Source organism: Phocoena phocoena, chromosome 3 (genome assembly GCF_963924675.1).
Source record: "Phocoena phocoena chromosome 3, mPhoPho1.1, whole genome shotgun sequence".
In the NCBI taxonomy this organism is placed as follows: domain Eukaryota; kingdom Metazoa; phylum Chordata; class Mammalia; order Artiodactyla; family Phocoenidae; genus Phocoena; species Phocoena phocoena.
The window spans coordinates 124,948,948-125,021,036 of NC_089221.1; the positions used below are offsets into that span (position 1 = coordinate 124,948,948).

Genomic DNA, 72,089 nt, shown 5'->3' on the forward strand with positions numbered 1-72,089 from the left:
TTGTTTATCTGACAATGTTTCCAGATGCCTTATGTTCCTATTTCCCTACTTCTAAAGAATTTTTTTTCATCTTTATTGGAGTATAATTGCTTTACAATGGTGTGTTAGTTTCTGCTTTATAGCAAAGTGAATCAGTTATACATATACATATGTTCCCATATCTCTTCCCTCTTGTGCCTCCCTCCCTCCCACCCTCCCTATCCCACCCCTCCAGGCGGTCACAAAGCACCGAGCTGATATCACTGTGCCATGCGGCTGCTTCCCACTAGGTATCTACCTTACGTTTGTTAGTTTATATATGTCCATGCCTCTCTCTCGTCCTGTCACAGCTCACCCTTCCCCCTCTCCATATCCTCAAGTCCGTTCTCCAGAAGGTCTGTGTCTTTATTCCTGTCTTACCCCTAGGTTCTTCATGACATTTTTTTTCTTAAATTCCATATATATGTGTTAGCATACGGTGTTTGTCTTTCTCTTTGTGACTTACTTCACTCTGTATGACAGACTCTAGGTCCATCCACCTCATTACAAATAGCTCAACTTCTTTTCTTTTTATGGCTGAGTAATGTTCCATTGTATATATGTGCCACATCTTTATCCATTCATCCGATGATGGACACTTAGGTTGTTTCCATCTCTGGGCTATTGTAAATAGAGCTGCAATGAACATTTTGATACATGACTCTTTTTGAATTTTGGTTTTCTCAGGGTATATGCCCAGTAGTGGGATTGCTGGGTCATATGGTAGTTGTATTTGTAGTTTTTTAAGGAACTTCCATACTGTTCTCCATAGTGGCTGAACCAATTCACATTCCCACCAACAGTGCAAGTGTTCCCTTTTCTCCACACCCTCTCCAGCATTTATTGTTTCTAGATTTTTTGATGATGGCCATTCTGACTGGTGTGAGATGATATCTCATTGTAGTTTTGATTTGCATTTCTCTAATGATTAATGATGTTGAGCATTCCTTCATGTGTTTGTTGGCAGTCTGTATATCTTCTTTGGCAAAATGTCTGTTTAGGTCTTCTGCCCATTTTTGGATTGGGTTGTTAGGTTTTTTGTTATTGAGCTGCATGAGCTGCTTGTAAATTTTGGAGATTAATCCTTTGTTAGTTGCTTCATTTGCAAATATTTTCTCCCATTCAGAGGGTTGTCTTTTGCTCTTGTTTATGGTTTCCTTTGCTGTGCAAAAGCTTTGAAGTTTCATTAGGTCCCATTTGTTTATTTTTGTTTTTATTTCCATTTCTCTAGGAGGTGGGTCAGAAAGGATCTTGCTGTGATTTATGTCATAGAGTGTTATGCCTATGTTTTCCTCTAAGAGTTTGATCGTTTCTAGCCTTACATTTAGGTCTTTAATCCATTTTGAGCTTATTTTTGTGTATGGTGTTAGGGAGTGATCTAATCTCATACTTTTACATGTACCTGTCCAGTTTTCCCAGCACCACTTATTGAAGAGGCTGTCTTTTCTTCACTGTACATTTCTGCCACCTTTATCAAAGATAAGGTGTCCATATGTGTGTGGGTTTATCTCTGGGCTTTCTATCCTGATCCATTGATCTATATTTCTGTTTTTGTGCCAGTACCATACTGTCTTGATTACTGTAGCTTTGTAGTATAGTCTGAAGTCAGGGAGCCTGATTCCTCCAGCTCCATTTTTCGTTCTCAAGATTGCTTTGGCTATTTGGGGTCTTTTGTGTTTCCATACAAATTGTGAAATTTTTTGTTCTGGTTCTCTGAAAAATACCAGTGGTAGTTTGATAGGGATTGCATTGAATCTGTAGATTGCTTTGGGTAGTAGAGTCATTTTCACAATGTTAATTCTTCCAATCCACGAACATGGTATATCTCTCCATCTATTTGTATCATCTTTAATTTCTTTCATCAGTGTCTTATAATTTTCTGCATACAGGTCTTTTGTCTCCTTAGGTATGTTTATTCCTAGATATTTTATTCTTTTTGTTGCAATGGTAAATGGGAGTGTTTTCTTGATTTCACTTTCAGATTTTTCATCATTAGTGTATAGGAATGCCAGAGAGTTCTATGCATTAATTTTGTATCCTGCTACTTTACCAAATTCATTGATTAGCTCTAGTAGTTTTCTGGTAGCATCTTTAGGATTCTCTCTATATAGTATCATGTCATCTGCAAAAAGTGACAGCTTTACTTCTTCTTTTCTGATTTGGATTCCTTTTATTTCCTTTTCTTCTATGATTGCTGTGGCTAAAACTTCCAAAACTATGTTGAATAAGAGTGGTGAGAGGGGGCTACCTTGTCTTCTTCCTGATCTTAGTGGAAATGGTTTCAGTTTTTCACCATTGAGGATGATGTTGGCTGTGGGTTTGTCATATATGGCCTTTATTATGTTGAGGAAAGTTCCCTCTATGCCTACTTTCTGCAGGGTTTTTATCATAAATGGGTGTTGAATTTTGTCAAAAGCTTTCTCTGCATCTATTGAGATGATCATATGGTTTTTCTCCTTCAATTTGTTAATATGGTGTATCATGTTGACTGATTTGCATATATTGAAGAATCCTTGCATTCCTGTAATAAACCCCACTTGATCATGGTGTATGATCCTTTTCATGTGCTGTTGGATTCTGTTTGCTAGTATTTTGTTGAGGATTTTTGCATCTATGTTCATCAGTGATATTGGCCTGTAGTTTTCTTTCTTTGTGACATCCTTGTCTGGTTTTGGTATCAGGGTGATGGTGGCCTCGTAGAATGAGTTTAGGAGTGTTCCTCCCTCTGCTATATTTTGGAAGAGTTTGAGAAGGATAGGTGTTAGCTCTTCTCTAAATGCTTTATAGAATTCGTCTGTGAAGACATCTGGTCCTGGGCTTTTATTTGTTGGAAGATTTTTTTTTTTTTTTTTTTTTTTTTGCTGTACGCGGGCCTCTCACTGTTGTGGCCTCTCCTGTTGTGGAGCGCAGGCTCCGGACGCGCAGGCTCAGCGGCCGTGGCCCACGGACCCAGCTGCTCCGTGGCATGTGGGATACTCCCGGACCGGGGCACGAACCTCTGTCCACTGCATTGGCAGTGGATTCTCAACCACTGCACCATCAGGGAAGCCCCTGTTGGGAGATTTTTAGTCACAGTTTCAATTTCAGTGCTTGTGATTGGTCTGTTCATATTTTCTATTTCTTCCTGATTCAGTATTGGCAGGTTGTGCGTTTCTAAGAATTTGTCCATTTCTTCCAGGTTGTCCATTTTATTGGCATAGAGTTGCTTGTAGTAATCTCTCAGGATCTTTTGTATTTCTGCAGTGTCAGTTGTTACTTCTTGTTTTTCATTTCTAATTCTATTGATTTGAGTCTTCTCCCTTTTTTTCTTGGTGAGTCTGGCTAATGGTTTATCAATTTTGTTTATCTTCTCAAAGAACCAGTTTTTAGTTTTATTGATCTTTGGTATTGTTCCCTTTATTTCTTTTTCATTTATTTCTGATCTGATCTTTATGATTTCTTTCCTTCTGCTAACTTTGGGGTGTTTTTGTTCTTCTTTCTCTAATTGATTTAGGTGCAAGATTAGGTTGTTTATTCGAGATGTTGCCTGTTTCTTAAGGTAGGATTGTATTGCTATAAACTTCCCTCTTAGAACTGCTTTTGCTGCATCCCATAGGTTTTGTGTTGTCCTGTCTCCGTTGTCATTTGTTTCTAGGTATTTTTGATTTCCTCTTTGATTTCTTCAGGGAGCACTTCGTTATTAAGTAGTGTATTGTTTAGCCTCCATGTGTTTGTATTTTTTACAGATCTTTTCCTGTAATTGATATCTAGACTCATAACGTTGTGGTCTGAAAAGGTACTTGATACAATTTCAATTTTCTTAAATTTACCAAGGCTTGATTTGTGACCCAAGATATGATCTATCCTGGAGAATGTACCATGAGCACTTGAGAAAAATGTGTGTTCTGTTGTTTTGGGATGGAATGTCCTATGAATATCAATTAAGTCCATCTTGTTTAACGTATCATTTAAAGCTTGTGTTTCCTTATTTATTTTCATTTTGGATGAACTGTCCATTGGTGAAAGTGGGGTGTTAAACTCCCCTACTATGAATGTGTTACTATCGATTTCCCCTTTTATGGCCGTTAGTATTTGCCTTATGTATTGAGGTGCTCCTATGTTGGGTGCATAAATATTTACCATTGTTATATCTTCTTCTTGGATCGATCCCTTGATCATTATGTAGTGTCCTTCTTTGTCTCTTGTTATAGTCTTTATTTTACAGTCTATTTTGTCTGATACGAGGATTGCCACTCCAGCTTTCTTTTGGTTTCCATTTGCATGGAATATCTTTTTCCATCCCCTCAGTTTCAGTCTGTATGTGTCCCTAGGTTTGAAGTGGGTCTCTTGTAGACAGCATATATATGGGTCTTGTTTTTGTATCCATTCAGCCAGTCTGTGTCTTTCAGTGGGAGCATTTAATCCATTTATATTTCAGGTAATTTTCGATATGTATGTTCCTATTCCCATTTTCTTAATTGTTTTGGGTTTGTTATTGTAGGCCTTTTCCTTCTCTTGTGTTTCGTGCCTAGAGAAGTTCCTTTAGCATTTGTTGTAAAGCTGGTTTGGTGGTGCTGAACTCTCTCAGCTTTTGCTTGTCTGTGAAGGTTTTAATTTCTCCAGCAAATCTGAATGAGATCCTTGCTGGGTAGAGCAATCTTGGTTGTAGGTTTTTCTCCTTAATCACTTTAAATATGTCCTGCCACTCCCTTCTGGCTTGCATAGTTTCTGCTGAAAGATCAGCTGTTAACCTTATGGGGATTCCCTTGTGTGTTATTTGTTGTTTTTCTCTTGCTGCTTTTAATATGTATTCTTTGTATTTAATTTTTGATAGTTTGATTAATATGTGTCTTGGTGTGTTTCTCCTTGGATTTATCCTGTATGGGACTCTCTGTGCTTCCTGGACTTAACTATTTCCTTTCCCATATTAGGGAAGTTTTCAACTATAATCTCTTCAGATATTTTATCAGTCCCTTCCTTTTTCTTTTCTTCTTCTGGAACCCCTATAATTCGAATGTTGGTGCATTTAATGTTGTCCCAGAGGTCTCTGAGAGTGTCCTCAGTTCTTTTCATTCTTTTTTCTTTATTCTGCTCTGCAGTAGTTATTTCCACTATTTTATCTTCCAGGTCACTTATCCGTTTTTCTGCCTCAGTTATTCTGCTATTAATCCCTTCTAGAGTATTTTTAATTTCACTCATTGTGTTGTTCATCATTGCTTGTTTCATCTTTAGTTCTTCTAGGTCCTTGTTAAATATTTCTTGCATTTTCTCTATTCTATTTCCAGAATTTTGGATTATCTTTACTCTCATTATTCTCAATTCTTTTTCAGGTAGACTGCCTATTTCCTCTTCATTTGTTAGATCTGGTGCATTTTTATCTTGCTCCTTCATCTGCTTTGTGTTTTTCTGTCTTTTCATTTTGCTTATCTTACTGGGTTTGGGGTCTCCTTTTTGCAGGCTGCATGTTCGTAGTTCCCGTTGTTTTTGGTGTCTGTCCCCAGTGGCTAAGGTTGGTTCAGTGGGTTGTGTAGGCTTCCTGGTGGAGGCGACTAGTGCCTGTGTTCTGGTGGATGAGGCTGGATCTTGTCTTTCTGGTGGGCAGGTCCACGTCTGGTGGTGTGTTTTGGGGTGTCTGTGGACTTATTATGATTTTAGGCAGCCTCTCTGCTAATGGGTGGGGTTGTGTTTCTGTCTTGCTAGTTGTTTGGCATAGGGTGTCCAGCACTGTAGCTTGCTGGTCATTGAGTGAAGCTGGGTGTTGGTGTTGAGATGGAGATCTCTGGGAGATTTTAGCCATTTGATATTATGTGGAGCTGGGAGGTCTCTTTTGGACCAGTGTCCTGAAGTTGGCTCTCTCACGTCAGCGGCACAGCACTGACTCCTGGCTGGAGCACCAAGAGCCTTCATCCACATGGCTCAGTATAAAAGGGAGAAAAAGTTGAGTGAAAGAAAGAGGATAAAGTAAAATAAAATAAAGTAAGATAAAATAAAATAAAGTTATTAAAATAAATAATAAAAAATTATTATTAAGAAAAAAATTTTTAAAGAAATTAAGAAACAAACATAATAAAAAACCACATACGGACAGAACCCTAGGACAAATGGTGAAAGCAAAGCTGTACAGACAAAATCTCACACAGGAGCATACACATAGAGACTCACAAAAAGAGGAAAAGGGGAAAAAATAATATATACTGCTCTCAAAGTCCACCTCCTCAATTTGGGATGTTTCGTTGTCTATTCAGGTATTCCACAGATGCAGGGTACATCATGTTGATTGTGGAGCTTTAATCCGCTGCTCCTCAGGCTGCATGGAAAAATTTCCCTTTCTCTTCTTTGTTCTCACAGCTCCTGGGGCTCAGCTTTGGATTTGGCCCTGCCTCTGCGTGTAGGTCGCCTGAGGGCGTCTGTTCTTCGCTGACAGGATGGGGTTAAAGGAGCAGCTGCTTCTGGGGCTCTGGCTCACTCAGGCCGGGGGGAGGGAGGGGTGAGGATGCGGGGCGAGCCTGCGGAGGCAGAGGCCAGCGGCACGTTGCACCAGCCTGAGGCCGCCATGCCAGGGAAGTTGTCCCTGGATCACGGGACCCTGGCAGTGGCGGGCTGCACAGGCTCCCGGGAGGGGAGGCATGGATGATGACCTGTGCTCACACACAGGCCTCTTGGTGGCGCCAGTAGCAGCCTTAGCATCTCATGCCCATCTCTGGGGTCTGCTCTGTTAGCCGTAGCTCACGCGCCTCTTGAGCTCCTTTAAGCAGCAATCTTAATCCCCTCTCCTCGTGCACCAGGAAACAAAGAGGGAAGAAAAAGTCTCTTGACTCTTCCGCAGGTCCAGACTTTTCCCCGGACTCACTCCCGACTAGCCGTGGTGCACTAACCCGCTGCAGGCTGTGTTCTCGCGGCCAACCCCAGTCCTCTCCCTGCACTCCGACCTAAGCCCGAGCCTCAGCTCCCAGCCCCGCCCGTCCTGGCAGGTGAGCAGACAAGCCTCTCGGGCTGGTGAGTGCTGGTCGGCACCAATCCTCTGTGTGGGAATCTCTCCGCTTTGCCCTCCGCACCCCTCTTGCTGTGCTCTCCTCCATGGCTCCGAAGCTCCCCACCTCCACCACCCGCAGTCTCCGCCCACGATGGGGCTTCCTAGTGTGTGGAAACCTTTCCTCCTTCACAGCTCCCTCCCACTGGTGCAGGTCCAGTCACTATTGTTTTGTCTCTGTTTATTCTTTTTTCTTTTGCCCTACCCAGGTACGTGGGGAGTTTCTTGCCTTATGGGAGGTCTGAGGTCTTCTGCCAGCATTTGGTGGGTGTTCTGTAAGAGTTGTTCCATGTGTAGATGTATTTCTGATGTATCTGTGGGGGGAAGGTGATCTCCGTGTCTTACTCTTCCGCCATCTTCCCCCTCGTCCAGAATTTTTTTTTTTAAAAAACCTTAAAATAAAAGCACTTTATTTGATTATAATTCTGCAATTTGCCTTGGGTTCACCTGGATAGCTCTTCCACTGGTGTTACCTGGTGACACTCTGATAGTTTGGATGGAGTAGATGCTCCAAAAAATGAAAAGATCCTCAACCATTACCAATTATTAGAGAAATGCAAATCACAGCTGCAATGAGATATCACCTCACACTGGTCAGAATGGCCATCATCACAAAATCTACAAACAATAAATGCTGGAGAGGGTGTGAAGAAAAGGGAAGTTTTACAAGCTTCATTTGTTTGGAGTCTACATCACCAGAATGTGAGGTTTGATTAAGTTAGCAGTTATATTAGTGCCACTCCATAGCTTCACAGACCCTTCCACCAAGTTAGGCCTCTACTACGTCATTCTCTGGCAAATGGTTCTGAACTATCCTTTCCTTTCCCCAATGCTACCGTGTACTATGATTACAGAATCATCTTTTCCAAGACATAATTCTGGCTCTATACGACCACCTATAAAATAGATTTCAAGCTCCTTAGCATGGCATACAAGATCTTTCATGATCTGGCCTTACTTTACATGTCTAGTCTCATCAATATTCCTTTCTTCACGTGTGCTCCAGCCCCAGCCATGCTGAAGAGATAACTAAATCTCTTTGCTGCTAACGCTTTTTTGTTTGTTTGTTTGTTTTTTTTTTTTTTTTGCGATACGCGGGCCTCTCACTGTTGTGGCCTCTCCCGTTGTGGAGCACAGGCTCCGGATGCGCAGGCTCAGCAGCCATGGCTCACGGGCCCAGCCACTCCACGGCATGTGGGATTTTCCCGGACTGGGGCACAAACCCATGTCCCCTGCATCAGCAGGTGGACTCTCAACCACTGCGCTACCAGGGAAGCCCTGCTGCTAACACTTTTATGCCTTAATGAAAAAATTCAAGCTTCTTCCCACCTATGATGTCTGCCGTGGTCTGCCTCCAGACTTGGGCTTGTGCCAGTCTTGGGGCTATTTGCCCTTAGATCCATTCCCCGTGTTTTCCGTGCTCTGCTCCGTATTAGGGGGAGGGAGGGGACATGATGCTGATCCCTGCAGGTGGTTCCCAGGTCAGTTTCTCAGGTTCTCATGTCAGTTGATATTTGGGCTGCATTCTGCCCCAGGAGGCCCAGGCAGGAGATGGGAGGTGGGAAAAGGGGAAAGGCCAGAGTGTGGCCTCCCCCCTCTCTCTGTCTCTCTCTATTTGGGAGAAGTCTCTGGAAGTGCCTGCACTATGTCTGAGCCACCAGGTCCTGCTGGATAAGTTTATATTTGTTTCAGCTTTTGGCTGGTGACTCCAGTCCCTGGACTCTTGTTACACCATCTCTTCTTTTTCTCTCCAGCTGAAGTTCATAGTGGCTTCCTGTTGTTATCAGTTTCTAAGCTGCCTCACCATCACCTATTTGATTTTTTTAGGTCTTCTATCATCTATTGAGTCAATTCTGTGCATTACATTCCCTCTGTTCTAAGCATACAAATAGTTTCTGTTTCCTGGTTGGTTCCTGACTAATATATTGTTAACTTCATCTCCTCTGTGAAGATTGCCTTGATTCCTGCTATTTCTTTTTATTTATTTTTATTAGCGTATAGTTGCTTTACACTGCTGTGTCAGTTTCTGCTGTAGAGCAAAGTGAATCTGCCATACATACACATATATCCCCTCTACTTTGGGTTTCCTTCCCATTTATGTCACCACAGAGCACCAAGTAGAGTTCCCAGTGCTATACAGTAGGTTCTCATTAGTTATCTATTTTATACATAGTAGTGTAAACATGTCAGTCCCAATCTCTTAGTTCATCCCACTGAACCCCCCTTTCCCCCTTGGTATCCATACGTTTGTTCTCTACATCTGTGTCTCTATTTCTGCTGTGCAAATAAGATCATCTATACCATTTTTCTAGATTCCACATGTATGCATTAATATATTAGTTTTTCTCTTTCTGACTAACTTCACTCTGTATGACACTCTCTAGGCCCATCCATGTCTCTGCAAATGACACAATTTCACTCTTTTTTATGACTGAGTAATATTCCATTGTATATACATTCCACATCTTCTTTATCCATTCCTCTGTTGATGGACTTTTAGGTTGCTTCCATGTCCTGGCTATTGAAAATAGTGCTGCAGTGAACATTGGGGTGCATGTGTCTTTTTGAATTATGATTTTCTCAGGGTATATGCCCAGTAGTGGGATTGCTGGGTCGTATGGTAGTTCTATTTTTAGTTTTTTAAGGAACCCCTGTACTGTTCTCCATAGTGACTATCTATTTACATTCCCACCAACAGTGTAAGAGGGCTCCCTTTTCTTCACACCCTCTCCAGCATTTGTTGTTTGTAGATTTTGTGAGGATGGCCATTCTGACAGGTGTGAGGTGATAGCTCATTGTAGTTCCAATTTGCATTTCTCTGATAATTAGTGATGTTGGTCTTTTCATGTGTTTGTTGGCCATCTGTATGTCTTCTTTGGAGAAATGTCTATTTAGGTCTTCTGCAAATTTTTTGATTGAGTTATTTGGTTATTTTTGATATTGAGCTACATGAGCTGTTTGTATATTTTGGAGATTAATCCTTTGTCAGTTGCTTCGTTTGCAAATATTTTCTCCCATTCTGAGGATTGTCATTTTGTCTTGTTTATTGTTTCCTTTGCTGTGCAAAATCTTTTAAGTTTCATTCAGTCCCATTTCTTTATTTTTGTTTATATCTTCATTACTCTAGGAGGTGGATCAAAAAAGATCTTGCTGAGATTTATGTCAAAGAGTGCTCTGCCTATGTTTTCCTCTAAGAATTTTATAGCATCTGACCTTATATTTAGGTCTTTAATCCATTTTGAGTTTATTTTTGTGTATGGTTTTAAAGAGTATTCTAACTTCATTCTTTTACATGTAGCTGTCCAATTTTCCCAGCACCACTTATCGAAGAACCTGTCTTTTCTCTATTGTATATTCTTGCCTGCTTTGTCATGGATTAGGTGACCATCAGTGTGTGGGTTTATCTCTGGGCTTTCTATCCTGTTCCATTGATCTATATTTCTGTTTTTGTGCTAGTACCATACTGTCTTGATTACTGTAGCTTTGTAGTATAGTCTGAAGTCAGGGAGTCTAATTCCTCCAACTCTGTTTTTCTTTCTTGAGATTGCTTTGGCTATTTGGGGTTTTTTGTGTTTCTGTGCAAATGGTAAAAAATTTTTGTTCTAATTCTGTGAAAAATGCCATTGGTAATTTGATATGGATTGCACTGAATCTGTAATTGCCTTGGATAGTATAGTCATTTTTACAATATTGATTCTTCCTATCCAAGAACATGGTATATCTCTCCATCTGTTTGTGTCATCTTTGATTTCTTTCGTCAGTATCTTATAGTTTTCTGCGTACAGGTCTTTCGCTTCCTTAGATAGGTTTAGTCCTAGGTATTTTATTCTCTTTGTTGCAATGGTGAATGGGATTGTTTCCTTAATTTCTCTTTCTGATTTTTCTTTGTTAGTGTATAGGAATGCAAGAGATTCCTGTGTATTAATTTTGTATCCTCCAACTTTACTCAATCCATTGATGATATTTAGTAGTTTTCTGGTGGCATCTTTAGGATTTTCTATGTATAGTGTCATGTCATCTGCAAACAGTGACAGTTTTACTTCTTATTTTCCAATTTGGATTACTTTTATTTCATTTTCTTCTCTGATTGCTGTGGCTAGGACTTCCAAAACTATGTTGAATAAGAGTGGAAAGAGTGGACACCCTTGTCTTGTTCCTGATCTTAGAGGAAGTGCTCTCAGTTTTTTACCATTGAGAATTATGTTTGCTGTGGGTTTGTCATATATGGCCTTTATTATGTTGATGTAGTTTCCCTCTATGCCCATTTTCGGAGAGTTTCTATCATAAATGGGTGTTGAATTTTGTGAAAAGCTGTTTCTGCATCTACTGAGATGTTCATATGGCTTTTATTCTTCAATGTGTTAATACAGCATATCACATTGATTGATTTGCATATATTGAAGAATCCTTGCATTCCTGGGATAAATCCCACTTTATCAAGCTGTATGATCCTATTAATGTGTTGTTGGATTTGGTTGGCTAGTATTTTGCTGAGGATTTTTGCATCTATGTTCATCATTGATATTGGCCTGTAATTTTCTTTTTTTGTGATATCTTTGTCTGGTTTTGGTATCAGGGTGATATTGGCCTTGTAGAATGAACTTGGGAGGTTTCTCCTTCTGTAATTTTTTGGAAGAGTTTGAGAAGGATAGGTGTTAGCTCTTCCCTAAATGTTTAATAGAGTTCACCAGTCAAGCCATCTGAGTCTGGACTTTTATTTGTTGGAAGATTTTTAATTGCACTTTCAATTTCATTACTTGTGATTGGTCTGTTCATATTTTCTATTTCTTCCTGATTCAGTCTTGGAAGGTTGTACTTTTCTAAGAATCTGTCCATTTCTTCCAAGTTGTCATTATTTTGGCATATTGTTGCTTGTGGTAATCTCTTATGATCCTTTGTATTTCTTCAGTGTCAGTTGTTACTTCTCCTTTTTCATTTCTAATTTTATTGATTTCAGTCCTCTCCCTTATTTTCTTGATGAGTCTGGCTAAAAGTTTATCAATTTTGTTTATCTTCTCAAAGAACCAGCTTTTAGTTTCATTGATCTTTGCTATTGTCTTCTTCTTTTCTATTTTACTTATTTCTCCTCTGATCTTCATGATTTCTTTCCTTCTACTAACTTTGGGGTTTTTGTTGTTGTTGTGCTTATTTCTCTAGTTGCTTTAGGTGTAAGATTAGGTTGCTTATTTGAGTTTTTTCTTGTTTCTTGAGGTAAGATTATATTGCTATAAACTTCCCTCTTAGAGCTGCTTTTGCTGCATCCCATAGGTTTTGGGTCCTTGTGTTTTCATTAGTTCCTAGTTATTTTTTGATATTGTCTTTGATTTCTTGGTTATTTAGTAGCATATTGTTTAGTCTCCAAGTGCTTGTGTTTTTTACGTTTTTTTTTTCCTGTAATTGATTTCTAATCTCATACGTTGTAGTCAGAAAAGATGCTTGATACAACTTCAATTTCCTTAAATTTACTGAGGCTTTTTTTGTGACCCAAGCTGTGATCTATCCTGGAGAATGTTCTGTGTACACTTGAAAAGAAAGTATATTCTGCTGTTTTCGGATGGACTGTCCTATAAATATCAATTAAGTGTATCTGGTCTAATGTGTCATTTAAAGCTTGTGTTTTCTTATTAATTTTCTGTCTAAATGATCTATCCATTGGTGTAAGTGGAGTGTTATAGTCCCCCAGTGTTATGGTGTTACTGTCAGTTTCCCCTTTTATGGCTGTTAGTATTTGCCTTATGTATTGGAGTGTGTGTTGGGTGCGTAAATATTTACAAATGTTATATCTTCTTCTTGGAATGATCCCTTGATCATTATGTAGTGACCTTCTTTGTCTCTTGTAATAGTCTTTATTTTAAAGTCTATTTTGTCTGATATGAGTATTGCTACTCCAGCTTTCTTTTGATTTGCATTTGCATGGAATATCTTTTTCCATCCCCTCACTTTCAGTCTGTATGTGTCGCTAGGTCTGAAGTAGGTCTCTTGTAGACAGCCTATATATGGGTCTTGTTTTTGCATCCATTCAGCCAGTCTGTGTCTTTTGATTGGGTCATTTAATCCATTTACATTTAAGGTAATTATCGATATGTATGTTCCTATTACCATTTTCTGAATTGTTTTGAGTTTGTTTTTGTATGTCTTTTTGTTCTCTTGTGTTTTCTGCCTACAGAAGTTCCTTTAGCATTTGGTGTAGAGCTGAATTCTCTTATCTTTTGCTTGTCTGTAAAGCTTTTGATTTCTCTCTCAAATCTGAATGAGATCCTTGTTAGGTAGAGTAATCTTGGTTGTAGGTTTTTCCCTTTCATCGCTTTAAATATATCCTCCCTCTGGCCTGCAGAATTTCTGTTGAAAAATCAGCTGATAACCTTATGGGGATTCCCTTGTATGTTTTTTGTTATTTTTCCCTTGCTGCTTTGAAAATTTCTTTTGTATTTAATTTTTGACAGTTTGCTTAATATGTATCTTGGCGTGTTTCTCCTTGGATTTATCCTATATGGGACTCTCTGCCCTTCCTGGACTTGACTGACTATTCTTTTTCCCATATTAGGGAAGTTTTCAACTATAATCTCTTCAAATATTTTCTCAGACCCTTTCTCTTTCTCTTCTTCTTCTGGGACCATTATAATTCAAATGTTGTTGTGTTTAATGTTGTTCCAGAGCTGTCTGAGTCTGTCCTCATTTCTTTTTATTCTTTTTTCTTTATTCTCTATGGCAGTTATTTCCACTATTCTATCTTCCAGCTCATTTATCCATTCTTCTCCCTCAGTTATTCTGCTATTGATTCCTTCTCATGTATTTTTATTTCAGTTATTGTGTTTTTCATCACTGATTGTTCATTCTTTACTTCTTCTAGGTCCTAGTTAAACATTTCTTGTATCTTCTCGATCCTGCCTCCATTCTATTTCTGACATCTTGGATCATCTTTATTATCAGTACTCTGAATTCTTTTCCAGGTAGATTGCATATTTCCTTTTCAGCTATTTGGTCTTGTGGGTTTTTACCTTGCTTTTTCATCTGCAATATATTTCTGTGTCATCTCATTTTGTCTAACTTACTGTGTTTGTTGTCTCCTTTCTGCAGGCTGCAGGGTTGTAGCTCTTCTTGCTTCTGTTGTCTGTCCCCTGGTAAGTGAGGTTGGTCCAGGGGCTGGTGTAGGCTTCCTGGTGGGAGGGACTAGTGCCTGTGCTCTGGTGGGTGGAGCTGAGTCTTTTCCCTCTGATGGGCAGGGGTGCATCATGTGGTGTGTTTTGGGGTGTCTGTGAGCTTAGTACATCTTTAGGCAGCCTGTCTGCTGATTGGTGGGACTGTGTTCCTGTCTTGCTGGTTGGTTTTTTTTTTTTTTTTTTTTGCTGGTTGTTTAGTGTGAGGTGTCCAGCGCTGGAGCCTGCAGGCAGTTGGGTGGAGGTGGGTCTTGGTGTCAAGATGGATACCTCCAGAGAGCACATGCCAATTAATATTCCCTAAGCCAGGGAATTCTCTGGTGGTCCAGCGTCCTGGATTCAGCACTCCCACCCCGGAGGACCAAGCCTGACCCCTTGCTGGGGAACCAAGCCACACAGCACAGCCAGAGAAAAATGAAAAACAAAAAAAGAAAGCGATCAAAAAAACAAAACCCAAGACAAAGAGCAAAAATAAACAGCAACAATGATAACAACGCATAAAAAAGAAGGAAAACAAATAAACAGGCAAACTAAACCCAAGACAAATGATAAAACAAAACCAAACAAACAGGAACAAAGAAACAGACAAAAAAAAAAAAAAAGAAACAAAGAACTCAAAGATGAAAACAATCAATAAAGCCTAAACTAACAAAAACAAAAAATGAAAAACAAAACAAAACGAGAGCAACTAAAAAAAAAGCAAAGAATACATAAAACAAACACATAAAAATGATCAAAAAAACTCCAAAGAGCAAAAACAAGAAAAAACACACAAAACAACAACAAAGTAAAGTAAAAATAGAAAAAAAAATATTTAAAAAAGTAAAAATATTAAGAACAACAACAGAACAAAATGAAACAAATAAGAAAAGAATAATAGTAATAAGAATATTTTCCTGGGGACTCTTTCTCAGTGTTCTTGCTCCCAGAGTGAGACACAGCCAACCCCTGCCTCTCCAAGAGGCCCCCCAGTACTTCTAGCTAGGTCTCTGGACTAACTCCCATGTGTACTTGGCCCCAGAGTCCACTGCTGCTAAAGCTAGACTCTTCTCAGTTGTGGGAACACTCATTGTCTATTCAGATATTCCACAGATGCAGGATTTACCAATCCAATCATGGGGACTTAATCCACAGCTTGTGCAGCTGCATGGAGAGATTTCTCTTCCTCTTACTTAGTCACACTGTCCCTGGGGCTCAGCTTTGGTTTTGGTCCCACCTCTGCATGTGCACCACCCTCAGGCATCTGTTCCCCACCCAGGCGAGAGAGAGAGAGAGAGAGAGAGAGAGAGAGAGAGAGAGCGAAAGCAGCAGGTGATTGGGGCACACTTACTCACTCAGGCTGGGGAGGGGTACGGTGATGACAACTGGGGTGTGTGTGAAGTGGCAGAGACCAGCAGGCAGTTGCAACAGACTGGGGCATGCTCACTCTGGTGGGAGTCCCTTCCAGTGCCTGCAGAGTCAGGGGCTGGCTTGTGAGGGTAGTGGTGACCCTGCCCCTTATGCGCAACAATGGCAACTTGTTTCCTAGGCAGACCATTCTTCCTCTAGGGCACTCCTGGCTGCAGAGTCACTCCCATTCCCTCTCGTATCTGTGCAGCCAACAGCAGTCCTCTCCCTGGATCTGCTCTCTTAATCCCATGCTTAGTCACTCAGCCCCTGCCAGCACTGGCAGATTACAATCTCAAGGAGGCTCTGGCATGGGTAGCTCTCAGGACCCCAGAGCCTACATGGGCAGAGGAGGCCTTGGCTTGAGGGGTGGGTGAGCCTGCTCAGATGGCTGCCCCTCCCAGTGCCCATGAAGGCTGAAGCCAGCAGGTGGGGAAGGGGGTTACAGTGGTGGCCCTGCCCCTTACACGCCACTCAACAATGACACCTTGCTTCTATGGTGTCCCGGGCTCCTTCCACAGACATTCCTGGTTGTAGAGCTCCTTAGTCCAGTCTCTTCAGGCTGTCTTTTCACAGCCAACAGCTGTTCCCTCCCTGGTTCCATGCTTCAAACCTCACTTTCCAGCACCCAGCCCCTCTCTGCAACAGGAGACACACGACTCAGGCTGGGGTGCGCAGGGCTGTAACACAGACCGTGTGCACAGTTCTTACTTTCTCCTGCCTTCCACAGACTGTCTGCTGTGTTCCCCTTTGATCCCCCAAAGGTCTCTTTCTGTCCCAGCTAATTTCCCCATGGTGCAGGGGTTTTTCTGAGTGCAGGAATCTCCTCACCTTCAGTTTCCTGCCATGGTTGCTGGTCCCTTTTTTAATTCCTCTTTTCTTTTTTTCTTTCATCCTACTTGGCGAGGGGATTTTTCTTGTCCTTTCAGGTGTCCAAAGTCTTCTGCTAATGTTCAGCAGGTGTTCTGTGAGAATTGTTCCATTTGTAGATGGATTCTTTTTTTTTTTTTTTTTTTTTGCGGTACGTGGGCCTCTCACTGTTGTAGCCTCTCCCGTTGCGGAGCACAGGCTCCAGACGTGCAGGCTCAGCGGCCATGGCTCACGGGCCCAGCTGCTCCGCAGCACGTGGGATCTTCCTGGACCGGGGCATGAACCCGTGTCCCCTGCATCGGCAGGTGGACTCTCAACCACTGCACCACCAGGGAAGCCCTGTAGATGGATTCTTGATGTACTTGTGAGGAGAGACAAATTCTGCAACCTCCTATCCCTCCACCTTGTCTCCCCCTCCTGCCATTTCTTAACCCCCGTGTTTTTTACAGCTAAAATTGTTGAACCTTGTGAAACTTCCTGTTTTCCTTTCTCACTTTGCCTGCATCTACTAAGAACAGACTGGGTTGCCCAGCTGTATTAATATATAACTCCAAATCTCAGGGGCTTACATCCACAACATTTAAATTTTTTTCTCATACTATGGCCATCTTGGGTTGACTATAGCTCTCCCCATGTTGCCTGAATTCTGTGACCCAGAACTGATGGAACAGTCTTTGTCTGGAGCATTTCTGATCATCATGGCTCATGAGGAAAGAGAACTTAGTGAACCATGGGCTAATTTTTAAAGCTTCTTCTTGGAAGTGATCCTGTCTTGTTTCATTGACCAAAGCAAGTCACAAGACGATGCCTGACTTATTTAGGAAGGGCATATACATTTCTACAAATGGAAGGGTGCCAAATATGGGTTAACATAATGTAATTTACCACATTACTTGACTACTTCCAAGTAACTGCCACCTGCCATATCTCCACTCTACCTGTACTTTTCTGCTCTGCTGGATTTTCTTTCCTCCCACTTCTAGTATCCTTCTTACTATTTGACCATTATTTTTCAGTTTCTTTAAAATGGCCCTCATTATCCTGACTTCCTCTGAATGTTGATGCCTCCGAAAATTCTAAACTTGATTCCTCTTCTCTTTTCACTTTACATATAGCCTTCACTGGGGGTTTTCATGTGTTCCTGTAGCTGTCAATATAATCTCCATGTTAAGTACTCTAAAATCTAGTGCTGCAACCTGTATTTTTCCTTTGAGGAGAAGAGATTCAATTACCCATAAATCACTTCCAACAGATGCTGTTTTTTAAAGTTCAGCTCAACAGACATTTATCTGAACTTCTTGTCTGTCTTTCAGAACACACTCTGATGTTCTAATTTCCTATCTCAATATATAGCACTATTTTCCTTGTTGCATGGGTCAGAAACTTGGGAATCATTCTAAGTATTCCCTCTTCTCAGCCTTATTTTCTAATTGGTAGGAAAGCCCTGTTAATTATAAGCCTTTTCCATATCTATCATTATACTACAGCTACTGCTTTTCCCACAACCTTGTCATTCCTCACCAGACTACTGTGTTAATCTCCCAAATGGCCTCTGTATTCCCAAAGCTGATCTTTTCCAATCTGTCATCTGCACAAAAGGAAAAGTGATTTCTTAAAATATGAGTCACTCCCTAGCTTCAAACTCATTGAAAGTTTTTTAGTGCTGATTGAAAAAAAGTCAGACACTATTTTAAACCAACAAACATATTCAAAACACAGAGTTAGACATACTTATTTTCATACTTATTTCAAAATCTCCTTTCTCAACTGTGAAATAAAATAGGAACTTAAACTTATTTATGTCTGTTTTCTCAGCACATAGCACAGAGCTCGTAGGTAGTCAGCATTGGGTTTGTGTTTTTGAATAGATGGATGTCTTTCTGTTAAGTTTTATCTTGTTGGGTTGACCCTTTGTTCTCTCCCATCAGTCATATCATTAAGCTATTCATTACTGTTTCTCCTAGCTTGCTGTGTTTTGCATATTTGAGAGGATGATTATGCCTTCATTCAAGGTGCTAAATGGTGAAGTCTGAGGAACGAGTTCTGTGTCACAAAGTTTTGAATAATAAATGTAATATAGCAGCCTGTTGGGTCTGGAGGTTTTTTTTCTGGGTGGGTATCAAAGGGAATGACTTAGTTAAGAAGGAATTAGAAGACAGACTATGTTTAGGAACATAGGCAGAACCTGATGATTTTGGCAGAAGTTGATACAATTTATTATGAAAGTGACAACACCAAAAGCTGGCAAAGATATAGAAAAATTGGATCACTAGTACATTGCTGGTGTGAATGTAAAATGGTACAGCTACTCTGGAAAAATATTTTGACAGTTTCTTAAAAAACTAAACATGGAACTACCATACAACCCAGCAATTGTACTCCCAGACATTTATCCAGAGAAATAAAATTTATTTTTATGCAAAACCCAGTACACAAATGTTCATAGCAGTTTTATTTGTAATAATCAAAACCTAGAAACTACTCAGTTGTCCTCCAATGGATGAATGGTTAAACAAACTGCTGTACTATAGGATTGGAATACTATCATCAATAACCTGAGAATAAACTACTGATACACACAATAGCCTGGATGAATCTTCAGAGACTTATGTTAAGTGAAAAAAGTCAAATCCCAAAAGTTAAATACTGTATGATTCCATTTATATAAACATAAACATTCTCAAAATGAAAAAACTACAGAAAAGGAAAACAAATTTGTGAGTTCCAGGGGCTAAGAAGGGGATGGGAGTAGGAGGGAAGTGAGTGTGCTATATAAGGGCCCCATGAGAAATTTTTATGGCAGTGGGAATGCTTTGTATCATGTATGTGTTGATGTCAATATACTGGTTTTGATATTGTAGCATCGTTTTGCAAGATGTTGCCATTTGGAGAAACTTAGTAGAGAACATGCAGTTCTTACAACTGCACGTGACTCTATGATTATCAAACAATACGAAGTTTAGTTAAAAGTATTGTGGAGATAATCAGAATATAGAAATATATATTATATGCAATTTAATTAATATGTTATATTTCTGTATATGATATATATTTATATATATTCATATATGTATAATTATATGTGTGTATAATTACATACGTAACTTTAATTCCTTTCTTTCATAAGTTCAACAAACTAGAAGAAACCCATTCACAGTTTTATGTGATTTTTCAAAACATTTTCTGCACATTTAAAAGCATTCCTATATGAATAAGCCACACTGTATTTAAACTGACATCTATGTGAATATTTAAATCATTTCTAGTATATTTTTGTTATTATAAAGAGTTCTACAGTAAACATCCATATATTTGCATGTAGTTTTCTATTTATCTCTTCAGAAAAATCTTGGAAGTTGAAATGCAATGCCTAGAATTCTTTAGTGTTTAAAATTTTGATAGCTACTGACAAAGTTCCATGTAAAAGAGCAGTTGGGATCTGAGGTTATTGAGGTCAGAGAAGGTCCATTACCAAAGATGGATTAGGGACCAAAGACAATGCTTGGGGTATGATTGTTCTGCCTGAGAAAGCAGTAAATCCCTTTTCGGCTTGATGTGTTGGAAGGTCTGGAGATGCAATACCTGAGTCTTATTATTTCTGGCCTCCATGTTTAAGTCAAGTAATACAAACAAACAGATAAAGTAAAACTTATTTGCTGCGTTTTTTTAAAATTTTGGAAAGGAACCAGCTTAAAAGCTTGTAGGCTATTGAAGCAGATTAAAGACAGCAGGAGATACCCATAGGTCGTTAACAACATCAAAGGAGACATTTTATTTATATATCTATTCAAGATATATAGTAAGAAATATCAGCACCTTCTATTTATTAAAATTTTCACTGGGAAACACAACTAAATGAAAATTATCTGATGTTCCTCCTTTCTAGTAACTACCTCTGGCTTTATTTTTATTTTTTTTAATGTTTAAAAAATTTATTTATTTTATTTATTTTTGGCTGTGTTGGGTCTTCGTTGCTGTGCGTGGGCTTTCTCTAGTTGTGGCAAGCGGGGGCTACTCTTCGTTGAGGTGCACAGGCTTCTCATTGCAGTGGCTTCTCTTGTTGCGGAGCACAGGCTCTAGGTACACGGGCTTCAGTATTTTGGCACATGGGCTCAGTAGTTGTGGCTCGTGGGCTTAGTTGCTCCACGGCATGTGGGGATTTTCCCAGACCAGGACTCGAACCCGTGTCCTCTGCATTGGCAGGCGGATTCTTAACCACTGCACCACTAGGGAAGCCCCTACCTCTGGCTTTATTTTGAGCGTCTTTAAAAGGTGCATTCTTTGCTCTGCCACTAGCTAGGTGGGTCTTTTTCTAATGAGAACTTGTTTCGTGATTAAATAATGGTAACCACTAATATGACTAATATGACTAATAGTAACCACTAATATGACTAATAGTTGGTTATTAAATATGTTCTCTCTATGTTTTTAATTCAACAAGTGGTGATTGAATATTAATTACCATATCTGTGCCAAACATTGAGCACACAGTGATAAACAAAATGAACATGGCTCCACAGATTTTACAGTCTAAAGAAAGACACAGAAACTGTGTGAGTAAACACAGGTAAGTAGATCATTACAAATTATGATCAGAACAATAAAAAAAATAAGATTTTAAGAATGGTAACAGTGACAAGAGGTTCCCTGTTTTATTTTGAGCGGCTAAGGAAGTCCCCCTTTGGAAATGTCACTTAAGTTGGGACTTGAGCTTGTGAAGAACCCATCTTGGCCAAAGAATATTCTGGGTTGTGTTTCCTGAATGTGCAAATATCCTGAGAGTCATGGGCAGTTTTGTGTCCAGTATCCCAATCTCCATCAATGGCACCACCACAGGTCCAATTATATTAGTCAGACAACTGGGAGTCATTTTTGAAACCGTGACACATCATATCCAACTCATCACCTTGTTCTATCAACCTCGCCTCCCAATATTCTCTTGAATCCTCCCACATGGCTCCATCTGCACTGATACTCCCTCATCCAAGTCCCTCTCTTCTCTTGTAAGAGCTTCCTAGAAGGTTTCCTTCTTCTACTCTGGACCCCTCAGTCTGGTCCTCACAGCAGCCGAGTATCTTTTCAAAATGGAACAATGATCATTCTCATTCTAATGCCTAAAACCCTTTGGTGGCTTTCCATTGTTCTTGGAGTTAAGAATGAAATCCTGATTAAGCCTGTGAGTGCTGTAGGCCTAGCACTTGCTTTTCTCCCTTGCTCTCATTTGTTTCACAGCCACTTGACCTTCTGGCGTGAGGATGCCTGATACAGGGATTTTTCAAAGGCTGTTCACTCATAAGTACTTCCTCTTCATTTACTTCTGAATTTTTTCTCATCACCTCCTTGTCATTTTCTTTTTTTTTTCCCAGATCACAGCTCAGGTCTCACTGTCTTAGGAAACCCTCCTCCCTGTCCAGGTGAGATATATTTGTTAGAGGCTCTAGTAGAATCATGTTCCTTCCTGCCTGAGCATGTCTCTCAAAAATAATTACATATTTATACATGATTATGTGATCATTATTTGTCTCTCCCACTTGTTTGCAAGCTCCAAGAAGGTAGAGTCTAGTACCTAGCATAGAGCTTGGGGCATAGTAATATTCAGTAAGTATTTTATGATTAAATGATTGAGTAACACGAATTAATATACACCTAGTAGATGATTCATTTTCTAGATACTCTAGAAGGCATTTTCTTTAAAGAAAGGATAGGGGACTTATCCTAGTATTAGTCTAGTATTAGTCTAGACTAATAATAGCATTATCCTAGTATTGGTCTAGTATTAGTCTGGCTGTAAATTAACATTATATTCTCCACCCACATTGGTAAGAGGATTACACTGAAAAACTAGAAATCCCCTGATTTCCCTCACATATTACCTGGGGCTAGAGGTATATCAATCATGTGTATTGTCGTTCTCAAGGTAACTCAGGACCCACATAAGCAAACTAGACACATGATGTTGTCAAGTGTTGTGTCAGTGTCTGAGACAGGACTGAGAACATGGTAAGGAAAAAATAAGTACTTCAAAGTCAATCTCAAAATTCTAGAAAATACAAGCTAATCTGTAGTATCAAAAAGCAGATCAGTAGTTGACTGTGGCTAGAACAGGGAGTGGTGAAAGGGAGGGATGAATTACAAATGACAAGAGAAAACTTTTGGGGGTAATGGATATATTCATTATCTTGATTGTGGTGGTTGTTTTATGGGTATATGCATATGTAAAAACTCTTCAAATTGTGTACTTTAAATATGTGCAGTTTATTATACATCAATTATGCCTCAGTAAAGTTATAAAAAGTTACTCATACACTGTGAGATACAGATCTAAGCTAATTTTTGTCAATACAATGTCAATTTGGGCCTGTAAGAGAATTGCTACATTTTGAAGATTTTTTGACAATATCCATCATAATTTTTTAAAATATCTTCTGTCATTTCTAATTCTATTGATTTGAGTCTTCTCCCTTTTTCTCTTGATGAGCCTGGCTAATGGTTTATCAATTTTGTTTATCTTCTCAAAGAACCAGCTTTTAGTTTTATTGATCTTTGCTATCGTTTCCTTCATTTCTTTTTCATTTATTTCTGGTCTGATCTTTATTATTTCTTTCCTTCTGCGAACTTTGGGATTTTTTTGTTCTTCTTTCTCTAATTGCTTTAAGTGTAAGGTTAGGTTGTTTATTTGAGATGTTTCTTGAGGTAGGATTGTATTGCTATAAACTTCCCTCTTAGAACTGCTTTTGCTGCATCCATAGGTTTTGGGTCATCGTGTATTCATTGTCATTTGTTTCTATGTATTTTATTTCCTCTTTTATTTCTTCAGTGATCTCTTGGTTATTTAGTAGTGTATTGTTTAGCCTCCATGTGTTTGCATTTTTTACAGATTTTTTTCCTGTAATTGATATCTAGTCTCATAGCGTTGTGGTCAGAAAAGATACTTGGGTGGGATAGGGAGGGTAGGAGGAAGATGCAAGAGAGAGGAGATATGGGAGATATATGTATATGTATAGCTGATTCACTTTGTTATAAAGCAGAAATTAACACACCATTATAAAGCAATTATACCCCAATAAAGATGTTAAAAATAAATAAATAAATAAATAAAATACTGCTACCCCCCCAAAAAAATAATAAAAATGTCCTTTGATCTAGCAATTCAGTTTTTAGAAGTCTTTTATAAAGAAATAAAAAATCAGTGCATGTGTTTATACGTATAAGGATGGTTATGGCAACATCCTTTAAGAGCTGAAAAAGTAGAAAGAATTGTATTATGAATGCCCATCAATAGGGAAATCATAATGTTTTAAATTTTGAGCTATCAGGTAGCCTTTAAAAGATTTGTATCTACTTATCTAAAGTAAATACAATGAGATATTGTTAAGTATCTCATTGTATTCTGCAAACTGCAGAATAGAGGGCACACACAGATCTCCCTCTACATTTGTATGTATATTTGGATGGACAGGAGAATGAAGTAAATATTGGTTGCTGGGAATGCTGATTTGGGGATAATGGTGTTTGAGTGGGAGGTGATTAACTTTTAAAATGTATACATTTTCTCACTTTCCCCATCATTTTTCCCCTTAGGGTAAGCATATGCTACTTTAATCATTTTTGAAGAGGAATTTTAAATAAAACATCGTGTCAATTAATACACATTAGACAGTAAGTTCCCCTCCCTCTCAAAATAAAAACAAAAAAAACCAGAAGGAACTCCTATCACAAACTTAAAAAGCAGTGAAGTAAAAACCAAGGGTTTTAGGCTCACACAGAATTTTCTTCAGGTTCAGGCTCCATCGGTAGTGATGTGAGTGATCTTGGGATGTTTCCTTAAACTTTCAGGTTCTCAATTGCATTATTTCAAAAGGGAATGCTAATATCTAATTTTTGCCCTTAAAGTGAGGATTAAATGAGACAACATTTCTGAAGGTCCAAGTATGGGTAATGTCCCAACAATATCTATTGTTTTACCAACTTAGCTAGCTTTTGAAGAGCCACCATTGAATGTCAAGTATTGTCACAGTCTGAGCTTTAAGTTGTCCCCTGTGGTTGAATTACCCTTCCTCCACTTCCTCTGTGTCTCCAAATCCTTTCTCATCTATCAAGATACAGCTCGAATATTATTACCACTGAGAAGTCTTCCCAGAGTTTCCAAGGGAGCATTAATGGCTGTCCCAGTTTGTATGCTACTGTGTCTGTGCCTGTGTTACACAAGATCATGCTGAGTGTGGTTACTTGATTATGTGCTCATATCTTCTGCATCAAGGTTGTGCGCAATTTGAAGGCAAGAACCACAGAATGTCCAACTTTGCATCCTTACTATCTTGTCCTTAAGTAGAAATATTATGATTTTAATTTCTTTGCTTAACACAGAGCACAATAAATATTTATTGACCAGTTATTCTCTGACAGATACTGTTCTAATTTCTCACTATAGTTCCAGGAATATTGAACAAAAGAGGTAAAATTATTGCCTCATAGAGCTTATAGTCTATTAGGGGTGCAGAAAAAGGAACAAAATAAATGAAGAAGTTTTAAATTGTGTTAAAAGATGAGCACTATGGAGGAAAATACAGCAGCCCAAAGAGATAAGAAATGGTGGGCCCAGAAGGTGCAATTTTAAGCAGAGTACCCAACAAAGGTCTCACTGAAAAGGTGATCTCAAAGATAAGATTTAAAGAACTGAGGGGGCAAGCCAGCAAGCCAGTGACTGTCTTGGGGAAGGGTATTTTAGGCAAAAGATAGAATAAATGCAAGGCTCTGAGGAAAAAACATTCCAGGAGTGTTAGAGAACAGCAAGGATCCCAGAAGGCTAGAGTGGAGGTAGCAAAGGAATGAGTGGCAGTAGAAGAAATATGATGTGGGTAGCTCAGGGAGGTTCTCAGCCACCATTGTAAGAAAATTTTTAAATCTAGCTTTTGTTCAGAATGAGATGGGAAGTAGCAGAAGGAACTTATACAATTTGAATTATATTTTAATAGAAGTACTCTTTCTGCTCAGCATCTCTGTAAAGTGCAAGAGGTGAATTCCCTCAAGTGCTGATTTCATGGTAGGGACTTTGGGATTGGGGACAGAGCGATGCAGTAGACTGTGTCCTCAGGGTGTCACAGGGCAGCAGAGTTGTGTTGGAGGTTGGACCAACCTCCCACTCAGCCTCCATCAGCTCTCATATCTTAGGCATGATGTCCATTACCTTCCCTGAGCCTCAGTTTCCTCACCTGTCATGTGAAGAAAATAATGCCTGACCAGGTTACTTCAACTGTACGGCAGTTAAAGGTTACAGTGAGATAATAGTGTGAAGGGACCATAAAAACAAAACAAAACAAAACAAAAACACCATGAAGATATGAGAGAGTCTTCATCTTCAAAAACAGATGTTCCGGGGCTTTCCTGGTGGCACAGTGGTTGAGAGTACACCTGCCGATGCAGGGGACACAGGTTCGTGCCCTGGTGCAGGAAGATCCCACATGCCGTGGAGCAGCTAAGCCCGTGAGCCATGGCCGGTGAGCCTGTGCGTCCGGAGCCTGTGCTCCGCAATGGGAGAGGCCACAGCAGTGAGAGGCCCGCGTACCACAAAAACAAAACAAAAAAAACCAAAACAAAGATAGGTGTTCCTGCTGGCTGCAGAGAGGGGTCTTACTGGAGGGTGGGAAGAGAAGTAACATGCCTTGTAAAGCAATTGGGAAATCTTCAAAATCTCTATAGGTTGCTGGAGATCTTAAACAGGTCTGTCGTTGTAGTGCACAAAATCCAGTACTGATTCGGTACCTGCTTTTTTTGTTGTTGTTGCTTGTTTTGTTGTGTTGTGTTTTGCTATTTTACCAACATGAAAGCGAGATTTCAAATTGTACAACAAACAGTTGAAGCTAAAGACAAAGCTCTGATAGGGCATATCTCTCTCACATAGGGAGTACACTGATTCTTTTACTTATAGTAAATATATTTCCCAAGCACAAGTTAGGCACTCAGAATATGAGGAGGGATTCTTGGTTCACGTTTGTTGGGAAGAAGCAGTCTGCATGTCAGATGATGAATATCATAGAAATCTTAGGTAACTTTGATTAAGAGGATGTGATGTTTAAATTTAGCACAGTATTGAAATGATCAACAAAAAGAAAAGGTAACCTATGGAATAGGAGAAAATATGTGCAAATCATGTATCTGGTAAGGAATTAACTTCCAAAATATATAAGGAGCTCATACTGATCAATAGCAAAAACAAAATTTTTATTAAAAAAATAGGAAAAAGACCTAAAAAAACCTGAATAGACATTTTTCCAAAGAAGACATAAAAATGGCTGACAGGTGTATGAAAAGGTGCTCAAGATCACTAATCACTAGGAAAATACAAAACAAGGCCATGATGAGATATGACCTCACACCTGTTACAATGGCTATGATCAAAATACAAGAGATAACAAGGCTAACAAGGGTGTGGAGAAAAGGGAACACTTGTGCACTGTTGGTGGGAACGTAAATTGGTGTAACCATAAAGAAAAACAGTATGGAGGTTCCTCAAAAAAATAAAAATAGAATTACCATATGATCCAGCAATCCTACTTCTGGGTATATATCAAAGGGAAATAAAACCAATATCTCAAAGAGATATCTGTACCTCCACATTCATTTCAGCATTAATTACAATAAACAAGACATAGAAAAAACCTATGCCTGTCAATGGTTGAATGTGGTATATATATATAATGGAATATTGTTCAACCTTAAAAAAGAAGGAAATCCTGCCACTTGCAACAATACAGATGAATTATGAGGATGTAATGCTAAGTGAAGTAAGTTAGACAAAGAAAGACAAATATTGTATGACCTCATTTATATATGAAATCTTAAAAAATAAATGGAAGTCATTGAAGTAGAGAGTAGATGGGTGGTTGCCAGGGGCAGAGGAGGTGGTGGGAGAAATGGTTGAAGCTGGCCAAAGGTTTCAACCTTCCAGTTATAAGATCAATAAGTTGGAGATCTAATATACAACATGGTGACTGTAGTTAATACTGTATTGTGTACTTGACAGTTGCTAACAAAGTAGACCTTAAAAGTTCTCACTACAAAACAAACAAACAAAAAGGTAACCATGTGAGGTGATGGATGTGTTAACTAACCTTGTTGTGGGAATCATTTTGCAATATATATGTATATCAATCATCACGTTGTACATATTAAATTTCCACAATGTTATATGTCTATTATATTTCAATGAAGTTGGGGATAAAAAGAAGCTGGAGGTCTCTGGAAAATTAGAGGGTGGATTATCTAAATTTATTGTAGAAAGTAATATGTATTTTTCAATATTTAGTACATATTCACTCTTTGTTTGGCTATCTGCATTATTAAAGGTTCTTTGTGTTGCATGCAAACCTATCCTGGCTTAGTATAAATAGGAAGACAGCAAACGAAAGATTTATTGGATTGACACAGCAGACGCAGAGGAGGTTGACTCAGACGTCTGGTGGGGTGGAGCAGATACAGACTATGCAGATGGGAGCTGTGTGGCTGACAGGGTCTTGGTGCTCTGCCCGAGTGTCAGGCCTGAGCCTCGGAGGTGGGAGAGCTGAGTTCAGGACATTGGTCCACCAGAGACCTCCCAACCCCATGAAATATCAAATGGTGAAAGCTCTCCCAGAGAGCTCCATCTCAACACTAAGAACCAACTCCACTCAAGGACCAGCAAGCTCCAGTGCTGGACACCCCATGCCAAACAGCTAGCAAGACAGGAACACAACCCCACCCATTAGCAGAGAGGCTGCCTAAAATCATAATAAGGTCACAGACACCCCAAAACACACCACTGGACGTGGTCCTGCTCACCAAAGAGACAAGATCCAACCTCATCCACCAGAACACAGGCACCAGTCCCTTCCACCAGGAAACCTACACAACCCACTGAACCAACCTTAACCACTGGGGGCAGACACCAAAAACAATGGGAACTGTGAACCTGCAGCCTGCGAAAAAGAGACCCCAAACACAGTAAGTTAAGCAAAATGAAAAGACAGAAAATCACACAGCAGATGAAGCAGCAAGGTAAAAACCCACCAGACCAAACAAATGAAGAGGAAATAGGCAGTCTACCTGAAAAAGAATTGAGTAATGAGAGTAAAGCTAATCCAAAACCTTGGAAATAGAATGGAGAAAATACAAAAAACAATTAACAAGGACCTAGAAGAACTAAAGAGCAAACAAACAATGATGAGCAACACAATAAATGAAATTTAAAATTCTCTAGAAGGAATCAATAGCAGAATAACTGAGGCAGAGAACGGAGAAGTGACCTAGAAGATAAAATAATGGAAATAACTACCACAGAGCACAATAAAGAAAAAAAAATGAAAAGAATTGAGGACAGTCTCAGAGACATCTGGGACAACAGTAAAAGTGCCAACATTCGAATTATAGGGGTCTCAGAAGAAGAGAAAGAAAAAGGGACTGATAAAATATTTGAAGAGATTATAGCTGAAAACTTCCCTAATATGGGAAAGGAAATAGTCAATCAAGTCCAGGAAGTACAGAGAGTCCCATACAGGATAAATCCAAGGAGAAACATGCGAAGACACATATTAAGCAAACTACCGAAGATTACATACAAAGAAAAAATATTAAAAGCAGCAAGGGAAAAGCAACAAATAACACACAAGGGAATCCCCATAAGGTGAACAGCTGATCTTTCAGCAGAAACTCTGCAAGCCAGAAAGGAGTGGCAGGACATATTTAAAGTGATGAAAGGGAAAAACCTACAACCAAGATTACTCTACCGAACAAGGATGTCATTCAGATTCGACGGAAAAATTAAAACCTTTACAGACAAGCAAACGCTAAGAGGATCCTGTACCACCAAACCAGCTTTACAACAAATGCTAAAGGAACTTCTCTAGGCAGGAAGCACAAGAGAAGGAAAAGACCTACAATAACAAACCCAAAACAATTAAGAAAATGGTAATAGGAACATACATATTGATAACTACCTTAAATGTAAATGGATTAAATGCTCCAACCAAAAGACATAGACTGCCTGAATGGATGCAAAAACAAGACCCATATATATGTTGTCTACAAAAGACCCACTTCAGACCTAGGGACACATACAGACTGAAAGTGAGGGGATGGAGAAAGATATTCCATGCAAATGGAAATCAAAAGAAAGCAGAAGTAACAATTCTCATATCAGACAAATTAGACTTTAAAATAAAGACTATTACAGGAGGCAAAGAGGGACACTACATAATGATAAAGGGATCAATCCAAGGAGAAGATATAACAGTTGTAAATATTTATGCACCCAACATAGGAGCACCTCAATGCCTAAGGTAAATGCTAACAGCCATAAAAGGGGAAATCAACAGTACCACAATAATAGTAGGGGACTTTAACACCCCACTTTAACCAATGGACGGATCATCCAAAATGAAAATAAATAAGGAAACACCAGCCTTAAATGATACTTTAAACAAGATGGACTTAATTGATATAAATAGGACATTCCATCCAAAAAGAACAGAATACACTTTCTTCTCAAGTGCTCATGGAACATTCTCTAAGATAGAACATATCTTGGGTCACAAATCAAGCTTTGCTTAATTTAAGAAAATTGAACTCATATCAAGTACATTTTCCAACCACAGCGCTATGAGACTACATATCAATTACAGTAAAAAAAAAATCTGTAAAAAACACAAACACGTGGAGGCAAAACAATACACTATTAAGTAACCAAGAGATCACTAAGGAAATCAAAGAGGTAATCAAAAAATACCTAGAAACAAATGACAATGAAAACACAGTGACCCAAAACCTATGGGATGCAGCCAAGCAGTTCTAAGGGGGAAGTTTATATCAATACAATCGTACCTCAAGAAACAAGAAACATCTCAAATAAACAAAATAACCTTACACCTAAATCAGTCAGAGAAAGGAGAAAAAAAAAACCCCAAAGTTAGCAGAAGGAAAGAAATCATAAAGATCAGATCAGAAATAAATGAAAAAGTAATGAAGGAAATGATAGCAAAGACCAATAAAACTCATAGCTGGTTCTTGAGAAATTAAAAAAATTGATAAACCATTAGCCAGACTCATCAAGAAAAATAGGGAGAACATTCAAATCAATAGAATTAGAAATGAAAATGGAGAAGTAACAGCTGACACTAGTGAAATACAAAGGATCATGAGAGATTACTACAAGCAACTCTATGCTAAAAAAATGGACAACCTGGAAGAAATGGAAAAATTCTTGGAAAACCACAACCTTCCAAGACTGAACTAGGAAGAAATAGAAATATAAAGACAAATTACAAGCACTGAACTTGAAAGTGTGATTAAAAATCTTCCAACAAACAAGAGCCCAGGACCAGATGGCTTCACAGGCGAATTCTATGAAACATTTAGAGAAGAGCTAATGCCTATCCTTCTCAAACTCTTCCAAAATATAGCAGAGGGAGGAACACTCCCAAACTCATTCTACAAGGCCACCATCCACTGATAACAAAATCAGACAATGATGTCACAAAAAAAGAAAACTACAGGCTAATATCACTGATGTACATAGATGCAAAAATCCTCAACAAAATACTAGCAAACAGAATCCAACAACACATTAAAAGGTTCATAGACCATGATCAAGTGGGGTTTATCCCAGGAATGCAAAGATTCTTCAATATATGCAGATCAATCAATGTGATACACCATATTAACAAACAGAATGATAAAAACCGTATGATAATCTCAACGGATGCAGAAAAGACTTTTGACAAAATTCAACACCTGTTTATGATAAAAACCCTCCAGAAAGTAGACATAGAACTTACCTCAACATAATAAAGGCCATATATGACAAACCCACAGCCAACATCGTTCTCAATGGTGAACAACTGAAACCATGTCCACTAAGATCAGGGACAAGACAAGGTAGCCCACTCTCACCACTCTTATTCAACACAGTTTTGGAAGTTTTAGCCACAGCAATCAGAGAAGAAAAAGAAATAAAAGGAATCCAAATCTGAAAAGAAGAAGTAAAACTGTCACTGTTTGCAGATGACATGATACTATACATAGAGAATCCTAAAGATGCTACCAGAAAACTACTAGAGCTAATCAATGAATTTGGCAAAGTAGCGGGATTCAAAATTAATGCACAGAAATCTCTTTCATTCCTATACATTAATGATGGAAAATCTGAAAAAGAAATTAAGGAAACACTCCCATTTACCATTGCCAGAAAAAGAATAAAATACCTGGGAATAAACCTACTTAAGGAGACAAAAGAACTTTATGCAGAAAACCATAAGAGACTGATGAAAGAAATTAAAGATGATACAAACAGATGGAGAGATACACCATGTTCTTGGATTAGAAGAATCAACATTGTGAAAATGACTATAGTACCCAAAGCAATCTACAGATTCAACGTAATCCCTATGAAACTACCAATCACATTTTTCACAGAACTAGAACAAAAAATTTCACAATTTGTATGGAAACGCAAAAGACCCCAAACAGCCAAAGCAATCTTGAGAAAGAAAAACAGAGCTGGAGGAATCAGGCTCCCTGACTTCAGACTATACTACAAAGCTACAGTAATCAAGACAGTATGGTAGTGGCACAAAAACAGAAATATAAATCAATGGAACAGGATAGAAAGCCCAGAGATAAACCCATGCACATATGGTCACCTTAACTTTGATAAAGGGGGCAAGAATATACAATGGAGAAAAGACAACCTCTTTATAAATGGTGCTGGGAACACTGGACAGCTACAGGTAAAAGAGTGAAATTAGAACACTCCCTAACACCATACCCCAAGATAAACTCAAAATGGATTAAAGACCTAAATGTAAAGCCAGACACTCTAAAACTCTTAGGGGAAAACATAGGCAGAACACTCTATGACATAAATCACGGCAAGGTCCTTTTTGACCCACCTCCTGGAGAAATGAAAATAAAAACAAAAATAAACAAATGGGACCTAATGAAACTTAAAAGCTTTTGCACAGGGGAGGAAACCATAAGCAAGACAAAAAGACAACCCTCAGAATGGGAGAATATATTTGCAAATGAAGCAACTGACAAAGGATTAATCTCCAAAATATACAAGCAGCTCATGCAGCTCAATATCAAAAAAACAAATAACCCAATCCAAATATGGGCAGAAGACCTAAATAGACATTTCTCCAAAGAAGATATACAGATTGCCAACAAACACATGAAAGGATGCTCAACATCACTAATCATTAGAGAAATGCAAATCAAAACTACAATGAGCTATCACCTCACACCAGTCAGAATGGCCATCATCAAAAAGTCTGCAAACAATAAATGCTGGAGAGGGTGTGGAGAAAAGGGAACCCTCTTGCATTGTAGGTGGACTGTAAATTTATACAGCCACTATGGAGAACAGTATGGAGGTTCCTTAAAAAACTAAAAGTAGAACTACCATACGACTCAACAATTGCCTACTGGGCATATACCCCGAGAAAACCATAATTCAAAAAAAGTTATGTACCACAATGTTCATTGCAGCTCTATTTACAATAGCCAGGACATGGAAGCAACCTAAGTGTCCATTGACAGATGAATGGGTAAGGAAGATGTGGCACATATATACAATGGAATATTACTCAGCCATCAAAAGAAACGAAATTGAGTTATTTGTAGTGAAGTGGATGGACCTAGAGTCTGTCATACAGAGTGAAGAAAGTCAGAAAGAGAAAAAGAAATACCGTACACATATATATGGAATCTTAAAAAAAAAAAAAAGGTTCTGAATAACCTAGGGGCAGGTCAGGAATAAAGACTAAAGATGCAGACGTAGAGAATGGACTTGAGGACACAGGGAGGGGGAAGTGTAAGCTGCGATGAAGTGAGAGAGTGGCATGGACATATAAACACTACCAAATGTAAAATAGTTAGCTAGTGGGAAGCAGCCGTGTAGCACAGGGAGATCAGCTCGGTGCTTTGAGACCACCTAGAGGGGTGGGATAGGGTCGGTGGGAGGGAGACGCAAGAGGGAGGAGATATGGTGATATATGTATATGTACAGCTGATTCACTTTGTTATAAAGCAGAAACTAACACACCACTGTACAGCAATTATACTCTGATAAAGATGTTAAAAAAAAGGTTTATTGAAAATACACTGGAGTTGCTTTCAGAGTCAAAGCGCTTGGGAGAACAGGAATCCAGGACAGAAGCACACAGATTTTTTTTTTAATATCTTTATTTTAGTGTAATTACTTTACAATGTTGTGTTAGTTTCTGTTGTACAACAAAGTGTATTAGCTATAAGTATACATATATCCCCATATCCCCTCCCTCTTGAACTTCCCTCCCATCTAGACTAGTGTGCTGCCATAATTGTCATTGTGCTTTATGATTTCAGTCTTGTCTTACTGTCCATATTAAATAATTCTGGGAGAATGTTCTTGGCTCAGTTGGGTCAGGTTTGACAATGGTTCAATCCTTTATGAACAAGTGGGCAAGAACCACACCAATTGCCACTGAGGACCTACATCTGTGTAACAAGTGGTAGAAGAAATGAAAGAACTGCACTAGACTTGTCAAGGACTCTTCCATCCACCATTTTCAAATGTCTTCAAGGGCACTCTGCTATTCTATGAGAGTAATAAAAACTGTGGAACAGCAATAACCTTGTTAATTTTTTTTTAAAGGTCAGTTTTTAGTTTAGTAGCCCAGGAGTGTAGGCTCAGATTTTTTGAAAAACTTTTCCTAAAAGGGTTTATGAAACTTTTAACTCTGAAATTCACCTCATGCATTTTTAGGGGTTAAGGGTTTTTTCTTTGGAGTCAGGTTCAAATCTTTCTGTTGTTTACTGGTTCTGTGACTTTGGCCTTATGTTATCTGAAATTTAGTTTTCTTAATTTGAAATGTTCTTCAGTTATTCTGGATAATCATTTTTATATATTTCATATTTTTTGCATCATTAAAAACTTTAAACATGCTTCAGGAAAAATTACTTCCACCAACAAAAATCTTAATGAAGTAGGATATGTGTCCCCAAAGAGGACACAATTATTTTGACTTCTAGAAGCAAAAATGCAAAGTCAGGATGTTCAAAAGAAGCTGTCTTTGGTTGAAGCCAGGACCTGAATCCTGAGAACTTGCTGGAAGCTGCATTGAGGTCTCTGTCCTGGAGGACTTGTGAAACAAAAAACTGGAAAAGCAGGATTCAGGTGTCCTTGACTTATTCTGGAGCCATGCAGGTGTCCTTAGAAACATAAACCAGAGACAGGGAAACAATTACCAGCTAAAGAGGGCTCAAAGACTTAAGAAAAATACAAAGATATTTTAATCTTTTCTTTAACATTTACATCTCTGCCCTTTAGAACTTGAGATGATTTATAATGAAATCAACTATAATATATATTTGAAGAAACAAGCAACAACAACAAAAATGAAAAGGCAAGAATCAACAGGGATGAAGGGAGAATGCACATATGTTTACTGGAGTAAATTGAGTCATCAGTTTCTCTTTGAGTTTCGGGATAGACAGGAAAAGTAAATAAATGAAATAAACCAAGCTACATAAATCTTATAACCAGAAATGAGGAAGCAGTACTGAGGGAAGGAAATTTTTTTTTCTTGCTCTAAATTCTAAAAGAAATATTTCCCATCAGACTTCATGGGGTGGATATTGAGTGATGTCATGCCCATCTGCAATTTTACTCATTAGTTACTTGAGGATTTCCTATTAAATTTATTTATTTCTACCTCCCTCACTAGGAAGTTCTGACTCAGCAGGTCGAAACATGTCATCGAGTGTGTCCAAGTACATTATGTTCTTAATTTTAAAAATGTACATAGATATTAAGAATTCACAAAGTGCTTTCCCATCTTTTACTTGTTTCATAATCTGGTGAGGTTCATTGGATTCTTATTTTAACACAAGAAAGGTAATTTATACTTTAAGATGTCAAATGACTTAAGACACTGGGAGACTTGAATCCGCATGATTTCAAGTGATGCAAGACATTAGGAGTTAAGATTGTAAAATTATTAACATAAGGAAATCATGTCAATGTGATTGAGCTGAGGTTGGGAGAATCTCAGATTAATTAGGTGTCCAATTATTGGATGATTAGTTTTTGAGAACTTGGCCTTTCTGCTCATCATCTGAGATTGCATGCGGAAATTCACCTTCTTTGTGAAGCCCTCTTAATGCCCACCCTTTCCTCCAAGGTCCACGGCACTTGTACATAGAACTTCATTGTTTTCCTGCACAGTCCTGGGGTGCACTGTGCTAGGTGATAGTCCAAACCATAAACTTGTTAACGATGAGACAGTATTACTCATCTTGGTAGCATTGGCAGAATCTGACACATAGTAGGCGTCGGTTAAATAAGCTTTAAAGGACTATGTAAGATAGAGGCATATGTCGTAGGAGAAAAATGGGATATCTATATATCTACCTGTCTTACTTTAGGAAATACCTAAAACTTTGGCCAGATTTTCTATACTGGAGAAATAGGCATTGCTGTGAATCACTCATTCTAAAGTCATGATTTGCTTTTGATTTGATGAGACACTTATCATACAAATGCAACTTTTAAAACTATTTATTAAATGAACAGTCACTGGAGTTTGGAGAGACAGCCTTGGTCAAACCATCCAAAATTTAATCTCTGCCTTAGAAGCTTCTTTCTCTCTAGTCCATTTGGTTTATATCCCTAGACAGAGCCATTCCTCTCTGCCCATTAGGGCATCTACAGTTGGTTTGTGAATCCACTCAAAGTTTTTTTATATGCAGTTTAAAAATTTCCAACATTAAGGTCTGGAACAATTAAGTTCCAAATGTTTTAAGTATTAATAAGGAGTAAAGTGGAGACCAACTGACCTCCCCATGGTCACACAACCAATAAGAGGCCAAGATAGAAGCTGAACTTACATCTTCTCTATGGCTTTTGCTCTTTCTAAAATTTCATGTTGACTTGCTTATTGGACTGTCTCATACATTGAGCCTCTAGGATGGCACTCCAAAGATTCAGGGTGTGAGCACCAATGAGCCTGAATGAAGGCAAAGGGTTAGGATACCTGCAACAAGAGGTAGGCTGTTCCCTAAGAAGATGGGAATGGGAAGATGCAAACATAAGTGAGTGTTTTTAGAAGCTTAGCTCTCTTTGGGGTGAGATTCAGGTGTGTCTGCGTTGAGCACATCTTGATTCCAATGTGCAAGTCTGATTTCCCTCCTTAGAAGCTTAAGGAAAAGAGTGGGCTAAGTTCCAGGGTAATATGATAATAGCTTTCTAAGCTCACGCCAATCACTCCCTTGTTATGAAATGAAGCCAGTAGGGAAAAAGTTGTGAAAGGCCATAATTCCTGGAGATGCATATAAGGTAATTCAACTAACCAAAGGGGTAGGGTTTTATTTCTATGGGCACCTTGAGGTATGTCTAAGATCACACAGCTTAATCACTATTCTCTACTGCCTCTTCCTACACTATTCGCTGTTCAGTAGCTCTATTGCTGAGTGATAGAGCACAGACTGGAATCAGGCTGTTTGAATTCAGATCCACCCCTCCTCCCTTATTAACTTGGCCACATTAATTAAGCTCCCTGAGACTTGGTTTCATTATTTATAAAATTTAAGAATAGCAATACATATTTTTCATAGGGAATGTTAGATAGAATTAAATTAGGTACTACATATACAGCATTAATTTACTGCCTAAAACAGAAGTACTAAGTTCATGCTAGTTACTTATAGAATTACTTTCTCAAGTCTAACATTTCTGTATTTATATTTCAATATCCATTCTCAAGAGAGAACTGGATAAGGAAACAGCAGGTATCTCTGAGGACTCAAACCAGACTGTTTGCACATAAATCTAACTGCAGGATTAGAGAGCTTCCTACCTTTCTCCTGGAATTAGGTTCAGTAAATCTCACTCTTCTCATGAGTAACTAATGGCCTGTTTACCTGGGTCTTTAGATATTAGTGCATATAACCCCTCCTTTCATAGGCGGAACTTGCACAAGTCAAGTTCCAAGCAGAGTTGTGACAAGACCAGATCTCCTCACTTCCAGTGCTTACTTGTTTCACCCCACAACTGTGCTTCTTCTTTTAAGAGAATCTTATTAAGTCAGTGACTTTGAGATGATAAAAATACATCTACTTAAAATCAATTTTAAAAAAACGACTAAAAGAGTAAAGCAAAAACACACACAAAAAATACCCCTTTTCTGCTTATGGGTAAATGTGGGTTCCCAAATTTATTAAGTAAATCAGACAGACCCTTTTTCCTTTGTTCAATATACTATTTTTTGGTTGTAAGTTTTTAGGTTAAAATCACCTGGTTGAAGTCACTCTGATGAATCTTTTTCTTGTTTATCATCACATTCCATATATCCTCTTAAAAGAAAAAGAGGAAAAAATGAATTATGATTTAGACTGATCAGGAATGTTAGAATCATCACTAAGGTATCGTATAATATTTGAGCAATACTTCAAGTTTTCCTATGTCATAAAGTAGTAAGGTCTAAGATTTCCATAATAGTTCAAATTTGACAAGCCATTATACATAATTATCTCTTTAAATCTGCCAACAAATCTATTAGTTTGATGTCTATTCCTATATAAACTCTATAAAGACAGATATTTTGATATGTTTCATAATATATCCCCAGCACCTAGAACAGTGCCTAGCATATAGTATGAATTAATAAATATTTGTTGAACGGATACATGAATGAATTTTAATCATTTTACATATGAAAAAACCTCTGAAGCTCAAAGAAAAACCTGTCCAAGTCACATGGCTGGTAAATTGCAAAGCAAAGTCTAAAACTTAGGTCTCCAGAAGCATGAATTAATACCAGAGGCCATTCCACTGTTTAAGGATTGGGTGTGGGGTAGCTGCTGAGAAGGTAAGAGATGAGTAAACTATGGTCCAGCATTTATTATGTGCTTGACACAGTATTTAGGCATTGGATACATAGGACTAAATAAAGCAAATTTTCTATCTTTATGAAGTTCCATATTTTTGTAATTCTCTCTTTCTAATGAAATCTCATTGAGTCTTTTATGACCCAAATTTCTTCTTACCTTTGCCAGAAACTCTCCCCTAAGAATCCTGGCCCCAGTGACAGCTCCTTTCCTTAGACATTAACTGTGATGTTTGGCTCACATTTAACTTATTCAGCATTTTAGTTATCATTGTATTTGCTCATGCCATCTTATACAATAAGGACGGCAAATTCTTTGAGGAAAGGGGCTTAAAGTCTAGACTTTTTTCCTTCACAATTCCTGCCCCTACTTTCCTAAGCATGTATTAAGTTCTTAGGAATACTTCTTGCTGGTCTCTTCCCATTCCCTGTTATATTTATGGTCTTTTCTTGGACAGAGTGAGGACAGTTAGATTTGTTCCCTTGAGCAAGGACTGCTGTATCTTTCAACAAAGATCCCTCAAAATGTCTCAGTCAAATTGGGGTATGTGAGCTTTAGATCTGATCTCTAAGATTCCTTTCCTTATTTAATTAATTCAACAATTATTTACTAAGTGCCCGATATGACTTACAGGGTACTGTGCTATAGCAATGAGCTAGAGAGATCTGATCTCTACTTTCATATAGTTACATGATTAAAAAATAAATTAATCATGTGAGATGGTGATATGTTATAATGACATAATGACAAGGTAAAATGATAGAGAATAACCAGGGAATAAAAGAAGTTGTATTAATAAGAGTGGTTATAGAATCGTTTTCAGAGGAGGTGACTTTTAGATGAGAGGCAAGACAAAGCACTAGCTAGGAGGGGAAAAAGAGCATTTTAGGCAGAAATTAAAGCACGAGCAGAGAGCCTGAGACAGTTGTAAGTTCCAAGAACAGAAAGAATATCATACACCCAGAATAAAATGAGGGAAAAAGAAAATGGTAGAAGAAGTGCCATTTCTGAACCCAGAGCTAACAATTCTTTAGTATTTCAGATAGTCAACTTTCAGAGTTAACAGAGAAAACAAGGGCTATTTTATATCTAGGGAATTCCCCAGGGAAGGAATAAAAAGAATTATTATTCTAATTCTTTGCCTTGCTATTGTTGTGATTTATAACAATATGAATTCAACTGGAGTCTAAACTCTACTTTGTACATAATAGGTGTTATTCAGTTTTTTCCTTGTTTACACTAACAGTCATGGGAACTCAACAGTTGCAAAAGCAACCACAATATGAAAAATAAAAACACAAAATAAACATCTGTGTTTTAACAGTTTGTTCATGATGATTGTATGCAGAATTATGCCCATTCACATGATAGTAATATATGGATTTAAGCAGATCAAGGGATACAAAATGACCCCTGATGACTTCTATATAGAAGTGGCTCTTAATCTGTTACTGGTAATAGACCTTTCTGAGAATCTTATAAAGTCAGAAGCACTTTCCCTAGAAAAATACAAAGATTCACATCTACACAAAAGATGAATACAAATTTAAAGGCTGTGTGGACCTTTAAGGCTCAGCCATGTAGCCCAGAGCATCCAATCAAGGGCTCTCAAAATTTGTTGTATATAAGAATCACCTGAAAGCTTGTTAAAACGCTTGTTATAAAGCTTGTTATAAAGGCTTGTTATATAGCCTTGCCCCAGGAAGGTGCAAGATGGGACGAAGGGACCTGCATTTTGGTTAAGTTCTCCAGGCGATTCTGAAGCAGGTAATAGACTGCACTTTGTCAAACTCTGCTTAGGGGGCTGTGAAGGAGAGAATTAGAGAGCAGAGCCTCAGAGAGGTGGAGATTAAAAGCACCTAGAAATTCAAAAGAACGAAATAGACCCTGGAGAGCTGAACTTGGGGAGATTAATGTCGGAAGAATGAAGAAAGGGTAAAGTAGATGTAAAAATCAGAGCTATGTAAACTTGGGTAGGATGTATTAGGAGTTGGGCACAGGAGCTTGGAAGCAGGTTGAAAATAATGGGAAGAGTCTGGGTTGTGGAATTTGCCATCAAGGCAATCTCTCGTGATCAAAACAAACCCTCATAAGAGAGGTTCTTCAGATTGCCTCTGAGGAGAGATTAGCTACTGTGTCTGCTAACCCTCTTGAATTACTCAAACCAGAAAATAAAGACGGGACTCACCATACCTCTCACTAATGAGCACACCTCTACCCACTACCTTCATCAGCAAATTACTGTGTCTGCACTGGGTGGGTCCTTTATTCCTTTAACTTTACAGATTAGCAAATTGAGGCACTCAGGGAGGGAAAGCCTAACTCCAGATCACCCAGTAAATAACACCTGTGTCAAGACCAGAACATGGCTTTCCGTCCCTCGGTCCGGTGGCCTTCTTCCTCCCTACTCCGTCCTGAAATAAAAAATATTTTATGGAACCCCTTGTTCCATAAATTCCTTGGGAACGTGTTCACCCCAAAAGAGTTCAGGGAAATTCATGCAGATGCAAATATATCTTAAGGTAGGCAACAAGTTTCAATTAAAACAATACATTGGCATGCATGCAATTTTGTTTCTCATTCATTTTAATGCAATGCGGTCATTACCAACGGCGAACTGGACAAAAGCAAGGTTTGTCTCAGTGCTTACTTGCTCCTCATCATGGAGCAGACGATGAACGCCACCGTATTCTCAATGATATCCGAGCCCAAGAGGCTTAGGAATTTTGGAAAGGCTGGTTCTAGGGTTTTGCCCGAGTCATCTGGCTTGTCATTTGACTTGCTCTCTGGTTTGTCATCTGAAAAACAGAATGGAATCTCAGGGTGATTCTCAGCAAGAAAAAAGGGAAGTTTCTTTCATTGTAGGGAACCCTAGAGCTCTTTATACCCCCTCTCACTAATTATATAGCCTCATAGAGTTACATTTATTGCATATCTAGTGCCTGCCTGGTTATTGTCTTCACGTGCATTATGTCACTTATTCCTGAAACCAAACAGAGCAACAGATATTGATGCTTAGGCAGACATTGGTTCTCTTTCCAGATGAGAAAACTGAAGCTCACGGAGGTTAAGTAACTTGTTCAGAGTTAAAGCAGCTAGTAAATGCCAGGGCTGGGACTGAAATGCAGATTGCTTGGTTTTAATGTATTTTTCTCATGTAATCCCTGGACCTATGGAAATGATAATAAGGAGGATGATATAATAATAGGTAGCGTTTTCTGAGCACATACCTATGACAGGCAATCTACGTGCATTATCTCATTTTATTCTCACAGCAACACTATGAGGGGGGCAAAGTTATTATCCGAAGTTAAAGGTAAAGAAATGGAAGTTGAGAGAGGTTTAGAAGCGGGTCAAAGTCGCAGAGATGGTAAGTGGCAGAATCAGAATTCAATCCCATGTTTGCCTGGTATTAAAATCCGGGTTCTTAAGCACTCTGTGATGAACTGCATAGTCTTTGACAGAAAAGGTATGATCTAACTACAAGTGTGTTATAAGGTAAAAGTAGTATAATGATGACGAGGAGAAATTCTATCACTTGTACAGCATGTGATAGTTCTGTAAATAATGATTTTACATCTGTGTAAGTTTAAGCTTGACCAATCTTGTGGAGTATGCAGAGCTCACTGGACTCAGAAACTGAGAACATTAAGTGACCTGCAGAAGATCTTACAAATAGCAAGAGAAGATGGTACTGTAACTGCAGGTCTCTTACTTTTGATATTTAGTCAAGTGCCTTTTGGAATGAGGCCAAAGGTCCAGAGTGAAGTTGGTGACATGCAAGGTCCCTTGGCGGGGGGTTTGGCTTTGCTTAGTGGTCTAAGTGGTTTGGGAGATTAAAAGCAATGCAAGAGCGGCAATTAAAGATACGAACAGCCTCCCCTTTGCACCCTGGTGCCAGGATGAAGTAGGACCTTTATCTTTTAGTTTTACTGTAGCCTCACAAGTAGTGTTGGCAGATTTGGTAAATAAAATTACAGGATGCCCAGTTAAAGTTGAATTTCAGATGAATAACAATACTTTTTTAGTGTAAGAATGACCCATGATATATTTAGTGCATAATTAAACAAAAAAATTATTGTTTATCTGAAATTCAACTTTAACTGGGTGCCCTGTATTTTATCTGTCAATCCCACCACAAATGTTTTTTTTAATTTTATTTAATTAATTTATTACTTTATTTATTTATTTCTGGCTGTGTTGGGTCTTCGTTTCTGTGCGTGGGCTTTCTCTAGTTGCGGCGAGCGGGGGCACTCTTCATCACGGTGCGCGGGCCTCTCACTGTCGCGGCCTCTCTTGTTGCGGAGCACAGGCTTCAGAAGCGCAGGCTCAGTAGTTGTGGCTCACGGGCCTAGTTGCTCCGCGGCATGTGGGATCTTCCCAGACCAGGGCTCGAACCCGTGTCCCTTGCCTTGGCAGGCAGATTCTCAACCACTGCGCCACCAGGGAAGCCCCCCACCACAAATTTTGACTCAAGAAGTCCCAACTTCTGTACAATGTACCCCATTACTCTGAATGAAGGAGATGTAACTAGCTTTTGGTGTGGAGGCTGTCAGATTAGTGAGAAGAGTTGCATTTATATTATATCCTAAAATAGAAAGTCTTAGTAAAAAGTATGGCTTTCCATTCTGCAAACATTTATTGTTTACTATGCCACTGCAAAAGATTCAATAGGAGCACTACCAGTCTGGGACCTATAACCAAGATCAATATACTAACCACCAAGTATTCATTGATTCAGCTGTCGGTTTTTTTCATCAACGAGTGTTTTTGAGCCTGCTATTATGTACATAGCATATGCTGCTAAGAGTTAAGGCAAAAATGGACATATATGGACATGACCCTTACATAAAGCACAGGGCAACCACGGTGACCAGAATTGCTTTGTTTTCATTACATGAAGTGGAAGGAAAGAGAAGGTATATTTGTGATGCTCAGGTACTAGGATGTGCTTTCATCACATGCCTAATCCTTATTCAGTTCAGTGATAGGATTACAGGAGAGAAAACGGATGCTCAGAGAAATTCCTAAAGTCACACATATAGAAAGTGGCTGAGCCAGGGTTTGAACTTTTATTTTTTTTTAATTTCACAGAGCATGTTCCCTATATGATATAATACTGACTTCAAGCAACTGTCCCCTGGAGACATTTACCAGCTGCGAACCAGAAATTCCTTGCATGAAAAGTGAGTTCTTTTTTTTTTCTGTGTTCCTATCTGCCTACTTGCATAACAATTTAATTTTATTATTTTTACTTTAACCTTTTATTTTAATATGATGCTAAATGCTAACTTTTCAAAATGCAAGGAGCCCTGAATTGCAGTGTGTGTGAAGATCAAATCCTTGGCTCCAGCCTTTGGATCGCATATATAATGAGAGGTATGAGAGTATGGTGGGTGATGTTTTGGAGTCCTATGTACCTGAGTTTGATTCTGTCTTCAGCAAAAAGTTCACCATGTAACCGTGTAAACAATATTTAATTACTCTCTCAGTTTCTTATTGTCAAGATGGAAAGATACTTTATCTGTGATGTATATCATAGATATGTATGTATATATATGCATATCTATATTATATAAATCACTTATTGCAGTACCAGGTCTAAGGTGAGCCCACAATAAATGCTCACTGTATGATTATTACTATTGTTAATAATAGTAGCAACAGAATGATTCATAGTAGCTTTCTCCACTAGTGCTTAAAGATACGAAACTTTTAAAATGCTGCTAAAATATTAAGAACTTTGAAAATGCTGAAGAATAATAAAAATGAAGACATTTGACATACCAGAAACAAATTATCAAAGCCAACAGTTGAATATTTTCTCCTTTCAGTTATAATATGGGGTAGCCTTTATTTACATTAACTACCTGATTTTCTTAGTCAATATAATCATAAAGTTCTGAAAAAATACAGTAATGCTGATATTTATACAGTTTTTATAGTTTACAAAGTGACTCCAAAAGCATGCTCATTTCACCTGGTGCAGTTGGTAATTATCCCATTTTACAGATGAGGAAACTGAGGTTCAAAGCAGTGAGCTGATTTTAACCAGTTTCAGAGTTCATGAGAGACAGACCTGGGACTGGTCTCTAGGATATAAATCTCACTTTTTACTTTATCACGGTGATTACTATAGGGGTAGATGGACACAGTAGTCTCTGAGCCCATCCCTGCTGTAGCTTTGTTGGAGTGTCTGCCTGTGGGTTGTGCCAGTGGACAGTGGGTGATGGAGGGTGGGAGTTCTGCTAAGTAACATTTAGAAGAGCTCAGAAAGCTCTCTTACTATTTGTACTGTCTGTGTTTTCTGACCTATCATTCTGATTGGAGTTAAGTTAAGAGCTCACTGCCTTCTTTAGACCAAAAATTAATTAGTGAGAATTCTGCATGCTGCCTTTTGGTCCTCTATGTGCTTGGAACAGACATGAAAGAAGTAGATACTTTATAATAGAAAGAATCGAAAGACTTGGGTTTCAATCCCAAGTGTGCCACTTCTACCTGTGTCTATGCTCAAGTAACTGTCCCTCTGCAAGCTCAGTTTATTTACCTGCAAAAAGGGAAATGATAAAACTGTGCATGTTTACTTAAAAAGATTATAAGAATCAAATGAGATGATACATGATAAAAATAGCAGTTAATATTTATTGGGTGCTCATGATGGACCAGATACTTTTCCAATATGTTTTGTCTCTTTTATTTAATTTTCATGACAACTAAATGAGAAAGTTAACTACTGATATTCCCTTTTAAGTGTGAAGCCCTTAGAGGTTAAAGAGCATGCCTGAAGTTACATTTCTGACTAGTGGTAGAGCGAGGCCTAGGAGTCTTATTCCAGACTCTTTGCCTTTGAATATTATTAGTTATAATCATTAAAAAATAAACACCCCCAGCTCTCAAGGAAATTATAATAGTGTCACTATATCACATGAAGATATAAGAAGAAAAGTCATTCTAAACATCATACATTCATCGATAGAGACTGTAACCTAAGCACATTTGAATAAAAGTCCTACTTTCTTTTTATTAGAAGATCTGTCTCTTGTCTCCCAGTCCAGTGCTCTTTCTGCAGTGCCCAAAGTTCCCTTCTCTCCCCTTTATGTTCTGGATCTGCGCCACTGACTTCCTCCAGTCATGGCTAACTACTGCACAATGCATGAGCTGTGATTGCAGGTACTTACCGGCTTGGCAAGTCAGAATTAAGACAAGCAGTCCCCAAACAACTGTCAGCCGTAGCACTGAGACAGCCATGTTTGTAGCAGTGGGTATCGATGCAGTTAAATTGTTCAGATGCACCTGAAGCCTTGCTCCATTTATAGGGCATTTATAGGTGACATCATCTGCTATGGAATTCAGGTTGTTGCATAAGATAGACACAGCTTGCTTTTGGATCTCTACTAATGAGCCCTGCCCTAGCTTTCAAACTAAGGGTTTTACAGATAGGGAAAGAAAAACCCTCTTGGTTTTTCTAATGTGTGTTTATAAATGGCACCGGAATCATTCTTTTGGAGTTAGTTCCTCTGCCAGCATTGACAATTAGATGGGGATCAGGCAGAACTGCTTTTCAGTGCCAAGGAGCAAACAACAACAGTTGGTGAGGCGTGCCTCCTTGCCTCCCTGTGCACTCTGCTTCCTTCCCATGCTCTGAGCTAGTGTCTTGTCTCCACCTGGGCATGCCCATTCACACTCCCATGCCGTTGCTCAGGCCCTTTATTTTTCCTGGGATAGCTTCCCTATTATCTCTCCTTGACACATTCCTACTTAATACTCAGGCTCAGGTTCAAATGCCCCCTTCTCTGCAAAATCTCCATCATGGCCCTTCCACCCTTCTCCAGATGGTCACTCCATCACCTGCCATCACCTGCCATATTGCCCTTGACCAGTTGTCTGGGAACTAAGTACTTTAATAGCTCTCTTCTCCTTTAGCCTATAGATATGTCAAGGGCAGAACTGAGATAGCTCCAGTTTCTAGGATAGTGCCTTACATATAAAAGATACCCATCAATATGTACTGAATAAATGAGTTAATAAATAATTTTCAGAAGAGAAGCATGGACTCATGTAATAGTTCTATCAGTTATTATCTTTGTAACTCTGACAAATGGCTGAGACCACTCTAAGTCTCAGATTCCTCATCTGTAAAACTGAAACATAATTTCCCACCTAGTCATCTGTACTATCTTAAGGACCTAGGAGACAGCAGATAAAATGCCTGATAAAATGTAGAGAGCCTTTAATGTGCACCATATCAAAAGCAGTCAAGAACTTGTGACTTACCCTCCATTGACATATGCAAATGAATTTGACTTTAGGTAGAGGAGAAACTGGGATTATGAAAGACGGTTTTACCCAAGCTAGGAAGAGGAAGTGAGTACCTTATTTCAGAATGCCATTCTAGTTTGGCAAGAGGATATGAAAATAAAAGGAATATGGCATGCTGCAATTCCAATGACCATTTCCATGTGTAACTGAAGGTCATCAGAGTTCTTTCTTCAGGTAGGAAATGCTTGTAGTCTGATTTGGAAATCTCATAGCCAGATCTTGATGTGTGTGTTAGTGGTTGAGCTCTGGGATCAGACAACTGAGTTTAAGTTTCAGATTGCCACTTACAAGTTGTGTATCTATGTGATCTTAGAAATAGTTCCTAATTTCTTTATGCCTTGGATCCAATGTCTACAAAATACGAATAATGCTGTCTCTCAGGGTTGTTATGAGGACTGGATGAAAAACACATGCAAACAACACAGTATCTTGTATATACTAAGCAAAAATTAAATGGTAAACTTGCTTTTCTATCCTATCCTATCCTGTTCTATCCTGTTCTACCTTGGATTGTCCCAGAGGAGGGAGTGAGAGTTAGTCATGCAAGCAGCATTAGGGATGATGATGATAATAATAATAATAATAATAGTAGTAGTAATAGTAGTAGGCTAATGTTGTTAACTCTGACCAGGAATCAAACTAGATGAAATATATCAACAAAGCTATTGAGAGGCTGCCATTATTATCCTAATTTTATATAAGGAAATTCAAGCTTGGAGAAGTTAAATAATTTGCCTAGCATTACAAATCATGTATGAGCCAGAACAAGGAATTGAACTCAAGGACATGTGACTTCAGAGTTTGTGCTCTTTTTTTTTAATTAATTTTTATTGGAGTATAGTTGATTTACAATGTTGTATTAGTTTCTGCTGTACAGGAAAGTGAATCAGTTATACAGAATACACATATCGACTCTTTTTTAGATTCTTTTCCCATATAGGTCATTACAGAGTATTGAGTAAGGTTCCCTGTCAAAGTCTGTGCTCTTAACTATTAACTTATTTGCACCAGCATGTGCTCAGTGCTGTAACTGGCGGAAAGTCGGGGTCACGCAATGAACCCTGCAGTCACCGGCCTGTTTGTGCACAGATCCATCTGTATCTGGTCTGTTTTCCCCATTCATCTCTAGATTTCCCATTGACCTGCATCATTCACCTGTGTTTGAGCTCAGTTTGATCTATCAAAGGTGCAGGGTACAGGGCGCGTTCTCGATCCTTGGCAGAAAGTGAACTGGAGCTAAGGCTACAGAATTAAATACAGGATGCATCGTGAAATTTGAATTTCAGATAATCAGTGAGTAATTTTTTAAGTATAAGTATGTCCCAAACATTTCACAGGACATACTTTACTAAAAGAAATTTTGGGGTTCCCCTGGTGGCTCCGTGGTTGAGAGTCCGCCTGCCGATGCAGGGGACATGGGTTCGTGTCCCGGTCCGGGAAGATCCCACGTGCCACGGAGTGGCTGGGCCCGTGAGCCGTGGCTGCTGAGCCTGCGCGTCCGGAGCCTGTGCTCCGCAACGGGAGAGGCCACAACAGTGAGAGGCCCGTGTACCACACGCACACAAAAAAGAAATTGTATTGGTTAGCTGAAATTTAAATTTAACTGGGCATCCTGTAGTTTTGTTTGCTGAATCTGGCAACCCTTCCTGGAGAGGCCCTCATCAGTGTTTTCTTACTTTGAACCTCAGATCAGAGAGTTAAGGACAGGACTGAGGGGGGGGGAATCAAAGAAATGATTAAAAGGTAGTATGTGAGAAGTTAAAATCATATATGGAAAGTGGAAGTTACTGAAAAGTCCCAGTTCCTCTTTAATATCACATCTGGGGCATATTTCACACTTGTATTCCTCGTAAGAAAATCATTAGCCCCTCTCTTGTCCTTGGTTCACTGTACCTAAAGTTTCAGACCAGCCCTGGAAGGGATGCACGTGGCTGCAGGAAGAGCTCCCATTCCCATGGTATCCATATGCTTTGTCACCTTAATCACCTTTCTACACATACATTATAACTTATTCAATCCTCATGCCACCCATCAATTCATTAATTTCTTATTCAGTGGACACATCTTGAGCTTTCACCGTTTGCCAGGTGCTCTGCTAGGCACCAGGGACAAAAAAAAAATGCAAAACACCAGTCCCTGACCTCGCCTTTGTTGAGGAGGTGAACAAGTAACCAAACAACTGCAATATAAATATGAGAAACGCTGATGGAGGTATGAACTGATTCCTATGGAAGACTATCAGGGAGTGGGAACATTGCGTGGGGAGGAAATCATGGGGGTATCATTTGTTTGGAGCCTGGAAAAGTGGGTTTTTAGGTGTTCACTATGCAAGCAAGGTATGGAGAATACTCCTTGGTGGGAGGAATGGCATCTGCAAAGGCACAGAGGCATGGAAGAGTGAGCATATTTCTAAGAATGACCCATCAAATTCCTGAGTTTTGATATTAGAAGTGAAAATTAAAGTGAGCTAACTGAATCTTGAAATTCGTTTTAATTAATGAACACGCTAGGAAGAGATAATAGAGAGAAAGGGAGAAGAGAAAACAGAACACTGGGGGGAGTAAGAAATCACAAACCACTAAGTATTAGAGCTCAGAGTCAGCTTCTCCCCTGCTCGTTTCCCTGTTGCAATCTTAGATAAGCATATTGCCATCCATCCAATTACCTGAAGTACAAATTTTCTTTAACTCTTTTTTCACCACAGAACCTATTTGCTCACAAAGTCCTATCAATTCTCCACTCAAATAGCCTTCAGCTTTATCAAATTCTCTTCATTTTCACATAGTGTCATAATTTGGGCCATTGTCTTGACTATTGTAATAGTAGTCTAGTCTTCCTGATGTATGTCTCCCCCATCTCCTAAACATTGCTGTCATTTAATCTTTCTCAAACATAATTATGTTTACATCTTCTGTCATTTCCCATCTCTGATAATTTCCATGCCTCCCTACTGTTTATACCTAAAGCCCTTCATGTTTTACTCTCAATCAATAGTTCCAGTTTTATCTTAGTTGTAGTATAGAATAAGTCTTAGAGCACAGGGTCTACAGTTTGATGGCCTGGATTCCATTTCTGATTTGATCAGGGTTAGTATTTGCCTGGCATGTATGGAATACTCACACTGTTTGTTTATATCTGGTCCACTATGAAGGGTCAGTATTTGTATTCTCGTTGTTATATAGTACAATATCCTACCAGTCCTTTACAGTGTGATTTGGCAAGTTGGTGATACTCTTCTTTCCGTTCTCCTTCTTCATTATGAAAATAACAAGAGTGGCAGCCTCATAAAATTTTTATAGCATAAATGAGATCATGCTACAAAAAACTCAGCACAGTGTGAGTCTAATACATGTTACTATTTGCAATATAACTTCCCAACACTCTCTGAGCACATGACTTCCCCTCCTACTTTACTAGGCATACCTCCAGACTGATTCTTATTCTATCACCATGTTCGTTTTGCATGGATTATCCAACCCACACCAACTCAACTTCAAGTATTACATCCTTCAGAAAAACATCATAGTCACATCCCTGACCTGATCCATGGCAGAATTCACCACTTCTGCTGTGCGCCCACACTGCACACACCTCTATTGTAGTATGTATTGCATTGAATCATAAGTTATTGTTTTATTTCTGACACCTTCATTAAGCTACAAGTTCCTCAAGTGTGGGCCATGCCTTATTTGTCCTCAAATACCATTTGCCCACAACCATGACTCGCAAGTACACAGTGATGAATAAATGCAGTCAGTGTTCAATGGATGCTCATTAAATGTGTAAATGGACGTTTGGAGTCAGTGGCAGAGGTGATTCATGAGCCAAAACTAAGACTAACAGACCAGGTCTAAACAAGGAAGGTTAGTTAAGAGTCTAGTCGCTTTTGTTTTTCTAGCAGCTAGAGCTACGGGCGAGGGTGGAGGCAATTCCAGAAGAGGTACTTGGTCATGACTTTGGCACACGGGATGGAATGATGGGGAGTTAACAAAAAATTAAGCGTAAATTAATCACATGGAAATAGTGACTTTCCCCCAAATTATGAAGACCTTAGCACTAAATTCACAGTGTAAAAATTTCTATGCCAGTCACATATAATTTATCTTTGCCAGATCAGGGTATAATAATACTTAAATCACAAGGTTTTTCTGGTATCAAATGAGGTAGTAGATACAGAATTGATTTGAAAACTATAAATTGTCAAACTATAAATTGAAAACTATAAATAGAAGAAAAACTGTGATAAATTAAAGGAGGCATGTCTACTGAGTCAATAATGAAGATAGGGACTTCCCTGGTGGTCCAGTGAGTAAGACTCCACGTTCCCAATGCAGGGGCCCCAGGTTCGATCCCTGGTCAGGGAACTGAGATCCCACATGCTGCGGGGCAACTAAGCCTGCGTACCACAACTACTGAGCCCACGTGCCTCAACTAGAGAGCCCATGTGCCACAAACTACAGAGCCCATGCGCTCTGGAGCTTGTGTGCTACAACTACAGAGCCCACACACTCTGGAGCCCACACACCACAACTAGAAAGAGAAAACCCTTACACCACAACTAGAGAGAAGCCCATAGGCTGCAATGAAGAGCCCACGCGCTGCAACAAAAGATCCCATGTGTCGCAACGAAGATCCCACATGCTGCAATGAAGACCCGATGATGTAGCCAAAGTAATAATAATGATAATAATGAAGATAAAAATAGATCCATAAAAAATATTCATTTAATCTAAAAGTAGGCAAAAAGTAGGGGAAAAGAACGAATAGATGAGATCAAAAGAAAACATCTCACAACATTGTAGATTTTAACACAGCCATATTGATAATTATATTAAATGTAAACAGTATAAACCCATAAAAATAAGACAGAGATTGTCAGACTATACTGTATACAGAAACTCACTTTAAATATAAAGACATAATGAGAATAAGTGAATGCAAAAACATATATCATCAAACGCTAATCAAAAGAAACCTGGAGTGGTTATATTAATATCAGAAAATGTAGTATTCAGATCAAGGAATATTACCAGAGACAGAGTCATTACATAATCATAAAGGAATCAATTCCTTAAGAATATAAATAATCTTGTATGTGTATGCAGCTAACAATTGAGCCTCAAAATCTATGTAGCAAAAACTGACAGACAAGAAAGGATAAATAAACAAGTCCACAATTACAGATAAAGGCTTCAAAACTAGTCTCTCAGTGGTCGATAGAACAAGATAGAAAATCAGGAAAGATGCAAAAACCTGAATACCACTATTAACCAAATTGACCTAAATTACATTATAAAGTATGCTACCTCATACAGTGGAATACACATTTTTTTATTTGCAAAGGAAACATTGTTCAAGATAGACTTTATTGGATCACTAAATAAGCCTCACACATTTAACAGAATTGAAATAATACAAAGTATATTTTTTACTATAATGAAATCAAACTAGAAATAAAAAAATCAGGTATGTCAAAAGTTCTTAAATATTTGGAAATTAAATTTTAAAAGTCTTAAATAATCCATGGATCAAAGAGGATGCCCCAAGGGATACTGAAACATATTTTGAATTGGATTAAAAAACTATTTACAATAGCCAGGACATGGAAGCAAGCTAAATGTCCATCAACGGAGGAATGGATAAAGAACATGTGGTACATATATACAATGGAATATTACTCAGCCATAAAAAGAACAAAATAATGCCATTTGCAGCAACATGGATGGACTTAGAGGTTGTCATACTGAGTGAAGTAAGTCAGGCAGAGAAAGACAAATATCATATGATATTGCTTATATGTGGAATCTCAAAAAAAAAAGGGTACAAATGAACTTATTTATAGAACAGGAGTCACGGATGTAGAAAACAAACATATGGTTACCAGGGGATAAAGGGGGAGGGATAAATTGGGAGATTGGGACTGACATATATACACTACTATATATAAAATAGGTAACTGATAAGAACCTGCTGTATAGCAAAGGGATCTCTACTCAATACTCTGTAATGGCCTATATGGGAAAAGAATCTAAAAAAAAAAAGAGTGGATATATGTATATGTATAACTGATTCACTTTGCTGTACACCTGAAACTAAACATTGTAAATCAACTATATTCCAATAAAAAATTTTAAAAATATATATGAAAATTTATGAGAGCAGCTAATGCAGAGCTTAGCAGTGAATTTATAGCATTAAAGACCTATATTAAAAGAGAAGAAAATCAATGACTTCACCTTCTACCTTAAGAAACTAGAAAAAGATCAAGATAAACTCAAATAGAAGAAATAACTATAATGATAAGAACATGAATCAATTAAATTGAGAAAGAGAAAAATCAGTAAAACCAGAATCTGGCCCTTTGAAAAATACAATAAAATTGATAAATATCTGGGCACACTTGCCAATCAGAGAGACAGAGAGAGAAATTAAAGACACAAATTACCAATATCAGGATTGGAGAGGGGATATCATTATAGACTGTACAGTTATTAAAAATAATAAGAAATAATATGAATGACTCTAGGCCCATAGATATAACTTAGATGAAATAGATACATTCCTTGACACAAACTGAAGAAGGTCATTCATGAATAAATTGCTAATTTGAAGAGTTTCATATCTATTAAATAATGAAATTCATAATTTAAAACTTACCAATAGAAGAAACTGCAGGATAAGATAATTTCACTAGTAAATTCTATCAGGGAATAAATAATAATGGATCTACAGAACACTCATTCAGCATGTAGAAGAGGAGGGAACTGTTTCCCACTAATTGTTTTAAGAGATTTATTGAGATATATTTCACATACCATACAAATCAACCATTTAAAGTGCACAGTTCAGTCTTTTTTAGTGTATTAATGGAGTTGTCATACCAATTTTATCATTGTTTCATTGCTCACCCAAAGAAACTTATACCTGTTAGTAGCCACTCCTCATCTCTCCCTAATCCTTCCCCCTCCAGCCCTAGGCAGTCATTAATCTGCTTTTGGTCTCTATAGATTTGCCTGTAATGGACATTTCATATAAATGTAACCATACAACGTGTGGCCTTTTGTACCAAGCTTCTTTCATTAGCATAATGTTTTCAAGGTTGAGTTACGTTGTAGCCTGTATCACACTTCATTTTTATTACCAAATAATATTCAAAGTATGGGTATACTGAATTTTATTTATCCATTCATCAGTTGATAGAAATATGGATTGTTTCCACTATTTGGCTATTATGGATAATGCTGCTATGAATATTCTTGTACAAGTGCTTAAATGGATGTATGTTTTTATTTCTCATAAGTATATACATAGGTAGGAGTGGAACTGCTGGGTCATATGCTAACTGTGTGTTTAAGCTTTTGAGGAATTGCCATACTCTTCCAAAACAGCTACACTATTTTACATTCTCACTAGCAGTGTATGAGTTTTTCCATTTCATAGCCAACCCTTGTTATTGTCTTTTTGATTCTAGCCATCCTAGTAGGTGCAAAGTAGTATATAATTTTGATTTTGATATGCATTTCCTTAATAGCTCAATACTAAGCATCTTTCATTGTGCTTATTGGCCCTCTCATTTTATGAGACCAATATTGCCCTGCTACCAAAATCAGAAAATGAAACTATAAGACAAGAAAATTACAGATCAATATCCCTCAGAAACATAAAAACCCCAAAGAAAGTACTAGCATATCAAGTAAGTTAGGCTTATAACTGGAATGCAATTTGAAAATCAATAAATGCAATTTATCATGTGGCTAGATTAAAGGAGAAAAGCCGTGTAATCATCTCAATAGATATAAAAATCATTTAACAAAATTCCATACTCATTATATGCATATACCTCTCAAAAAACCAAGAATAGAAGGGAAATTCCTCAACTTGATAAAGAGTATCTATAAAATACCCACAGCTAACTTCATGTTTAATATTGAAAGATGGATGATTTCCCCCTTAGATCAGGAACAAAATACAGATATACTCTGTCATTGCTTCTTTTTGATATTGCACTGGAAGTCCTTACCAGTGCAGTACAGCAAGAAAAAGAGTTAAAAGGCATACTGATTGGAAAGGAAGAAATAAAATTGTTTCTATTCGAAGACATGACTGTCTATGTAGAGAATCCTAAATAAACTACAAAAATGCTATGAGAACTGTTAAGTGAATTTAATAAGATTGCAGGGCACAAGACTAAGGTACAAAAGTCAATTGGATGTTTTCTGTGCTTGCGAAGAACGAATAGAAGTTGAAATTAAAATATATAATTTCTAATAGCACTAGAAATGGGCATGAGAGAATTTTCAGGGTGATGGACATTTTATGCCATGAGGAAGGTTTTAGTTATAATTTTTTTTTTTTTTTTTTTTTTTTTTTGCGGTACGCGGGCCTCTCACTGTTGCGGCCTCTCCCGTTGCGGAGCACAGGCTCCGGACGCGCAGGCCCAGCAGCCATGGCTCACGGGCCCAGCTGCTCCGCGGCATGTGGGATCTTCCCGGACCGGGGCACGAACCCACGTCCCCTGCATCGGCAGGCGGACTCTCAACCACTGCACCACCACGGAAGCCCCTAGTTATAATTTTTTTTGTTTGGTACAACTCACAGAACTTCATGTTAAAAAGGGTAAATTTAAACCGTGTTTAAATTATACCTTAATATTTTACCTTAAGTAAATTATATCCAAATCAAGAAAAAGAAACAAATATTATAATAGCCTTGTGGATGGTGGAGGTAGTCGGAGAGGCTGGGATGTATAGTGGGGTGGTGGCTTACATTTGTACTCCAGCTATGCAGCTAACTTGTTTATCACCTTTTGGTGCCCAAGTTTCTCCGTTTTCCCAATGAAAATGTTGAATGGGATAATGACTAGAATAAAATGCCTTCTAGTCTTGGCATTCTATGATGACTGAAGAGGTGATTTCTCTAGTTGCTTTGTATTCCCTCAGTCTTTGAGACCAGGCACTTTGGTTGAGGTTTGGGCTGGGCTCACGTTCTGAGCCATTACCATACATTACAGGTAGGTGAGTGTTGCGGATGTCTAGGGCTGGAGTTAATCTGGCCACCGCTGTGTATCCTTCATAGCCTTCCTTTACCAAGCTGTTAATGGCTGAGCTGTGAACAGGTACCATCAATATTTCCCCAGAGCCTTGGGATAAACAAAACAAAACCAAACATCTGTCTTGTACACTGCTAGGCATCCTGCTATCTGCCTTTCTTGATAGAAGAGTTCAGTACAGTTTAGTAAGATTAATTCCTATTCCTAAGGCCCTCTCCCATGTGAGAACTCATGCATTCCTCACAATTACCCTACCTGAAATGTAGGTCAGAGTTGGTATAATTATCCTCATTTTGTAAATTATTAAAAAGAAAAAAATTAACAGTGACAATGGCAAAGTAAAACAAACTAAGGTGTAGGTCTTTCAATTCACTAATCCAGTGTCATGCTACTAGTAAGGGAGAGCTTAGACTTGAACAAAACCAGTGATAAGAATGTATTTTACTTGTTTCTAGTCTGAAATGTGGGAACCTGGTTACTTCTCATAAACTTATTTATTAATTCCTGCATTTACTCATTTATCAACAAATATTTTCTGACCTGTACTCAGAAGAGAGGACTTCACATAAGATAGAGTCATCACTGAAAAATAAAGCCATGAGAATAGATGAGACTATTCAAGGATAGTGGATAGAATTAGACGAGCACTTACACAGGAACTTAAGAAATATCGTCACATAAGGACCCCACAAAGCAAGAAGGCCCTGTAGGAGAAATTTAGAAAAAGCTGTCAGAAATAAAGAAGGAAAAAAGAGGATATTTAGATACTACAGAAGCTAAGGGAAGAGAGGCTTAACGGAAGGGGGTACCGTTCTGCTGTGTTGGATGTGGCTCAGAGATCAAGGAAGACAAGGATTGTGATATTTTATAAATATAGCAGCTAGGTCTTTGGTCACTTGTAGGAGTGCCAGTGGAGTGGTGGTGATAAGCCTCATTACACGCTGTGAGAGAATCAAGGAAGTAGATTCCATGGGAACAAGCATGTCTCAGAGCTGGTTTCCTTATCTGTGAAACACAGGTGTTGACAGCCCCACTCCATTTCAGAAGTACGTGAAATATAAAGAACCTTAATATAAAGCAGAATATGATGAAGTCATAATCTTGGCATAGAGAGGAGACAGAGAGAAATCATATTCTGCTCTTGCTAATTCTGCCGCTTGCATCTTAAATGTCCTGTCGAATTTACCAGATTATAGAACTATTTAAAATTTGAAGGTTCATGTGATTGGGAAGGCTAAAGTCGGGGTTGGAATTATTCTCAAAGGTTGCATTCAGCTCCTCAGCTGCTTAGAGCCTCATTCTATTGTTCCCCCAAGTGTGCATCCAGACTGCTTTTACACTTCTAGAGACGGGCATTCACTACCTCTTCAGACAGCATAGTGGTGGCTCCATGGCATTGGCTTGTTACTGAACTCAGGTCCGGCTGCTAGAAGCTCGAAAATCATTACCCGAGAGGCAAGTATTAGTAGAAGTGGAAAACATTGCTTTTAATCAGAAAGCCAGAAATCTGGGGAGAGGGCAGACTCAGTGTTCCCAAAAACCAACTCCCAAGATTCTGTCTAGCCATGAAAGTTTTTAAAGGGAAAGAGGGAAGTAATCTCAGTTAATCATTGAGATAGGGCGTCAGAGTTGTCACCATCCCTCACTGTACAGGCTCATCAACTTCTTGTGATCTTTATTTAGATGCTATCTCATTCACACAGTTTGGTCACACAGTTTGTTCTTGAGATTTCTGAACGGGAAGCTAGGGAAGAGATCTGGTCATCTGTTAATTACTTTTTCTTCATTTCTACTTCTTTGAGCTGTAGAAAGAATGGGTTAGGCAAGATATTGTGTGATCAAAAGATTTAAAAGGTGTGCTTGGGCCAGAGAAGAGCATGGGGGTGCCTGGTTTGTTTAGTTACAATATAGCTTTGCTAAAGTGACAAGAGAAAAGGAACCTCCTGCAGAGAGTTCTTTCCTGCCAGAAGCTGCTTACAAATCCCCACTTCTCAGAACATCATTCCATTTCTATGGGATTAGGAACAAAGGTCCGCCTTCTGTACTTCATGCTGACATATGGTGCTGTATTCTTAGTGTGGAAGATGTGGACATGGGTCTGTCACATCTCTTTGCTGACAGTTTGAGTTGCCCGTTTACATATACGGGCAGAACAAGCTACAATTATTTTGATGCCCACAAAACTATGGATTATTCTGAGCAATAGTGTTAATCCCATTCTATTTTTTTTTTGCTGTACGCGGGCCTCTCACTGTTGTGGCCTCTCCCGCTGCGGAGCACAGGCTCCGGACGTGCAGGCTCAGCGGCCATGGCTCACGGGCCCAGCCGCTCCGCGGCATGTGGGATCTTCCCGGACCGGGGCACGAACCCGCGTCCCCTGCATCGGCAGGCGGACTCTCAACCACTGCGCCACCAGGGAAGCCCAATCCCATTCTCTTAAGCCCAGTCCCATTCACTGCGCCACCAGGGAAGCCCAATCCCATTCTCTAGTTCCTGGAATTGTGCTAGCCATAGATTCAGTACTGCACAAGATGGAGCAGCTTATGTCACGGCTGCAGTCTGGTCATCGTGCAGTTAACTTTTTCCCTCTGGTGGCAGCTATAGTATCTGTCAAGTGACTCAGGAATGTGGATCAGATATTGAATCTGTGACTCTGTTGTCCTAATCATTAACTGCTTGAGCCTGCTCTTTTGTGACTCAGGGAGGCCTGGGAGAGTTCAGCTTTTCTACAAACAAGAGGCAGGGGACATGGAGGAACCTTGGAACTTGGGGGATGGGGGGTGTGCTGCAGGCTTCTGCTCTGTTCCAGGCTCTGAAGTCAGACAGAACTAGGTTTGGTGGCTGCTCTACCAATTGATATCTTGGGCAAGTTACTTAAGCTCTCTAAACCTCAGTTTTCCTGTCTGTAAAGTGGAGATTATGATACTTAGCTCTCAGACTTGTTAAGAAACTTAAGTGTGATCAAACAGCACAGCCTCCAGCACAGAGAATATATTAAAAAATGATAGATATTTTTTATTTTCTTTTTCACAACTTTGACTCATGGAATATTTCCTAATTGTTTTGGCCTGAAATATTTCCTTCTAATTCCCAAACATTGGCCCTAGTTTTTGTTCTTGGGTCTGGGCAGCAACAGCAGCAGTGAGTTTAATCTACTTTCCCACAACAACCCCTCATCATTAAATATTCTCTCCTCTGTGGTAAATATCCCAGTTTCTTCAAACTGTCCTCAAAAGCCATGTTTTTAAAGCTCCTCTCCATCTTTGTTGCTATTTTTTCAATTCACTCCAACGTGTTCCTAATCCTTCAGAGTGGAGATAGTGGCATTTGGTCTGATAGTTGAGAGATGATTAACGGTAAAAGGCATAATTTAGATGTGGGATTGGGAGTGGGGCGGAGCAAGCAGCTGAAGGGTGTTGCTGGCTGAGGAACCAGCAAGCAAAGCACCAGGTGGAACCTTATGGGGTACGTTCAGAGATGGTGAAGGATTAAGTTGCGGTGAGGCTGTGGGATGGGAAGTATTTGAAATTAAGCTTGAGAATGTAAGTTAAGGGATCAGATCACGAGAGGCTTAAATGCCTTTCTGAGGAATTAATTCTATTCAGTTGACAGCAGAGATCCCTCATTGTTTCTAGAGTGAGTGTGAGCCATGGTCAGTCATTTTGACCCATTATTCTGGAAGTTGTATGAGATGCAGCATAAGCAGTACTGAGTTTATAGTGATAAGACATCTACATTAAAAAAAGAGAGGGCTTCCCTGGTGGCGCAGTGGTTGAGAGTCCGCCTGCCGATGCAGGGGATGCAGGTTCGTTCCCCTGTCTGGGAAGATCCCACATGCCGTGGAGCGGCTGGGCCCGTGAGCCATGGCCACTGAGCCTGTGCGTCCGGAGCCTGTGCCCCGCAATGGGAGAGGCCACAACAGTGAGAGGCCTGCGTAACACAAAAAAAAAAAAAAAAAAAAAAAAAAAAGAGAAAGATCTGAAATAAACAACCTAACTTTAACCTCAAGGAACCAGAAAAAAGGAAGAACAAACTGAGACCAAAATTTAGCAAAAGGAAAAAATCTAGCAGTAGTAAGTTATTTATAGAATAAAAAATCAGCAAACTAAGAGTTTCTTTTTTTAAAGAAACAAAATGGACAAATCCTTAGCTAGACTAAGAAAAATAAAAAGAGAGAGAAGACTCAAATAAAATCAAGAATGAAAGAAGAGACATTACAATTGATGCCTCAGTAAAAATAAAAAGGATCTTAAGAGACTATTATGAACAAATATAAGCCAACAAACTGGATAACCTAGAAGAAATGGATAAATTCCTAGAAACATACAATGTATCAAAACTCAACCAAGAAGAAATGGAAAGCCTGAACAGACCAATAACAAATACGGTGATTTTATCAGTAATCTAAAACCTTCCAACACCAAGAAACCCAGGATCAAATGGCTTCATGGGTAAATTCTACCAAACATTCAAAGAGAAGTAATACCAATCCTTCTTAAATTCTTCCAAGAAATTGAAGAAGAGGGAATACTTCCAAACTAATTTTATGAGACTATCGTCACCCTTATACCAAAACCAGACAAAAACACTAAAAGGAAACAAAACTACAGGCTAATATCCTTAATGAACATAGCAGAGAATAAAATGGTGGTTGCCAGGGGTTGTTGGTAAGGAGAAATGGGCAGACATTGGTCAAGGTGTACAGTTTCAGCTGTGCAAGATGAGTAAGTTCTGGAGATCTAATGTACAACACTGTGTCTGCGGTTAACAATACTGTATTGTACACTTGACATTTGCTGAGACGGTAGGTCTTAAGTGTTCTCACCACACACGAAAGCAATGACAATTATGTGACGTGATGGGTATGTTATTTAGCTTGATTGTGGTGATTATTTCACAGTGTGTCTGTATATCAAATCATTAAGTTGTATACCTTACATATACATGAGCTTGAACTGTCAATTATACCCAATAAAGCTGAAAAGAACATGGTTGCACAAAAAGTAATAATTTCAAAGTTTTAAGAAGAGATTCATGAGGAATTTAACTCTATATACGTGTGTGTATATACATCTATCTATCTATCTGTGTGTGTATATATGTGTGTGTGTGTGTGTGTGTATATATATATATATATATATATATGTGACTGTGTACTGTCATATGAGTGTTAAAATCTATGCACTATGTGGCTGAATAGAATCTTTGTTTCTTTGCTTCTACCCTCCAAACTTACTCATGTAGCAAAACAGTTAAACACAAACACATTTTAAAAAAATTAAAAACTCTTACAAAAAAAGCAAACCAAAACCTAAGAGCTTTCAATCTAGAGATCTCTGGGTCAGTTTTGAAAACAATCAACATTCCATTCAAAAGGAAAATCTGTTGCCTTTTCATAGTATAGCAACTTCTGTTATTTTAAAAATAAGTTTAAAACATTATGAAAAAATGTACCATGTTAAACCTGTGTAAAATAAGTTATGTTTTAATTGATGGCTAATAATAACCAACAAGAAAAAGATAATGAGAAAAATTAAGACAATATATTTCTAGGGAATTTGACAATGAGATCAATGAAAATTTTTCTCTACTTATAAGGACAGATTAATAAAGCTTATTTTAAAATTAAAAAATTTTTTTATTTATAAAATTTTTATTGGAGTAGAGTTGATTTAAAATGTTGTGTTAGTTTCTGCTGTACAGCAAAGTGGATCTGTTATACATATACATATATCCACTCTTTTTTAGATTCTTTTCCCATATAGGCCATTACAAGAGTATTGAGTAGAGTTCCCTGTGCTATACTGTAAGTCCTTACTAGTTATCTATTTTACAATATATACAGTAGTGTATATATGTCAAACCCAATCTTCCAATTTATCCCTACCCCCCTCCTTACCCCCTTGTAACCATAATTTTATTTTCTACATCTGTAACTCTTTCTGTTCTGTAGATAAGTTCATTTGTACCCTTTTTTAAGATTCCACATATAAGCAATATCATATGATATTTGTCTTTCTCTGTCTGACTTACTTCACTCAGTATGACAATCTCTAGGTCCATCCATGTTGCTGCAAATGGCATTATTTCATTCTTTTTTACAGCTGAGTAATATTCCACTGTATATATGTCCCACATCTTCTTGATCCATTCCTCTGTTGATGGACATTTAGGTTGTTTCCATGTCCTGGCTATTGTAAATAGTGCTGCCATGAACATTGGGGTGCATGTATCTTTTCAAATTATGGTTTTCTCCAGATATATCACCAGGAGTGGGATTACTGGATTATATGGTAGCTCTATTTTTAGTTTTTTAAGGAGCCTTCATACTGTTCTCCATAATGGCTGAAGCAATTTACATTCCCACCAACACTATAGGAGGGTTGCCTTCTCTCAAGGCCCTCTCCAGATTTTTTGATGATGGCCATTCTGACTGGTGTGAGGTGATACCTCATTGTAGTTTTGATTTGCATCTCTCTAATTAGCGATGTGAGCATCTTTTCATGTGTTTGTTGTCCATCCATATATCTTTGGAGAAATGTCTGCTTAGGTCTTCCACCTATTTTTTGATTGGGTTGTTTCTTTTTTTGATATTGAGCTGCATGAGCTGTTAGTATATTTTGGGAGATTAATCCTTTGTCAGTCGCTTCATTTGCAAATATTTTCTCCCATTCTGAGGATTGTCTTTTCGTTTTGTTTATGGCTTCCTTTGATCTGCAAAAGCTTTTAAGTTTCATTAGGTCCCATTTGTTTATTTTTGTTTCTATTTTCATTACTCTAGGAGGTGGATCAAAAAAGAGCTTGCTGCAATTTATGTCAGAGAGTGTTCTGCCTATGTTTTCCTCTAAGAGTTTTATAGTATCTAGCCTTGCATTCTAGGTCTTTAATGCATTTTGAGTTTATTTTTGTGTATGGTGTTAGGGAGTGTTCTAATTTCATTCTTTTACCTGTAGGTCTCCAGTTTCCCCAGCACCACTTTTTGAAGAAACTGTCTTTTCTCCATTGTATATTCTTGCCTCCTTTGTCATAGATTAGGTGACCGTAGGTGTGTGGGTTTATCCCTGGACTTTCTGTCCTGTTCCACTGATCTATATTTCTGTTTTTGTGCCAGTACCATACTGTTTTGATTACTGTAGATAAAGCTTATTTTGAATGAAGACAATGTGAAAATAGTAAAATACATTCTTCCTGTGAAATGTAACATGTTACTTACTTTCTATAGAAATAACTAACGACCATTTTATTGCATTAAGGGATGTGGTTTTAAAATGATGTAGACGTCTTTTTCTCTTTTTCATCCTTCAAATTTTTTTCTCTTTCCCTTGAAGACCTTCTTCTTTGTCTTCTCCTCTCTCCCTGTCAACATAGTCATCATAATATGCATCCTGAAATTCTTCTTTCTTTGAGTATGAGAGATCTATTTTGTCTGCATCCTTTCCCAGTTCTGAGTTTGCTTCATCTTGCCATCATTCTCCTTGTTCTCTTCCTCTTATTCTTTGGGTGGACCAGCTCCATCCTCCACATTATCTTCATTATCTTTGTTTTCATCCTCATCCTCTTCCTCTTCAGAGCTGATGTTCATTGTGTTTCCTACCAACTCCCTCTAAGAATGTTTTGCTGCTGCAGTTAAAAAGTACGTTTTCAACTTTTAGGGCTGTGATCTCATAGTTAAACAAATCATGATTTTTCTTTCTTTTAATATTTCATGGATCGTCATGCCTCCTTCTTTTAAATGCACACTGTAAGGCATTAAGCCATTTCAGCTTTCTGAACATTGCAAATGGGATCTTAAGAATACTGGACTACATTAGTATGTACTGAGGAATGCTTCATAGAACATCAAACATGTGTGCTTCTCAATGGAGAAAATAAAAAGGATATGTGTTACAAATTAAGTTGGCAAACTTATTTCTCTATCAGGAGATCACGGTACACTCTTACCATATTAAAGGCTTCAAGAAGTTCTAAGTGAAACAGCTCTTTAACTTGGAATAATCCAGCATTTCTGGCACTTGCTGACAAAGATTTCTTTCCTCCCCTTCTCCTTCCTTTCTTTTTTCCTTCTTTCCTTTCTTTCCCTTTCTTCTTCCCTCCCTCCATCCCTCATTTTCTCTCTTTCTTTCTTTCCTTCTCTCTCTTTCTTTCTCTCTTTCTGTCACAATAATTTGGAGAAGATGTTAGACTGGCTCTTTAAGGCCATTTGTGAATATTAAAGTTTGTGGATCTGTCTTAAAAAAGTCAGGAAGGAAGGAGGATTTTGCCAACAGGAGTTGCTGGTCAGGATAACTCCCAGTGGATATTGGGTTTCCCAAGAGGAGGCATCAAGTTTTCATAAAAGGGTGGGGATTGGGAGCACAGTTTATAAGAGTCGTCTGTCACTGAGTAAGTCTCTGGCCCTTAGTTTCTGCCTCTGTCAGAGGGCGTGGGATCAGCCTGGTGACTCTGTCATGGTCTAGAATGCTAGGGTTATGTCTGAGCTGAGTAGGAAATTCCTACTTGCCTGTGGGCGAGGAGAGCACCGTGGGTTGGTGCCCATGAAGTTCAGAGGTGAATTCTGGTGATCTTATTTGACAATGCAGATGGTGTTTTCCCCAGTGAAAGCTTGGCTTCCTCTCCCAGTGTAAGGATTTGGAGACTCCTACATTTGGCTTGAAGGGGGCCTTCTGCCATAGATTAAGTGCCCAAACCTGTCCCACTTGCTTAGGCTGTGGCTTTCAAAAATATAGTCACAATCCAGAATGAAGCCAAAAGCTTGTCTGAACAGGTATTTTGACGTTGTCTACTCTCCCACATAAAGTTCCCAAGCCTTTAATGGGAAGAAAAGAAGAATTTCTTATCAAGTTCCTAAAGTTTACCTTCCTGTATACTGATAAATAGAAATTGTATAAGCTAGTAGATCCTGGTTTAGTGCAGTGGAAATGAAGGTAGATGGTAATACACCAGCAATTCTGGACAGGGGATTCAACCAACAAGAGGGAGTAGGAATGGAGAAAAGGGTACTGAGGTCATGGAGCAGAGGCTTCTAGTCACACTCAAAGAAGTTCTTCTGCACATCTAGATTCAAAACAGAGGCTCAGGTATAAGAACCACACAAAAGTCCCACTTATCTGGGCATTGCAATGTAGTTTTTAAGAACATAGATTCAGAGGAAGGCAAATCCAGATCCAAACCTGGGGAGGAGGTTATTAAGAGGACATGACTGCTGGTTAACCAAAGAGTCAAACCCAGGCAGATGGAGGCTCCTCACCCTCTCCCCTGCCCTTGGAATGTCTGTTCCACCCACCAGTCCCATAGCTGGAGCCGCTTTCAAGCCACAGCCTTGAAAGTGTAATGTGTTGTTGAGACCATCTGGACTAGATACATGACTGAACCCTCTTCAAGGCTTCCATATAAACTATTAAGATTCTGGCAGGCAGATGCAGAGATCTACTCATCTTGTGGCATCCAAGACAAACCTCAAATGTATGTTCCCTTACTTAATAAGGCTGCCATCTACCAATTTAGAGTGGTCTGCCTCTTTCATAATCCTTCACATGTTTTGATAATTCAACAAGAGATTTTGAAGCTATATCGTACTGGGAAAAATAATCTGTCAGACCTCTCTGTTCAAATCCTGATTTTGCTACTTACCAGTTAGGGAAAGTTATTTTAACCTCTCTGAAACCTTGCAAGGTTATGAAGATTAAACGGATGATGAATCCATGTACCTGTCATTAGGGTCTGTCTGCTATAACTTTCAGTAATAATAGCTATGTTCATCACGAATGTAGAACATTGAAGTTCTAAAATACAAATGGATGAAGAAGTTGATAAACATAGGTCCAGAGCAGAAAAATGACTTATCCAAAGTTATAGAATGTAGGGACTGGAACCAAGATCTTCAAACTCTAAGCCAAGTGTTTTTGCCTCTACATACACAGCGGTCTCCATTACATAGTATTTGAAGCACATTTGAACAGTGGAGAAGTATGCTGACAAGTCCCATGGAACCCAGTAGACTTGTAGTCAGAAATCGAAGTTAAAATCCAGTTCTGCCATATACAGACTGTGTGACCTTGTGAAAGCCATGCAACTTCTATGACCCTCCTTTCCCTCATCTTGCAAAATAGTAGTAATGACCCTTGCTTGCTTTCAGGAATGTTGTGAAGTTCAAATGAGATGAAAAAGGAAACTGTAAAGACCAGCATGTGTGTAAGGGATTTGTGTTTATATTATATACTTTTAAGTGGCCAGGGAGCATCATTTGCTTCATATTGGTTTATCAGTATTTTGAAAATGATTTATATGACCAGTTCTGCCTTGAGGCAGGGAATGGCAAATGGGATAAGAATTGTGCATTCCATCTTGTTTATGGTTTTCTTTGCTGTGCAAAAGCTTTTAAGTTTAATTAGGTCCCATTTGTTTATTTTTGTTTTTATTTTCATTACTCTAGGAAGTGGGTCAAAAGAGATCTTGCTGCGATTTATATCAAAGAGTGTTCTGCCTATGTTTTCGTCTAAGAGTTTTACAGTGTCTGGCCTTACGTTTAGGTCTTTAACCTATTTTGAGTTTATTTTTGTGTATGGTGTTCTAATTTCATTAGAACATATTTTTGTGTATGGTGTTCTAATTTCATTGTGTAGGGAGTGTTCTAATTTCATTCTTTTACATGTACCTGTCCAGTTTTCCCAGCACCACTTATTGAAGAGACTGTCTTTTCTCCATTGTATATTCTTACCTCCTTTGTCATAGATTAGGTGACCATAGGTGCATGGGTTTATATTTGGGCTTTCTGTCCTGTTACATTGATCTCCGAATGGGAGAAAATATTTACAAACAAAGCAACTGACAAGGGATTAATCTCCAAAATATACAAACAGCTTGTACAGCTCAATATCAAAAAGAAACAAACAACCCAATCAAAAAATGGGTGGAACACCTAAATAGACTTTCTCCAAAGAAGACATACAGATGGCCAAGATGCACATGAAAAGATGCTCAACATCACTAATTATTAGAGAAATGCAAATCAAAACTACAATGAGGTACCACCTCACACTGGTCAGAATGGCTGTCATCAAAAAATCTACAAACAATAAATGCTGGAGAGGGTGTGGAGAAAAGGGAACCCTCTTACACTGTTGGTGGGGATGTAAATTGTTACAGCCACTCTGGAGAACAGTATGGAGGTTCCTTAAAAAACTAAAAATAGAACTACCATATGACCCAGCAATCCCACTTGGGGGCATATACCTGGAGAAAAACATAATTTGAAAAGATACATGCACCCCCATGTTCACTGCAGCACTATTTACAATAGCCAGGACATGGAAGCAACCTAAATGTCCATCAGCAGAGGAATGGATAAAGAAGATGTGGTACATGTATACAATGGAATATTACTCAGCCATAAAGAGGAACAAAATTGTGCCATTTACAGAGATGTGGATAGGCCTAGAGACTGTCATACAGAGTGAAGTAAGTCAGAAAGAGAAAAACGAGTATTATATATTAGCACATATATGTGGAATTTAGAAAAATGGTACAGATGAACCTATCTGCAAAGCAGAAATATAGACACAGAAGTAGAGAACGAATGTATGGACACCAAGGCGGGGCAGTGTGATGGATTGGGAGATTGGGATTGACTACTATGTACACTACTATGTATGAAGTAGATGGCTGGTGAGGGCCTACTGTATAGCAAAAAGAAGGTACAATCTCTTTGCAGGACATATAAAGTTATATATAAATATAAAGTTAACTTTATATAAAGTTAACTTTAAAAATGCATTCCAATATACATGAGGTGCAGATAAATACTGTTTGATTCCACTTATACGAGGTATCTAGAATAGTCAAATTTATAGAGTCAGAAAGTACATTGGCAGATGCTAGGGGCCGTGGGTGGGGGTGTTGGGGAGGGGAATGGGGAGTTAGTGTTTAATGCGGACACAGTTTCAGTTTAGGAAGGTGAAAAATTCAGGAGTTGGTTGATGGTGAGAGTTGCATAACCATGTGATTGTACTTAGTGCCACTGAACTGTACAGTTAAATATGGTTAAAATAGTATGTTTCATATTATGTGACTTTTACCACAATTAAAAAAGAAAAAGAATTGTGCATTCCAGCAAGGTGGGTGCATGTGTGGATATCTCTGACAAGTGTTGTTCTAGCCAGAATAAACCTGAGGATTCCAGCTGGCTGAAGTTCTCCGTGCATTAATCTTCCACGGAACATGAATTAATACATACATAGTTTAAATTTATTATAGTTTTCATCTCTCCAAGGGAATGACTGAATTCATAGTGCAGATAAGGGGATGTGAAATTTGTCGTATGAGGCCCAGACGTAGGGTAGATAGTTGCAAAAAGTTGCTTATTTTTTGGTTAACATTCATAAAAGTTTTTCCTTCATATTTTCTTCAAGCATTTAATTGCCTCTCTTGTGCCTAAATCTGTGCTACTGACCAAACCACCTATCTAATCTTCTTTTTTTTTTTTTTTTTGCGGTACACGGGCCTCTCACTGCTGTGGCCTCTCCCGTTGCGGAGCACAGGCTCCGGACGCGCAGGCTCAGCGGCCATGGCTCACGGGCCCAGCCGCTCCGCGGCATGTGGGATCTTCCCGGACCGGGGCACGAACCCTTGTCCTCTGCATCGGCACGCGGACTCTCAACCACTGCGCCACCAGGGAAGCCCTAATCTTCTTATTTTTTATTTTACTTTTACTCTCTTAGTAACTTTCAAATATGCAATGCAATATTATTATTTATAGTCACCTTGTACATTACATCCCCATGACTTATTTACTCTCCTTAAAAACTAACTTAAAGTCTTGCCCTTGGAGGAAAAATGCCTTTGTTGAAAATACTGACTCACCACCAGGGGGCTCCTTTTGAGTTGCTTGTACTTTTCATGAGCGGGCTTAGCCGAGCAAGCCATGATGTATATTACTGAGCGTCACCTTGTGGATAAATAATGAGCTATGCTGGTGTAGCTGGCATGTTACAACAGTGTTTGGGCCATAATTCTTGGTTTCAAATTCTTACTCTGCCATGAATTAGCTGGGGGACGTGGGCAAGCTACTTAACCTTTGTCTCAGTTTCCTCTGTAAAAGGGGACATTCTACCAATCCTATGGTACCTGGTATTATAGTAATCACAGAGAGCTCAAAAAGGATGTCTTTGTATATCACAGTTTGAAGACATTATCAAATAAAACTAGATTGCTAGATAAGAGCAATCATAATAGCAAGTATTAATAATATTATTAATAAGATAATAATAGCTAGCATTTACTGAATGCCTGCTTGTGGCAGATGCTGAATTATTTTATTTACTCTTCATGACAGTCCTTTGTATAGAATACTCTTAGTATGCTCAATTCACACATGAGGGAACTGAGACTGAGTAACTGATGTGTCCAGAGTTACACATCTAAGGAAAGGCAGAGTTGAAATCAAATCCAAGTCTGATGTTACAACATGTCATCTTAGCTATTCTAAGATATTGTGACAGGGGTAGGAAAGGAAATAATATTTACAGGGAGAAGTCTGTGTGTGTGTGTGTGTGTGTGTGTGTGTGTGTGTGTGTGTGTATGCATGCGTGTTACACACAAAGGAAGAAAGAGGAAGGGCTATGGTGGAGGTATGGTCTCTGTCTTCAAATTGCTAAATAGTTGTCATAGGGGAAGGAATCCCATGTTTTTTTTCCAAATGACTCCAAATGTTATAATATTTTAGATGAACAAATTTCTGCCCATTTATACAGAATAATTGTCTAATAGCCAGAGTTGCCCAAATATGGAATCATCTGCCCTTGGAAATAATGTCTTCGTTAGTTGACTTTCTTAAGCAGAGTCTGCTGATAACTGCAAGAGGTAGTGTAGGGGTTGTGTCTCACTAAGAAGAGCCATTAAGGTATTTTCAAATCTTAAGAGTCAACGTTTCCATAGTACATTTCAAAATGCAATAATTTCTCTGGACCACAGTAGGCTTCATGGCAGAAGTAATCCTTCAGCTGGATTTGTACAATAGATAGGACACTTTTGATTACAAGTACTAGAATAATAACTCTGAAGAAAAAAAAAGTGAATTACAAGAATCAGGAGGTGTCTCAAGAAGTCCATAGGCAGAAGAAAGAATTGAAACTAGAGTCTGGAATGTCATCTGTCTTCTCTCTCCATCCAGAATTTATGCTCCTGCCTGTAGATTATATTTCTTTCTTCTTTACTTTTCTCTAGAACAGCTTTCTCTCAGTTCCTCTGTCCACTTGGCAGGTGGTAGATAACCATTTGATTGTTTCTGAAACAACATGTCAACAGATGCTGCAATCTTGAAAAAAAGATAAAGCTTTCTTTTGGTTTCACTTTTTTGGTTATACACTTTTTTTATTGAGGTAAAGTTCATGTAATATAAAGTTAACCATTTTAAACTGTATAATTCAATGGCACTTAGTACTTACAGAGTAAAACCATCACCTCTATTTAGCTCCAAAATATTTTCATCACCCCCAAAGAAACTTTTTACCCATTAAGTAGTCACTCCTCATCTCCCTGACTCCAGGCCCTGGCAGTCACTAATCTGCTGTCTGTCTCTATGGATGTACCCATTCTATTTCATATAAATGGAATCATACAATATGTGAACTTTTGTACCTAGCTTCTTTCACTTAGCAAAGGTTTTCAAGGTTCATCCATGTTGTAGCGTGTATTCCTTTTTATGGCTGAATAATTTCCATTGTATAGATACACTATTACTTTTTATGGCTGAATAATTTCCTTTGTATAGATATATCACTTTGGTTTTTCTACTCATCTGTTGATGGGCATTGGTCTTGTTTCCACACTTTGGCTATTGTGAATAGTGCTGCAGTTTTTGTTTGAATACCTATTTTTAATTCTTTTGAGTATATCCTAGGAGTAGAATTGCTGGGCCATGTGGTAATTTTATGTTTACCTTTTTGAGGAACTGACAAACTGTTTTCCACAACGGCTGCACCATTTTACACTCCTATCCTCAGTGTGTGAGGGTTCTGATTTTCTACATCCTTGCCAAAACTTATTTTCTTTCTTCTTTGAAAAATATAGCCATCCTAGTTGGTGTAAAAAGGTATCTCCTTGAAGTTTTGATTCTTATTTCCCTATAATTAATGATATGGATCTCCTTTTTAATGTTCTTTTTGGCCATTTGTATATCTTCTTTGGAGAAATATCTTTCTAAGTCCAATGCCCATTTTTAAAAAATTGTGTGTTTATCTTTTTCTTGTTGAGTTATAGCAGTTCTTTATATATTCTGATAATAGTCCCTTATAGTTTAATCCCAGCTCTGGCATTTGCCTCAGGCAAGTCACTAAACTCTTGTGAACTTTGTTTTCTCTTTTTAAAAATATAGAGAAAGGATACACATACATTATACATGTGAGTGTATATATACATGTATATGGAGAGAGAGAGAGCGATAGAAGGGATCTCTTCTCTCTGTATATATCTCTTCTCTATATATACCATTCATGTATATATATCTTACTCTCTATCTTGAGCTCTATCTGTTTATCTATCTATCTATCTATACCTAGGAGCAATGTTTCAGTTTTTGCTAGTTCATTGTTTGCGTGACTTTTAGAATGTAAGTACCACAAATAACAAGAATAGACTGCATGATTTACAAATATTTTCTCCCATTTGTTATGTTGTCTTTTCACTTTCTTGATAGTATCATTTGTTGACCTAAAATAAATAGACTGTCAGATATTTCTCCAGTAAAAATGGGTTTATTTGGGATCAGAAAGAATTGCAATTTGGGGTCTGCAACCACAGAGCCACTGCAAGTCCCTACAGAGCAAGGGAAAAAGAATTCTTTTAAGGAAAGAAGTTGGGAGGGCTATAGTAAACAAAGAGTTCATAGCTTTTCATTGGCTGAGTCCTTGCCAGGAAAAAAGTCCTTCTAGCTGGGCTCTTGTTGCAGGGCATGAGAGCTCCCCCTTCTGGTCTCCTATTTAATTGATTTTTTTGTGTATTAATTTCTTTTTACATTTCCCGTTTTGATCAAGATCTTTCTCTGAAGCATCACTGATCAAGAGACAGGTTTTACATTTTTAGTCGCTTTTTCTCTCTCATGCCAAGAAGGACCTTTCTTAGGCATAATATCTCATGTTGGTGCACAGATTGGAAACCTATTGAGGTCACATATGAGTAACTAGGAAGGGTAGGAGGGAGAACTCTCAGTAAAAACTCTCTACTTTTTATCTAATGTCCATATGTTATCAAGATCATAGATATTGGAGATCATCTGAAGCATTAGGTCATCATCAAAGGTTTGATGACAAATTTCCAACAGGCCTGGTCTGGATATCTTGGGAAAGTGGTCTCATCAAATGTTGTCTGCTTCAATTCAAGGAAATCTTTA

At 38.5% G+C, this 72,089-nt stretch overlaps 1 protein-coding gene across 1 annotated transcript; it reads right to left on the reverse strand.

The window, feature by feature from the left end:
• Positions 1 to 37,754: 37,754 nt before the first annotated feature.
• On the reverse strand, positions 37,755 to 45,585 carry C3H5orf46 (chromosome 3 C5orf46 homolog). The gene is made up of 3 exons (XM_065875364.1): positions 45,516 to 45,585; positions 40,988 to 41,135; positions 37,755 to 37,803 (listed from the first exon to the last, which is right to left on the reverse strand). The coding sequence occupies exons 1-3, from the start codon at positions 45,583 to 45,585 to the stop codon at positions 37,755 to 37,757; spliced, it is 267 nt and encodes an 88-aa protein (XP_065731436.1).
• Between the last annotated feature and the right edge of the window lie 26,504 nt (positions 45,586 to 72,089).

Bases quoted from the DNA above. Each gene is read 5' to 3' on its own strand.
- C3H5orf46 (XM_065875364.1), bottom strand. From the start codon at position 45,585: ATGGCTGTCTCAGTGCTACGGCTGACAGTTGTTTGGGGACTGCTTGTC. The intron at 41,136-45,515 runs GTAAGTACCTGC...TCTGTTTTTCAG, and splicing joins AATTCTGACTTGCCAAGCCG to ATGACAAACCAGAGAGCAAG. The intron at 37,804-40,987 runs GTAAGCACTGAG...TTTTCTTTTAAG, and splicing joins TGCTCCATGATGAGGAGCAA to AGGATATATGGAATGTGATG.